Source organism: Pinus tabuliformis, chromosome 7 (assembly GCF_031772625.1).
Source record: "Pinus tabuliformis cultivar Carrire ecotype Pingquan chromosome 7, CPIR1, whole genome shotgun sequence".
NCBI lineage: Eukaryota > Viridiplantae > Streptophyta > Pinopsida > Pinales > Pinaceae > Pinus > Pinus tabuliformis.
In genome coordinates, this window is record NC_142293.1 from 1,591,853,112 (window position 1) to 1,591,925,200 (window position 72,089).

General features: G+C 38.8%; 1 pseudogene across 1 annotated transcript; it reads left to right on the plus strand.

Moving 5' to 3' along the window:
* The first annotated feature begins 3,366 nt into the window (after positions 1–3,366).
* On the plus strand, positions 3,367–56,073 carry LOC149254192 (homeobox-leucine zipper protein HAT14-like; annotated as a pseudogene). Its single transcript, XR_016265485.1, has 4 exons — positions 3,367–3,478; positions 54,754–55,088; positions 55,212–55,291; positions 55,382–56,073. The product of XR_016265485.1 is annotated as a homeobox-leucine zipper protein HAT14-like (transcript).
* The last annotated feature ends 16,016 nt before the right edge of the window (positions 56,074–72,089 follow it).

Genomic DNA, 72,089 nt, shown 5'->3' on the forward strand with positions numbered 1-72,089 from the left:
AGATAATGATGAATGTGTCTATAAATCATTGGTCTCGCTAGCATTGTAGCTCATGATCTTGTAGAGAGATGGAGCTACTAGTCAAGGCCTTGCATTATGACAATGTTGATGGATATGATGCTATAACAGATGGATTGCAAATCCGAATTCTCTTATGTGAATTCTTCAAGATTGATAATATCCAAACACCTTGTAATGCTGTATGAATACCTCCCTAGTTAAGAGGGAGTGTTGAAGGAAATGTAACTAGGTTCGGTCTTCATAAATGTACTTTTGATATTTGTACTTATTCAAGAAAATAAATTTTATTTTTATAATATATGTCAATGATTTTCTTTCTCATTGAAGTAGGTCTAGCACATGTCAAAGTGCTATAGATGAGTCAAATAGTCAAAAGGAAATGTTGAAGGCCTTAAGGGCATGTTACACCAAGTATAAATATATATTAAAATCAAAGGGAAAACCTCCAAGAAAAGTCAAGTCTACTCCTTTGCAATGGCACCATCAAGAAGCTCCTTCAAGCATGTTACACCACCATGGAAACTATTTGAATTCTGCTCAACAAATCAGCCTCCAAAACAGCCCTAAAAGTCTACCTACAAATAATGTGACTAGTCGGCCTAAATGGAGTGACAATCCTCTATTTGTAGAGGTTTTCCACTCTAAATACAACGCACCAAATTAGCTATGAAATCCATAAGAGAAAGAGAGGACAAGAAGAACGAAGGAAGCCGAGGTAAAGGGTCTACTAGGTGTTGTGGCCAACAACAACCCCCCTTTTTATTTAGTATTAGTAATAACACTAAATAAATGGGGACCCTTCTAAAAAATAAAAAAACTAGCACTTAGAATTCCCTTTTAATAAAACACACTATCATAAACTTAGGAAAAACATCCACAAACGTAAAATCTTAAGTATTATGAAAAGTCTCAAATAAAATCGTTCTCTTAATGATGAACATCGCATCACAAAAGGGCAACGGAGGGCATCATATATAAAGAAACTGTTGGAATTGCGAAAACGCGATGATGCGAGATCGCGAGCCACACAGATTCATCGCATATCACAGATCCCATATGTCGCAGCGCCACCTAAGATAAAACGTCCTGATATTGCGAAATGAGATAAAGCATCTCGCAAATCGCATCTCATCGTCGCATAATGAAGCAAAAGATTGTTAACGAAGAAGGATTAGCGATATTGCGATCTGTGATATTGCAAAGCAAATCATAAAATCACTTTATCGCAGATCAACATGGCTCACAGTTCGATGAAATATTTCTCGTCATCCGATACCGAGTTATGGGCATTAACGTCAACTTAGTGGTTTATTGATGGTTATTTATGAGAAATGATTTAGATCTGAGCGAAAGGGTTATTTCACACAAGGTGATATATTTGATGTGATTTTGAAATTAAGAGCTTTCTCGTCACCTTATTACTTACCATCATTCGTTATCTTTCTTATTGTGTCTTAGTTCTCTACTTGTGAACTTATAGGAGCGGTACGCAGAACAATACACAGAGCAGTGCGCAAAACGTGATGGGGAAGAAAGGAAAATCTGAGGTATTTGAAAAAAACAGAGATGACTCCGTTATTCACGGAGACCACCTGTACCAGAGAAGCAGGGATATCTACTTGGGAAGGCATGTATAGTCTACTGGAGGAAGAAAACCCGAGAGTCATGGAGGTTACAACTACGGTAGATGAACGCGGGTCATCTGAAGCATCACTTACAGAGCTTGCATGCTCATTCCTGCACCGTATTGCGCCAAGGCCAAAAATACTTCCCTATACAGATATGGTCAAATGGGTGATAGACAATGCTGATATAACGGACAGGCAGTTCAGGACGCGAAACTAGGAAGTTATAGGATCATTTACCCCACAGAATTTAAGACGCATGTATCATTTACCAGAGCCACAGGCTAGCTATAACAAACAGTTTGTGGAGAAATTCGCCAAGGAGAATGAAGATTTGGTGGAATGCACCAAAAGCTGGTCAGCGAAGGAAGAGCCGTTAAAGAAGGATAAATATGGTATGTACAACACTGGTTCCCTCTCTTCTCCATATTGTTTCGTTGCTGCAATGTTATGTAGGCTATTCGGAAAACTTGATATCAATAAGTTTTCATCCGAGTGGCTACCCCTACTAGATTCGGCCACCAATGCCACTATAATGGACTGGGTCCAAATACTGTCTGATAACTTAGCCTCTGCTATTTGGAATTATTGGTCTAAAAGGACTCTTTCTCAGAGGATTTACCCTCCCTTCTTTCTAGCTGCCTATGTCATGGATGCTATATGTTTTGTTTCTAAATTTCCTCTCATGGGTTGGAAATGGACGGTACAAAATCCCTTACCCATTCAAGTCTACCATAAGGAACTGTGGGATTCTAAGTTCACCCCATATTTTTATAAAATCTGCCATGGAGTTATGCTACCCATTCACAAGATGTTGTATAATACAGATGCCCAAAGATTTTCTCCTGAGGCCGAAATTGATATTCTCCCTGTGGGAAGATGGTTCAAAGAAGAATTTTTCACTTATATCAGAGTATTCGGAAGCATTGGCTCTCCTCATGTACTTCCCTTGTATGTTCTTGACAAGTTTATGGCCCAGGAAATACCCTACCGAACCTGCGGGGTTGGAGGAATGAGCAGAGAACTTAGGGACAAGAAAAAGGCAATCTGGTCGTTCCCTGTGGTCTATGGGGCTTTTGCATTGTTTGATCTAGGTCACGCTTTCAACGAAGTAGACAACATGTTGAGTCTACAATTGCTTAAGTTCCCAGGGAGACAGTTTGATCCCTTTGATGTGATAAAGAATTTTACCACGGCAGTTAAAATAAAGGTATTCACTAAGGAAGATGATCTCTTCGACGACGTTTTCCAGCAGAAAAGCACACTCAGAGACATCTTACACCTGGCCCAAATCCAGTTTGGCCCAATAGAATTCCAAGAGTTTAAACTCTACAGAGAACGAAGATTAACAAATCTCCCCTTGGACAAATTGTGCATAGAACCAATAAGGGAGCCCACTCCTAGCATTAGTATGAGTGGAAGCTCGGGGCAAGACAAGTCTAAATCTAAGTCTGAAAGAGAATCGCCAAAAAGGTCTAGACGGTCAGAGAGCGATCACAATAAGAGTGAAGGATCAGTCAGGGATACTGCCCAATGCAAGGAGAATCTTGAGCAGCAAGTGTTGCCACCAAAACAGGTGGATATTCCCGCTCCCCTCATCCAACCAACAAAGTCATTAAGAACAAAGCTGGAGAAATAATGGGATAACTTTAATGAATTGATCAACACAGGGGAGAAAAACGTGGAGACACCAAGGAATCCAGCATAGACAATCACAGAAATGGTGATTGAAACAGTTGTCAATGCTCCAGAAACTGAGCAGATTCCCATAGCTCCATCATCTGAAATTATATTAAAGATAGAGGAAATCCCTCCTCTAGATGTGTTTTACAGTCTGTAGCACAAAGCCGTGGTCAGGAGACAGAGAAAGAAGCGAAAACTAGACAGCATGCTCTCACCTGAAGCAGAGCCGCTGGATGTCCTTTGGCAAGACCCTACCATTGATCTGATAGAGAACCTGACTAGATTGTCCCAAATCGCAGGAGCTTATGCTTATGCTACTATTGACAAAGCATCCGAAGTTCAACTATTGCTTAAAGATAAAGAGGATAAAATCTTATTTTTGCAGCAACAGTTACAGCAGGCCAGTGTTAGCCAGGAAGTGGAAGAAAACTTGGTAAAGTTACAACAGGACTTCTAGCAAATGTAGCTGGGTTATGAAAGCAGTTTGGCCGAAAAATAACAACAATTACAGGCCACAAAGAGGATCCTAAAGTCACAGAATTTGTCACAGAAGCCCTTGCCCCGAATGACCAGCTCTTGCAATTGCAGGAAACACTTTGCCAAAGAATATCGCAATGGAACTCTCACTGCGAAATGAGCGACAAAATCACAAGTCAAGTCGTAGATTTGTGACTTGATTATGATTTAATTGATAAAAAAAAATTGACTATTTGAATTGGCAGGAACCAGAGGAAGACAAGAAAGTAGGGTTGCCCAAGATCAATGAATCCCACAAAGAAATGTTGTTTAATAAATGGGATGCACAGATCAAGAAAGCAGAATAGGCAGTGGAAGAAGCAGCGACAACAGCAAGCAATGTCATTGACTGTGTCAATGAAAATCTGCACAGAGCCAACTTGATATCGGAAACCACTCCAGGATTTCTCCCAAAAATGCAGCAACTGCAAACAAGTTGGAGACAGAAAGCTGAAGAAAAGGCAGAGTCAATCAAAAAGTTAACTAAGTTAAATTGGGACACTTACTGGCAATATTTGGTGAAACCACACAGTCAGTGTATGACTCTGAAGTGCCTTACAAATTATGCCGAGAAGATAGCGACAACGCTTGCTGATTCCATTTTTGTAGGATAATTAAAATCGGAGATCGGCCAACCGACACTCCTGAAGCTGATGCTGGATGCTTGCGACTTAAGAGAACAAATGCATAGTTGATCTTTAGATACAGTTTCAGTTTTATTTTCATTTTATTTTTGCTTTAGATGAGGATGGTCATTTAAACCTCCTCCTATATTTTTGTAATAACTATTTTTAGTCTTTAGTTAGTAGTATTTAAACCCCTCTCATGTATTTAGAGAAGGGTCCAGAAATTTGTCAAAAAACAATTCTTCAGAACATGCACTTCTGCACCCTCTGAGGAGGTTTTTGATAAATGAATGGAACGAGATTTATTTATATCTGTGTTTAATGTCTGCTACTGAAATGCACTTTTGTACTCTTAGTAGATATTGAATTATGAGAAGATAAATCTATATTGCTGAAGCTCATGAGTAGGACTTATTATCAATGGTACTTTTATCTCTTGGCACTTTTGTACGGTGGTAACTATTCTTTTTATGCTGAGTGTATGAATAACTTATTATGCGATATGCTTATCATAATTGTTTTGGCTAATTTGTTATACGAAACAATTTACTTTTAATGGATTCTTTTCTCGTAGCAATTGAATAATCTTTATTACTGATTGTTGTTGGAAACTATTTTAGATCGCATAAGTGAAGAGTTAAATCCCGGGATAGTATTTAGAATTAGATGTTTCCGTTCATTAGAATAAAATTGCATGTGTTAGATTAGATTTAAATTAAAAGCATTCTCTGTAGAAACTTTTAGAAAAGAAAACATCATCCCTTAGCATCATCACAAACAAATTGTGAAACTGGTCCCGTTATCCCCAGTCGGAGCCACTATCCCAAACGGAAAAGAAGCTGCTTTTAAGGTTCAGACCGGGTGGTTATCCCCCTTATTGTAGACCCGATTTTCGGGGCTTCAAAACTAGGGCAACAAAGTAAGGAGGAAGAACAACGAAGATTGAGGTAGGGTATACATAGACACACGTGTGAGGAAATGAAGGACATTCTGCGGCTATAACGACAGTGAGATCAAAATTATATATTATTATTTATTTGGGCTAGTGACTTAGGCCTATTAGGCCCCATACTCAAGCGAAGAAGAGGGTCTCTCTAGTGAAGGAAAAAGGAGCCAAAAGCTTAAAGGAGACCTCCCACATGTGCAAGAAGGTAGGGCTGCAGTACCACTATATGAAGTCTACACTATACATCAAGAAGAAGCTCGATTGCGTCAAGAGAAAGAACGTATACTCTTGGTGAAAGATATCACTAAGGATCAAATATTAGTGTCTCTTCTAGAACTAGTATAAGAGAGCCTACTAAGAAGTAGAAGAACGAAGTGCCAGAAGAAGTGCTGGGGTATATGGTGCAGAAAGGAGTGAAGACTTGACTTGTGCTTTGAGGATCTCTTTGTCAAGGGTCTAGGGTTTGGAATTGATAAATAGAAGCTTCAATAAGAGAAAATCACTAAAGGGTTTTCCTCTCAAGAGAAGAGAGGTTTTGGCCTTGGCAGAGAGGCAACATCTCGTGTTCTTGTTTTTATGTTTTGGTAGCAGTTTGATGAAGTATACACATATGCATTAATAATAAGAAGAAGAATATTAAGTTAACAAAAAAAGTAAAAAGACTCCACAAATTGTTATCAAGTAACGAAGAATCACACCACACCACTTTGCCCTAGATTCTTCAACGGGTTTAATATTGACAAGTGATGAGCAACTAATTAGCTCTTGCAAGGAGGGCTTTGGAAGGGAATTTGAGATGAAAGACATGGGTCTCATGCACTACTTCCTCGGGCTGGAAGTATGGCAAGGTGATGGGGAATTGTTTGTGTCTCAAGGCAAGTATGCTGCCGAGATACTATAGATATTTCACATAGAGAGTTGTAATCCCATGGAGACACTTCTAGCGACCAACTGGAGGAAGGAGAATGCCACTTCAAGTGAAGAGGTTGATGCTACCATTTACCGACAACTAGTGGGTTCACTGACATATCTTTTGAATACACGACTAGATATGTGTTATGCAGTCAACTAGCTAAACCAAGCTATGGTTAGGCTGACGAAATTGTATTGGAAGGAAACTAAACATGTTTTATGATACCTCAGAGGCACTACCCAGTATGGATTACGGTACAGACGGACAAAGGGAGTGAAGTTATGTGGCTTCACAGATGCAGATTGGGAAAGGAGTCCATTCGACCGAAAGAATACATCAAGTGGAATTTTCAGTGTTGGGTTCGTGGCAATTTCCTAGTACAGCAAGAAGCAGAGATTTGTGGCACTTAGCTCGACAGAAGCTGAATACATGGCAACAATTCAAGCAGCATGTCAAACGATCTGGATGAGAAAGATACTTGTGGGACTATTTGGTTGGGAGATGGATCCAACTATGATATATTATGATAATAAGAGTTGCATTAAGCTCTCTAAGAATCTGGTTTTTCACGATTTGTCCAAGCATATAGATATTTAGTATCATCATTTATAGGACTGTGTGCAGTGGCAGATAATGTTGCTATAATACATTCTAATAGAGGAACGAGATGTTGACATCTTGACAAAGGATTTTTCAAGAGGGAAGTTTGAATTTCAGGTGTGCAAGATAGGGCGATTGAAAACCCCTTTCTTGCTAAGAGGGAGTGTTAAGAAGTGTAGCAAGAAAGTCTCAATTTGACTTTGCCTTGGTCAAATTGAGAAAATTTGAATTTCCACATCAAAAGACAACTTGGAGGTAGTTAACTAAGGTGGCATGGCTCTTGTCACTCAGTTAGCTGAGTAAATTCAAGTTAGGGGGCTTGGAGATTAGTTATGCATGTGCGATTGCTAATTTGTAGCAATCCAATTCAATTATTTCCAGTTGTATTAAGTTAAAATAGTTCTAACTATTGATAGAACTAGTTAGAGGTTAGTTGTGGAGTGGGACAACAGTGTAACTCAGTGATCATCCAGTTAAATAATCAATAAACCAAAAATAGCTAGTGCATGTAGAGAATTTGAGTCCCCCAGCTGTGTTGGAGATTCCAAGGCAGTGTAACATTAGTGTTAGATTACTCTTGAGTGTACAAGTGTTGCATGCAATCAGAGTATCAACCTTGGGAATTGCGCAATCAATTGGAGGAAAATTCCTAAGAAATAGGAGCCTAGTTCCTCAAGATTTGCGGAAGGAAACAAGGGGCTCAAGTCGAGGCAAAAATTGAGAAAATCTGGGCCAGAGATTCTCATTGAGTAGAGAGATAGGTTATTCACTTGCAGGTTGAGCTCAAAGCGAGCTATCAATTGTAATACATTCTCTATTGATCTGGTTAATGCAAGAAAGCTTAAGGGATTTTTACTAATTGGTTTCCCCTAGATAAATCTGTGTACTTGTGAATGTGATTGATGCATGTTTGTGAATGTTGTTCTAAATTGTGAATTAATTTCCACACGACAGTAGAGTAGAATTGTGTCTGTTGATTTATATTAAATTTCTTGAGTAGTTGAAATTCTATGACCAAATTTCTACAATAATTGACATTTTATTTATGAAATAAAGGAAAATAGGAGAAAAGGAAAGTGAAAAGTCACAAATTTGCATGAAGAGGAAATTGAAGGAAAAATGAAGAAAATAGAGGCCTCAATGATAAAAAAAACATCTAGAGATCAATTGCTAGCCTTTTTTGACAGTTTTGGATTGAGCTCTCTTCCATTCTCTCATTCTCTCATACTCTTGCACACTTAGCGCATTCATGGAGCATGCTTGGAGTACTCTAGTATTCAGTTGGATTTGGAGAAAGAAGGCAAAGGAAAGTAGGAAAGCGCAAGGGAACAGGTGGATCAAAACTACAACTGGATTGCTTTGTAGGTAAAAGGTTGCATGTGTGATTTCCTTGTTGATTTATGGATGCATGGTATATGCATGTGGTTTCTGGTTATGTGTTGTCATTGGCATGAAGGATTGCTTGGACTAACATTGGTTTTAGCCTTTCCTTTCCATTTCCTGGATACTCATGGTATTGTGGGGTTTTCCACTTAATTGTTTAATGATTAGTGCTCATAATTCCTTAGGGTTGTGGGTTTGAACAAACGCTCTAGAAGCCCCAGAATATCTTGGGTTAAGTTTCTAGTACTGGAGCCTAGGTTGGGACAAACGATCTGGAGCCCTTGGTGGGTTGAGTTACTAGTCCCTGGAGACGAGTTGGACAAACACTTTAGAGCCCTGGAAGGTTGTGGGTTGACTTACTAGTTCCTAAAGCCCTGGACAGCTTGGGCAGAGACCGATATGGTTAGATTTAGTGATGTCTGACCGTGAGGTGGAATCACTGGTTGAGGGTTGAGGTGGTTTTGCCTCTAGAAGCCTTGGTTTGGTTTTGTTTGGTTTATCCCATGAAATCCCACATTCATGCTTGGCATGGGGTGATTGGCTTAAAGAGAGATTTGTTATTTTTGTAACATCAGATGTGTTATAGCCATGAAATTTGGTGGAGAGGCTATAATACATGAGATCTCAAGACCTTTAAATCATTTATGAAAATTTCACCTAGATATGAATTTATTAGATAATTAGCTGATTTTTTAATATTTCCTAAGTTTGAAACTTAGGGAATATGGCTAATTAATCATAATTAATTAAGTCAAGGTGAGAATAGTATAGAAACTCACACAGATCGACTTCAAGATGATCATAGCCATTGATTAAGTTTAAATCTTGGTCGTTGGAGATCCAACAAAGGATTACGAGAGAAAGTCGATGGGCACTTGGAGAAGACACATCAGAAGACCAGAAGTTCAATTTCCTTGGAAAATTGATTTCTAGAGTAGTAGTAGTCAGTTTTCAAAGAGCCCAAGATTGAAGTAGTGAGTGAGGGGTAGGGACAGTGATTCAGAGGAAAAAAATTCCAGATCCGAAGAGGCAACAACAAGTGGCCGAGTTATTCCCAGTGAGGCAATGCAAAGGTCTGTGCAATCAACTTCAGAGGGTAGCGTTAGAGCCTAGATTTATCTCAGGCTGAAAAGGTAGGATCTAGGGCCAACATCAAACCATGCTCAGCCTGGTAGCTAGCCCTACCAGGTCAGGAGAGGGCTCTCTCCGGGTCAATCTAAACAAATGATGATCTATGGGGTTTGAGATGACTGAAATGTCTTCTGATTTTAGGCCAGGTATAAGTGCAAAAGATTTGATTTGATAAAATGGAGTTTTGCTGGCTCAGAGGGAAAGGCACATTTTAGGGTCGCGGGATTGAGGCTCAGTTCTGCAGAGATCTCAATGGGGCAAGGTAGGCAATCGTTTTGGCACTGAAATTTTAGTGAGATGGAAGGAATATATAGGTGAGGTGTTGAAGAGGGCAAGGGAAATCATGGATCCTCCCCAAACAGCTGAAAACATCAAATAACTAAAGAAAACTTCAAGTAAAGCACTACACTTTCAATGGATTCTACTTACACTCTTGTTTGTTTAGTTCAGAAGAAATTAGATAGATAATGGCATACAATCACATAAACAAATTCACAATTACAAAGAGAAGCACTGTACCAAGACAAATTGCCACATGAATCCCAAAGAGTGCTGCAAATCCTGGTCTCAATTCCTTAGCCAAAATGAAAATATGAGTGTACAATGAAGCTCAATGCTTTCTCAAGAGTCCAACCATGCTAATGACTTAAAAACAACATAATATAGACAAACATAGCTCATCCTTGCCTCTATGGGTTGAGCTCACATGTTTAGGAGCTGATACAACTAATTCTAAACTAAGAACTAGAAAATAGGCAACATAACAGCATGCCTCTAGAAACAAGGGAACTGATTCATTCAGTTTCAAACAACCTCTAAACTGATGAATCTACCTCTACAAGTGAAAATCCAACATATTTACATCATGATCCATCAATATACATCAAATTACATCATAAATTTTCCATTAGGAAAGTAAAAAAGTCAAACTAGGCAAAGCTGGGCGAAAAACAGAGCAAAACTTGGTCAAACTGGCAATTTTTCCTCTATGCACCGCGCCTGATTCTCTATGCGTCGCGCCTGTTTGGACCCACTTTTGGAGGCCTTCCCGGTGTCCAAATGAGCTCCAGGTGTGCTTGTTGGAAAGGTCTACCTGTATAATTTCCAAAAAAAAGTGGAATTTTTCAATTTGGCCTCCATTTTCCCCTCCAAAAGTCCATTCTCCCAACACTGCTTCATGTGTGTCAAAATAGGGGCAGTGAGGTCATTTTTTGAGTGTTTTTGACCTTTTAGAGGGCTCAAAACCTGCCAAAATTTCTTGGCCATAGGTAGGAAAGCATAAGTTTTCATAAAAAAATCCTAAAATGCTGATTTTTTGTGATTTGGATGCCCCTATCAAAAGCGAGCGCCACGTGGCGCGGCGCATAGGGCAGAAAACCCTGTGTTAAAAATTTCTGTGCGTAGTGCCTTTTTGCAGACCTGTTTTTAGGGCCTTTCCGGTGTCCAAATTGGGTGCACAATAGCTCTTTGGAAATATTATTGAGTCTAATTTACAACCCAACTTGAATTTTTCAATTTGGAGTTTATTTTCCCTGTCAAAAATCAAATCTCCCAAGACTGGTCAAAATGTGCAAAATGAGGCTGCCTAAAGGCAGAGTGCTGTTGCCGTCAACTTTTGAAGGTCTTAATCAACCTCAAATTGAGCTCATTATAGCTAATTAGAAATATATTTGTGTCTAGTTAACATTTGTCTCATCAAGCAAGTAATTTGGACAACCAAGCTAGGAGAAAACTTGATTTTCCCAAGGTCACTTCAGAGGTGCATTAGTTCTCCTGAGGCAACTGTATTTTTGACATTTCTCTAAAACCATGACACCTGTGTAAACAGTGAAGAAGGTTTTTCTTCCTTGGCCTATTTTGGACAAAAACCTCTCTCAGTTTTTCCAAATTCATCTTTTCTTGCTCAAAAACATCATTGGAGTAAAACTTATCTCGATGTGTGGAACAAGGGATTTGTCGAAATGAAGCGAAATGAAGGGGATAAGGGGCTTATAAATTCTTGAGAAAATTTTTTTAAGTAGGGAGGGATGTTAGGAAGCAGGGGAAAGTGGAATTTCAAAGATTGAGTGAGGGGAAGGGGTCCAAAAGGGCTAAACACAGGCCCAACCTAGAAAATTATCAAGTTGTAGCAAGAAACTAGGGTTTGTGGAAAAATGAGGAATTTGGGGGATCTCAGTGATGGGAAGTGTTTAATAAGGTACATTAAGTATAGGGGAAGGTGTATGAACATCAGGATACAAGTTTTGCTGATGATTTGACCATCCAAGAGAAATTAGCTTCAAAACCCTAGGAGAGGGAAATGAACCTTACCTAGGCACAACTGAAGCATGAACAAGGTGTAAAATGACCCATTGGAACCTGACATGATGATGACAACCCTCTGAATGATGGTACAATCAGCTGAATGGTGATATGAAGCTCTTGGGACAATAATTAGGGTTTGGGATAGTTAGGACTAGGGATTTGGGAAAATGGGAATTGGGGATAGGTATGACTGAATATGGGAGTTAGGGAATGGGTGGATAAGCTGAGAAAATAAATGGAGGAGTGAAAAGTGAGGGAGTGGTAGAAGGCAGCGAAATGACAAGTACAAAACCTTAGGCAATAGCTTTTAATAAATTGCAAGATATTAGGGTTTAGATTTTCTTTTACACAACCACCATAAACTTTGAGAAAAACTCCTTCACTAGCAAGGAAAAGAGCTTGGCTTACTTGCACAATAGAAGGTTTGAGCAATTTTGGCAATTTGAGGGAGCTATTAATGAAATAGGGCTTGGAAGCTCTATGTGCCACGCCACAAACCCAATGCGCTGCGCCACTCACCTAGTGCGCCGCACCTCAAAAACTGAGTGCCTTTGCTGCGATTTTCTCTCCCTTTTCCAACACTGCCTTCACTTTGCTCAATATTTCTTCTTGGAATGCCAATGAGCTTTTGAATTGTGAAAAATGTTTTATATACAAGAGATTTTAATTTTTTATTCATGAAACCTGCTTTTATAATGTTTGCATTGTAACTTTACTTCTTCAACTTTGTTTTTTGGGCAGTTTATTTTCTTTGTGCCTTTGATGAACTAAATGACTTGATTTTTTGTTTGCCTTGCAGAGGATGGAGTAGCTGAAGCTTGGGAAGGAGACCAGGGTTGCCTCTGAGCTGATTTACATTCAAGAGAACTGAAAATACATGAATTAACACAATAAAAACCTAGAATACTCTGTTTTTCCTCAAAACAGAGTTTTGAGGAAAAATACATTTATGAGCAATTGATTATGAATTTTATTGGTACTGGAAACTCCTCATGCACCTGCTTATTGTTATTGGACCTTTTGAAACCATTTTTGACGAAACCCTAATGAAACCCTAGACCAAAATGACAACGAAACCCTAGTAAAGACTTCTGCAATCTTTAAGACAAAAAGGTGGCTGTGTACAATTTATTATGAAAAAACAAGAACCAGCAGGTAAATAACATGAGGGAAACTGTAGGAGAAGCCACTACCGTCAGATGGTCCATGCGCCTAATGGAATGCAGCTGACTGAGCGGGACACCTAATATGCAATGCAACAAGAGGATTTGATCTCTGACGAAGGGATGAAGATACCGGTACTAACAGGTAGTTCAATTTAGCTAGAGAGAAATTCGTTCTTAGTTACAGAGGCCGGGCAAAGGGTCAAAAGTGTTGGAGAGGTGATTTACTTAGCAAATACAGGTAGAACAACTTCATCAGAGGTAGTTCAGAGGCTTGACATCATAGGGTCTGCAAAGAGCAGCGCAGAGGCTGACGCAAAGGGTCCAAGAGGCTGAGTTTTCTGGAGGAAGTTGTGTCAGGGTTGTTTGTGGAAGAAGGGTAATTCCCTTAAAATAATTTTTGCCCATATTTTCTTGTTGTTTGGATATCCAGTCGGGCATCCATAGATCGTACTCATATTTTCACTACTGCATAATAATAAAAACCCTCACTGCTGCACCGATTTTCTCAAGTTGGGTTTTTCTGGGGACATTTGTCCAAAAAGAACGGTGTCAAATTTATGTGTGTGTGTGTGTGTGTGTGTGTGTGTGCTAGTATTTTCTCAGTTTCTAGTTGTTAATTTTTGCAACTAGGGTCAAATTCCACATTGGATAACTCAAATGATCAAGATAATATGTTCATTAAATTCCTCTTTTCGAGAGGACCAAAAACGACCTAAAGATCACCTAATTCGGTTAAATAGAAATTAAGTTTTGAATTATTTTATTCATGCATACATTATGGAATGGGTCGGCCCTAACCACATGAGTAACTGCTTGGGTCAATATTAACCCCAAGTTAACCCTCATGAAAACCTACAAAAGGAAGCGACCTCAAGTTCATTTGAAAACATTATCATCATCTTTCTATTCTTCTATTTTGTTTTGGCTTGCACAGATACGTCAGAAGGAGTTCACACAAGGTTTGAAATTATAGGCGAAAGGTTTGCTCTGGGTTAGGGTTTTTTGGATCTTGGTTGCTGGCATAGAACTGAATTTTTTTGTCCTCGGTCACAGGCATAGAAATGAAGTTTTTTGTCCTTAGTCATAGGCACAAAGTAGGCAAGAGAGCGACTTTGGCTCTCTAGTCGCTCAAAGACAGTTCAGAGAGAGTGACTCTGGGTTTAGAGGCAGATCGAAAGAATCCAGTCCTTGGTCGCTCGCACCAGGTGGCCCTAGGAGCGACCTTGTCGTAACAGTCAGTCGTACAGCTCAGCCAGGGTGCAACTTTGGCTCTCTGGTCTCTTGCACAACTCGATAAGGGAGCAACTTTGGGTCTTTGCAGTTCAGTGCCAGAGTTGCGCACACAAAGACCTCTTGGGTGAGAATCTACAGTTATAATCGCTCGCACACTATATTCATGAGGATGACCTAGAAGCTTCATTCGCTCACAGACAATGTTGATGAGGGCGACCCAATTCAGATCTAGGGTTTTGAAATCTTGACATCAATTGGCTTCAGTGATATGGTAGATTAGTTTCTCTGCTGTTATAACAGATATGTAGATCTGATTTATTATTGTCTGCTGCAAACTATATGTATTGGGCTCATTGTACTCTCTGCCAAATATTTTTATGACGATCTACTATAGAAGAAGATTTGAAAGGGTTTCCCCCTAGTGGGGTTTTCCTCCAGTCTTGGACCAATTGATGTCTCTTATGGTTGTGTTGATGTCTTCTTTATCATTGCATATATTGTTCTTTATTTAATTATGTTTGTGATTGATTATACTACTAATAATTGGATGCATTTTTTATGAAAAGATAAATTGGGCTAAAGTAACTGATACAACATTGAACATTCTGAAAATTTAACATGGTACCAGAGATAAGGTGAAAGTCAAGGCCAAGATAAGACAAGCTTTGAAGCCCTCTCCTTCAAAAATCAGATCACCTATTCAAGATCAAGATGTTGTCCTCTACCTTCAAGGAGCATGAAAAGTTGGATGATGCATCGAACTTTGTTGCATGGAAAGTCATATTGGAGATCATAGCTGACAATAATGATGTGCTCGAATACATTCAAGGAAGGATGCCCGAACCTCCATAAAACACTTCTGCTTCTCTCAAGAACAAGTACAAGAAAGGTGAGTCTAAAGCAAAGCAAATTATAGCTGATGATTTACAAGATAATTTACTTGCTTATGTTGGGAATTTAAGAAAGACTAAAGATATGTATTACAATATAGCTGACATGTATGAAGTTAACAACTTGAATGAAATCATCACTCTGAAAGATCAACTCAAGGAAACTAAGATGAAAAAAGGGGAAACGGTTCAATCCTACATTACTCGGATCTCTCGCCTTAGAGAAAACTGCAGAGGGTTGGAGAAAATGTGCCGGATAGGAATCTTGTAGTTGTGACCCTTAGAGGTCTCCCTCCCATTTGTGAAACCTTCATTACTACAATCAGCAACAACAATGTCCTCCCGAAATTTTACGAAATTGTTGGGAAGCTCACGCAAGAAGAATGTAGGATGATAGTAAGAGGAAGGATTCAAAAGCATGAAGAGGGAGAGTCCGCTGCATATATCACTCATGACAAGAAGAAGAAGACAAAAGGAGGTTCTTCATGGAAGCCTCCTTATCAAAACTCAAAAAGAATAAATAACAAATCATTATCTCAGGTTGAATGTTTGTATTGTCATAAGGAAGGTCACTTTTCTCGTGACTGTCCTGAGAAGAACAAAAGACATCACTACAACACTAGAAGCAACTATAATGACAAAATAAGAAAAGACTATCAAAGGAAGAACTATGATATAAGATTCGAAAGAAGAAGAAGAGACTCCTTAAGTGATCTTGAAGAACATTGCCCTTCTCAAAAGAAGTCAAAGGCTCCCAGGTATGAAAGTAATGCTGTAAATAAATCTGAATACATTCTCATTTATGCTCTTACTAGTTCTTCTCCATTGGATTTGTGGGACAGTTGGTTGGTTGATAGTGGGGCCACTCATCATTTCTCTAGTTATAAAGAAGTCCTCTCTAATTTGGGAGAGAGTGAGACTAAGCTAAAGATCATTCTTGGAGACAATTGTACTCATCCCGTGAAAGGTTTTGGGTCCGTAAAATTTTAGCTAAATTCCTGGGAATCAGTTTTGCCGCATGATGTCATGTATGTACTAGGATTAATGAAGAATTTGGTATTTGTATATGCATTAGAAGACAAATGGATGAGGGTTTCCTTCATCAAAGGTAAATTTCTAACTTGGCCTATTGATTCACCTATGTGAGATGCCTTCACACTAGGATCGAGATTTGAAGGACTCTATAGGATCACTAGAAGACCTCTCTTTGCATTGGTTCATAATACCAATCGTTTGAGCAAATTATGGCAGCACAGACTGGCTCATCTTCATTATGACGCACTTCCGAAACTAAAGAAATTGGTCTCTGGTATTCCCAATGATCAGGCTCATCATGATGGAGTTTTCCCAAGTTATGTAAGTGGAAAAAAAACAAGGGGACCATTTCCCTCTAGTAAGAACAAAACTCGTGACACCCTTCATCTCATTCATTCTGATATCTGTGGTATGATTCCTATACATTCTGTTGGTGGTCATCTTTACTACATTACCTTTATCGACGACTTCTCAAGAAAGACATGGATATATTATCTTAAGCACAAGGATGAAGCCTTTGAAACATTCAAGGAATTCAAAGCCTTGATCGAAAATCAATCAGGAAAGAGAATCAAAGTCTTCAGGTCTGATAATGGAGGAGAATACATGTCAAAAGAATTCATAGCATTTTGCAAGAAAGATAGAATCAAGAAGGAAACAATTGTGCCATATACTCCTGAACATAATGGTCTAGCCAAAAGAAATAACAAATCTATATTATAAGTTTCCCTTGCTATTCTACATGATCAAACGGTGCCAATGTTCCTTTGGGCTGAAGTGACATCTACTATTGTATATGTTCATAACAGGTTGCCTCATCAAGCATTAGAAAACAACACTCTTGAAGAAATATTCACAGGCACTAAGCTTGATATCAACCATCTTCATGTATTTGGATGCCCAATATATTTTCATGTGCCGAAAGACAAAAGGAACAAACTGGAAGCTACTGGAAGAAAAGGTACATTTGTGGGTTATTATGAAAATTCTAAAGCATATAGAATTTATATTCCTGGTCAGAGGAAGGTTGAAATTAGTAGGGACATAACATTTGATGAAGATGTAGCTCTTGGTAAAGCAAGAGATCTTCCTCCACCTCCTCCTCCCAAGGAAGAGAATGATGACTGGGATATTCTGGATGGTCCGTCTGCACCTGAGTCTGATATGGTTGATGATCCCATAGAGCCTATGGATCCATTAGATCCTCCTCCAAGTGATCCTCCCTCCAAGAAGAGACCACTTTGGCTTCATGATTGTTACAAGATATTGAAAGAAATATCTCCATTCGCAGATCATTAAGAGAAAGGAAACAATGATGCAGGTATCAGGGATATGTTGTTGCTATGAGTACTATGATTCAAGCCGAACCGTCCTCATTCCAAGAAGCTATAAAAGGTCAAGTTTGGAAGGATGCTATGGATGGAGAATATGAATCAATTATTAAAAATTATGTATGGGATCTTGTACCTAGGCTGAAAGGGAAGGTTGTTGTGACTTCAAAATGGTTATTTAAAATCAAACATGGAATTGATGGTAGCATTGAGAAATATAAAGCAAGATTCGTGGCTCGAGGCTTCTCTCAGAAAGAGGGAGAAGATTATAATGACATATTTTCTCTCGTAGCTCGACATACAACTATCCTTTCTATAGTTTCCCTTGCTGCAAGATAGGGATGGACTCATCATTAGATGGATGTAAAGACCGCATTTCTTCATGGCATGTTACAGGAAGAGGTATATGTGGAACAAACTCAAGGATTCAAAACAAAAGATCGAAGAACACATGTTTGCAGGTTGAAGAAGGCATTGTATGGTTTGAAGCAAGCTCCTCGAGCTTGGTATGCACGTATTGACAGTTACTTAGTGAAGTTGGGATTCACAAGAAGCAATGTCGATCCCAACCTCTACTTCAAGGTAGTCCAAGATATGCCATTGATTTTGGTTTTATATGTTGACGATATATTTTTGACAAGTAGTGAGCCTCTGATGATTGAATGTAAGAGGAATCTAGCCTCTGAATTTGAGATGAAATACCTTGGTATCATGCACTACTTTTTGGGTTTTGAAGTGTGGCAAAAGCCTGGTAAGATTTTCCTTTCATAAGGAAAATACATTGTAAAGTTGCTGGAAAGATTTGGAATCACTGAATGTAAATCTATGGTCATTCCAATGGAAATGAACTTCAAGAAATTATGTGGAGATGTTGTGGGACCAGACTTAGAAAATCCATCTCGGTATAGACAAATGATTGGGGCTCTGATGTTCCTTGTGAACACCCGTCTAGACATCCGTTATGCAGTAAACACATTAAGTCAATTCATGACCGAGCCTCGCGACACACATTGGATAACTGCCAGACACATATTGATATATTTGCATGGGTGGATCACACTTGGTCTAAGGTATTTTGCAGTAAATGTTCAACTTCATGAATACAGTGATGCTAATTGGGCCATAAATGTTATCGATGGGAAAAATACATCTGGATGTTGTTTTAGCCGTGGATCTGCCATGATATCCTAGATGAGAAGGAAAAAAAATCTATAGCATTAAGCACTACCGAAGCAGAATACATTGCCACTAGCATGGATAGATGTGAAGTAGTTTGGTTGAGAAATATATTTGGAGAGATTTTTTAGCAGGACCTAGATACTACAGTGATATACTGCGACAACAACAGTGGAATACGTTTGGCAGAAAATCATGTGTTTCATGAGAAGTCCAAGCATAGTGAGATCCAATATCACTTCATTTGAGACATGGTGCAAAGAGAAGCTACCAAGCTCCATCACATATCGACAAACAAACAAATTGCAGATATTCTCACAAAGGCATTACCCAAGAGAAATTTCTTGCTCTTCAGAGAGCAGCTTGGATTGATGGATGTGTCCCCTACGGAAGAGGGGCAATGATGATCGAGAACACTGAGCCAACTCTTCCTACCTTGTTTGAGCTCCTAGGGTGAGGAATCGAGATGGAGGGCTCTTTGGGTTGAGGGAACTCTGGACGATAGGGTGTCATCCCTATTTGTTACCCATATGGTTGGAGTTATAGCTCACCCTATCCGTCTTTGCAGAGTATACCCTAGTTGGCATCATACCCACAAGTCAGGCTTGTTGGGAGTACTTCTCCTCGTCTGGCCAACGAGTGAGAGTGTACTTGGGGGTGTACAACCCAAGGTGATTATGATGTAGGTGTTCTACCACGTGATTGTTCAGGGTCACTGATGGGAAGATAAGTAGGCAATAGGATGGGTTGAGATAACTCAATATGATTCAAGGGTTGCAGGTTCAATCCCCTGTGTGATGAGTTATCCTATTGCTAGATAAGGGTGGAAGCTATTGCTCCCCAATTCTTCTTCTAGATATAAGAAAGTTTCAGCAGATAGAGTTGAGCAGAGACATCATTGACAGGTTGATCAACTAACAGATATTGAAAGGTTGAATTCTTCCTAGTTGAGAGGGAGTGTTAATTTTTGCAAATAACGTCGAATTCCACATTGGACAACTAAGACGATCAAGATAATATGTGCATTAAATTCCTCTTTTCAATAGGAATAAAAATAACCTAAATATCACCTAATTCGGTTAAACAGAAATTAATTTTTGAATTATTTTATTCATGCATACATTATGGAATGGGTCAGCCCTAACCACATGAGTAATTGCTTGGGTCAATATTAACCCCAAATTAAACCTTAGGAAAACCTACAAAAGGAAGCGACCTCAAGTTCATTTGAACACATTATCATCGTCTTTCTATTCTTCTATTTTGTCTTGGCTCACACAGGTATCTCAGAAGGAGTTTGCAGAGGGTCCGAAATTAGAGGTGAAAGGTTCGCTCTGGGTTAGGGTTTTTTGGATCTCAATCGTTGGCACAGAACTAATGCTTTTTGTCCTTCGTTATAGGCACAGAGTAGGAAAGAGAACGACTTTGGCTCTCTGGTCACTCAGAGACAGTTCAGAGAGAGCGACTCTGGGTTTAGATGCAGATCGGAAGGATCTGGTCCCCCATCACTCGCACAAGGTAGCCCTGGGAGTGACCCTATCGTCATAGTCACTCGCACAACTCAACTAGGGTGCGACTTTGGCACTTTGGTTGCTCACATAGCTCGATAACAGGGCGACTTTGGGTCTTTGCAGTTCAGTGCCAGAGTCGCACACACATAGACCTTCTGGGTGTGACTCTGTAATTACAATTGCTCACACACTGTATTCGTGAGGGCCACCGAAAAGCTTCAGTCGCTCACAGACAATGTTGATGAGGGCGACCTAGTTCAGATATAGGGTTTTGACATCTTGACATCAGCTGGCTTCAGTGATATGGTAGATTTTGGTTTCTCTGCTGTTATAACAGATATGTAGATTTGATTTATTGTTATCTGCTGCAAATTATATGTATTGGGATCATTATACTCTCTGCTAAAATCTTTTTATGACGATCTACTATAAAAAAATATTTGAAAGGGTTTCCCCCTAGTGGGGTTTTTCCCTAGTCTTGGACCAATTTGTTCTCTTATGGTTGTGTTGTTGTCTTCTCTATCACTAATATATTGTTCTTTCTTCAGTTACGCTTGTGATTGATTATACTGCTAATAGTTGGATGCATTATTAATGAAAATGTAAATTGGGCTAAAGTAACTGATACATCATTGAGCAATCTGAAAATTTAACACTAGCGATATTATTTCCGCAATTTTATTTATGAAAATCACAGTTTGAATTATTTGGTATTTGTCGTATCAAACTGCAAATCAATTGTTAAATAAAATTAACAATTAGGAAAATAATTTCCAATTGTTGTGGTAGATGAAATTTTCACATGGTATGAGAGCATAAGTGATCAGTCGAGAAGTTTAGACTTAGAAGAGAGAATTTCGTTGCTTAGAGGGAGTAGCAGGCCGAAATTCTTAGAGGCAACGCAGTTCATTAACATGCAGGTCGAGTTGTTGGGGCAACAGTTTGATTTTCAGTTGTAGGTTGGCAGAAAAGTTGAATAGCTCAGGATAGTGATTCCAACAGTCAGAGGGAGCAGTTGCAGCTCATATTTTCACTGAGCAGATTCCTATTTTGGGCGCAGAGGGTTTTGCAGCAGCAAAATAAACGTTGGATTGAAGAGAAAACCACACACACAGGGGGAAATTTCTCTCAGAGGGTTTCTAGCCAAGAAATCTAATTTTCCTAGTTGCAGATTGGCAGTAGAAACTAGGAGAATAGAGCATTCCAAGAAGGCGTGAGTAGCAGAGCAACATTCGAGCAGAGGAAGAGGGAGTTTCCAAACCAGATCAGAGATGGTCACAACTAGGCTCTGGGACCAAGACAAATTAGAGGGTGCCTCCAACTATGTCATCTGCAAGGCAAGGATGCTATTATTTTTGGATGAATATGGTATGAAGCCCTATGCAGAGAGTGTGGTAGCAGTGCCCCAGGATACTAATCAATAGAAGGAGTACAGAAAAGAAATGATGAAGGCTAAGAGGATGATTTTGGATGTAGTCCGAGACCATCTCGTCTCACACGTGGTAGATAAAGCAACAATCAAGGAGATGTGTGTTTCCTTGTCTAAACTATTCCAGAGTTCTTCCGAGCAACGAAAGATGTACCTCTATGAGAAGAAGAGGAGAACGAGGATGTAGAAGGATAAGTACATAGATGCCTTTCTCACTCAGATTTGGAAATTACGAGATTAGCTAGCAGCCGTTTGGTCAGTACCTCAACCCACAGAGCTTGTACGATTGACACTAAATAATATCTTAGAGGACTGACAAGTATTTGTCTAGAGTATCTTTGGAAAAGATTCCTTGCTAAGGTGGGACAAGAACTCTGATCTGTAGCAAGAAGAGTTGAGGAGGGCTTTGTTGAAGAGCACCAACAGTGGCAGCAAAAACAAGGGCGTGAAGAGTGAGGAGGAGAATGTGGCTCTTGCATTCAACGATCCTAGTCAGGCATAGGGGGAGCAGAAGAAGAAGAAGATTGACCTATCTAGGTTCAAGTGCTTTAGGTGTGGCGAGTTTGGCCACTATAGTACCCCGTGTCATCTCAAAAAGAAGGATAAGCAAGAGAAGCAAGACCATGCAGTAGCAAATGCTGAGATAGATAAATTATCCTCTAGGGTGGAGGAAGACTTTGTGATGATTGCCCACATACCTCCATGAGTGAGGAGGGGTGACTTGGAGTTATAGCCCCAAAGAGCTACAGAGATGGGTAAGGTCCTTGAGGAGTCCACCTCATGGATCATTACCTCGCTACGGGATCCCACAATATTCAGTAGTAGGATGGATCAGTGTTAGAGGTGTAGTTAGAATTCCACAGTGACATTTGTAGACTAGTTGCAATCAGATGTTAGTGAGCGCAGTGTAGAGTCAGCAACAACGTAGATTTTTAAGAGACAGTACAGAGGCTAGTAGTAGTCAGATACTCGGGAGACATATGCATCATACTGAACACAACTGATTAAGTATTTTGGATGCTTTTTAGTTGCAACAAAAACATAGTTGGAGTCCATATTTAGTGTTGGCAGCAATACAATAGGGTCATCAACAACACATATTCAACATCAGAGTTGCGCAATGTTTGGTGGACAGTGGCAATTAGTCATAGTAGTCAGACATCAACAATGTGACAGGAGCTGATATAGAGACATGGTATTGTGATAGGGTGTGCAACACTAAAACACATTCCTCACTAAGAGGGAGTGTTGGTTTTTGTATCATAGGATGTGTTGTAGCCATGAAATTTTGTGGAGAGGTTAGAGTACATGATATCTCCGTGACCTAGAAATCGTTTATGGAAATTCCACCTAGAGATGACTTAATTAGATAATTAGTAGATTTTTAAATATTTCCTAAATCTAAACTTAGAGAATATGGCTAATTAATCAAAATTAATTAAGTCAAGGTTAGAATAGTCTAGAAACTCATAAGGATCGACTTAAAGATGATCATAGCCACTGTTTAAGTTTTAATCTTGGTCTTTGGTTATCAAAGAGAGGATTATAAGAGGAAGTCGATGGGCACTTGGAGAAGACATACTAGAAGATGAGAAGTTCGATTTCCTTGGCAGATCAATTTCCAGAGTAGCAACAATTAGCTGCCGGAGAGGTAGAGATCGAAGTAGTGAGTGAGGGGTAGGGACATTGATCCATAGGAATTTTTTCCAGATCCGAAGAGGCAACATCAATGGAACAAGTTATGTTTAGTGAGATAACACAAAGGTCTACGCAATCAACTTCCTATTCAATCAGCTTCAAAGGGAAATTCAATTTAGGTGGAGAGAAATTCGTTCTCAGTTCCAGAGGACGGGCAGAGGGTCTAGAGTGCCGGAGAGGCGATTTCCTCAGTAGAGATAGGAAGAACGACTTCATTAGAGGCATTTCAGAGGCTTGACGTCATAGGGTCTACACAGAGCAGCGCAGAAGTTGACGCAGTTTTTTGAAGGAAATTATGCCATGGTTGCTTGTGGAAGAAGGGTAATTCCATTAAAATATCTTTTGCCCAAATTTTCCTGATGTTTGGATTGCCAATTGGGCATCCATAGATTTTATTTAGATTTTTGCTGCTGCATAATAATAAAAAGCCTCATTGTCGCACTGGTTTTCCCAAGTTGGGTTTTTCTAGGGACATTTGTCCAAAAATAATGGTGTCAAATTTATGTGTGTGTTTGCTAGTATTTTCTCAGTTTCCAGTGCTATTATTTCCGCAGTTTTATTTGTGAAAGTCACAATGTGAATTATTTGGTATTTACCGTAGCAAACTGCAAATAAATTGTTAAATAAAATTAACAATTAGGAAAATAATTTCTAGTTGTTGTGATAGATGAAATTTTCACAAGATTTGGTTCAACCCAATGTATGGGCAGGTGGTACATGGAAGTTCCTGACTTGGTTGGTATTTTCATATGTTAATAAGAGTTATTCTTCTATTATGATTTATGTATAATTGTAGCAATTATATTGGTGATATTATGGTTGGGCTTCCATGGTTTATATGTTGGTTATTTTATAGTTATATGTTGTTTAAATTATGTGTATCTTCTATGTCTCTTGTCATGAATTGTTTAGCTATTGATTGATTGAAGAAAGTATGGACTATTAAGTGTTGTTGAAACTATGTGGAGAGGGCATATGGCCTTCTCGGTAATTCTCAGATGAATCTTAGACTTTTATGATTAGATATGCATTCACAACCTGTAGAGTACATGTTTGCCATGTGTTTGACAAAATGTTCGTTATGTTCTAGGTAGTCTAGGTCAAGTTCTGCCTTCAAGTTTGAATGTTTAGCCTTGTTGTCAAGTGATTTATGATTTTGAGAAGTGTCAGGTAGTTCTGAGTAGTGGTATGGAGGCTGATATGGAATTATGGCTCAAATCTAGGACCACACCCTCTTAACTAGACAATTTGGGTCACAACCACACTCAGGCAGTGTTGTTCATGTGGTTGGAGGCCTATAACTACATGGAGGCCTTGTCATGCATGTGATTGGGGGTTAAGTTGTGAGAAAAGGAGCCCCAACTTAGGGTTTGGTCACCTGGGGTGTTCCTTTGGCCTCTGAGTGTCCTGTAGCCCCAAGGAATGTCATGAGTTGTCATTCGGTGGTCAGTTGTAGGCCCCACTTCCTTCCTGGAGCTAGGAAGGTTGGGTCATGTCATAGTAACTCTTCGTCTGATGTTTACCCTGACATGGCAGTGAAATTCGGTAAATGTGGGAGGGGGGTGGTTACAAATTGGTATCATAGTGGGTTTCATTCTCTTTTATTTGATACCACAAATTGGTATCAGAGCTCCCAGGTTCAAACACTTGGACTGGATGGGCGAAATGTGTTTTCCATACATGCATGTCATGTTGTCTATGTGTTCGTTATGCATGCATTGTGATGGTCATCATTGTAGTTCTATTTTCATGTAGGGGTTGATGATGTTGATATGACTGATATATTGATTTCATTGTATACATTTGCTTTGTTAATTCAGGTTGATTTTGCAGACGAGATAGCCTCCCCTAAACTTCAGTGAGCTATGTTAATCATGTTTATATTTGGTTTATTTGACATGATATGTTTGCAAGAAGAAGGAGATCAAGATTACTAGCAAAATGATGGACTACAATTCACGTGATTCTCCCTACAGATCATATGAACAACATGGTGATGAGTACTCTCCTAACATAGTAGATACATAAAGAAGATTAAAGGCATAGATAATATGATCATTCAGTCACAAGAAAGACTTGTCAAGGCACAAAAAAAGCAAACAAAAGTTAATGCGGTGATTCTTTAGAGTTTATCATATTTGCAGAGATAGGGACCACTTAGGATCAGTGATGGACAAGAGGAAAGGACTAATGGGGCATATGCCAGCAGGTCTCAATCAGGATGCAAGTTTGACAGAGATGACATAGTAAGAGATGGTAGGTTCTTGTATACACCTGACATGAGGGATAATGATCATGGTTTCTATTCTAGTTCTGATTCAGAGAGACATCATCATCATCGTCGTCATCACCATCACCATCCATATAGGAGGAGTGAGAAGTAGTACTTTCAAGAGGAGTTCAAGGAAGCAAAACCTCATACATTTGATGGAGAAATGAAGAAGTCACGAGATGCAGAAGCTTGGTTGCTTGGGATGAGTAAGTTTTTTTCAGATTACATGATTATTCATAAAATATGAAGGTCGGGATAGCTACTTTCATTCTTGAAGGAAAAGCAGACATTTGGTGGGAAAACGTGAAGAATGTCAGAGGCATTCGAGAAGAGGAGTTGACTTGGAGTGAGTTCAAGAGGCTTTCAAGAAGAAGTATCTATCTGAAAGATACTATGATGACAGGGTAACAGAGTTCTATGAGTTGAAGATGGGATCTATGACCGATGAGGCGTATACTAGAAAATTCTTGGAGTTGTTGAGATATGTACCTTATCTTAAGCAGGAGAAAGAAAAGATTCAGAGATTAATCAATGGGTTGCTGGTATAATTCAAAGACATGATTAAGTTTGATGAGCCTAGATCATTGGAGGAATCCATCAGAAAGTTGAAGCATCGTTATGAGAAATCGAAGTGCAATACTTAGTCTAAACAAGATTGGGAAGGTAATGAGAAGAATAAAGGAAAGTGGGCTAAGAAGATACTAAAACCTCAGTTTGCTTTTGGGGTTGCTTCTTGGTATTCATCTTTGACATCGTTTGCAAGCACTGATACGTGTTCACCACATGCCCAAAGCTTGATGGTTCATCAGGTGCAACCTCTTCGTCATCATCAATGTCTTCCAGTTGCTCCTGCATATTGCTTTCCACGTCAAGTGTATGATTGCAAAAAGAGCTAGTGACTCTCTTCCAGTCCAAACAAGAGCTCTCGAGGTGATTTTCTTCGTGGAAAGAACAGAACTTAGGATCTGCACACTGTTTTACCTAGAACACAGGTTTCTACGCAGTTTTGGGAGTGAACTGGTTGCTACTTGATGAGCTGCTTGCCTGTCTTTGTCTAGGCGGATGGCTGCTTGCAAATGTGTCCATTTTTCGTTGTTTGAGCTCAGACACTTCCATGATCAAGTTCTTGACAAGGCGAGTGAGGGTCTTAATATCAATTGCTTCCTTGTCTCTACCCTTGCTCACCATTGCTTGGGACTTCCTGCTCACATCCTTGGAGTCCTTTGCTGATTCGTCATCCTTGATGACTCCAATTGCGCGCAGGTCTTTTTCAACAACAATAGCCTCTTCACAGTTTTCTAAGAGTGTTGGTTTCGCAGCTCACTTGACGAACTGTGCAATGTTGGTTGGCAGTGCAGACATGTAGTAATCAATAGTGATGGAGTCATGAGGTTTAGTGTCCACTGCAAACTTGTTCAATATGCGTGTAAACCTCTGATTGAAGTCTTTTACTTTTTATTTTCCCTCCATCTTGAGGCTTCCCAATTCTTTGAGTAGCATGGCTAGGGTATTGTCATCAAATTTTTTTTCAAGGAACATACGTTTGAATGCACCCCAGTTCTGTATAGAGTTTGGTGGAATGCTGTGATACCATGTAGCTGCGCGATCGTCCAAGGTACATGGGAACAATCTACATGATACGTCGTCATACCATACCTTAAGGGTCTGCAACTGTAGGTAGAAGTTGTCCAAGTGGTCTTCTGCCTTCACCGTGCTGTCAGGGTTGAACTTGATGTTCATTCTCTTTGCTCGCTTTAGCATCTTGTGCAGAACAGTTGGGACAGACAGTGGTCCCTGAGTCATCCATTCAAGATTTGGTTAAGCCATTTCTTCTTCTTATTCTTCGTCCTCCTCTTTTATTTCAGAATCTGATGGTTCTGGCTTTGAGTCCGTTGGTTCGTCTCCGCCTCCGCCTCCCCTGCTGCCTTCCCCTCCGCCCCTGTATCGAAGTTCGATCCCAAGATCACAAGAGTGCCTTGTTCGCCTTTTCGGAAGACTGGAGGTTCCTGTCTGTCTTCAATAGCTTTTTCCAGACCTTCAAGTGTGGCAAGGACTGCTTCTTCCACCGATGATACAACAACTCCTGTAGGAGTGGCTTTTGGCTTTCTTGATGCATATGGCATTTGCGCACTTTTTTGGAGGAACTGGCCTGGATCTTGGCAGCCAAAACTACACAATTCCTGGAGGGAACTAGCAGTTGGATGCTGGGTCTCTACCAGTAGAAACTACACAATTCCTAGAGGGAACTAGCAGTCAGCTGCCGGGAGCTTGGCAGTACAAACTGCGCAATTCCTGGAGGGATTGAAAGTTTGCTGCTGGCAAGAGAAATTGCACTAATACTGGGAGGCTGACCTACTGATCATCTCTATGCAATTTCTGAGCTGAGCTAATTGTTGGGCAACAGAGGGCCTGCTCATGAAAACTGCGTAATTTTCTGGATGAGTAACCGGTCGACTGTTGAGAGGGCTAACTGGAAAAGCTGCACAATTTTCTGAGGGAGACAGGGACAGGCACTGGGTGTCTGTCCGGCTTTTCTGTGCAATTTCTTCAGTCAGTAGAGCAGGCAAGGTCAGCAGCCTCTGCGTAATTTTTGAGGGGAGTCAGTCCCAGGGTGGCTGTCGGGTCCAACTCTCGGGGTGGCCACCATGAAGGTTCACTGAATTTCTTGTGGGCAGCGCAACTTGAAATGACTTGCTTGGTGCTTTTGCATTGTTCTGGATGACAGTCGATCAAGTCAATGGTGGAGGGATGGTCTGACTGTAGAGGGGAGTCCGGTCATCAGAGCTTCAGCAAAATGACTGAGTGTGTGAATGAGTGAAAGATGCAAATGTGATCTTATAAACACACATCCACGTGACTTGATGACGAGACAACTCAAACCAACCAGACACACATGTTCAACATGACTGACCGACGGTGCAAGCGACAAGCACGACACTTGTGATTGATCATTGATCGATCATGATGATGCTTGCGTGACACTAGATGTGACTCCATGTGTGAGTGCGACATATGTTTTCATAGCAGATATAACATACACACGAAGCAAAGACCTTGAGCATGACCAAAACATGGTCACTAGCAAGACGTTGGCATCATCATGCAAAATCTTGGGTGGAATGAACAAGCCAGGTGGGTATGAAGGCTCACACGATCTCACAACCGTCAAGTGAAACTCTCAAGGGAGGCTCTGAATTTGGGTGCAAGCCAAAATTTTGGAGGGTGGTTGTAGCTGCTACAACAAGTTATATCAGTCCTGACCTCATGGATAAGTGTTGCTTGAATAATTAAGTGCATACAGAGTCTTGGTTGGTGCAGTTGTCTATAAGTACTAAGAAAAAAGTTCATCATTGGGTAATATCTTGTGTATTTGAGCTTAATGGCATGTTTACATCAGCGCAGCTAAATGTACTTCCGTTATGATCATACAATATGTTGTTGGGTATGGGTTTATTGTACATTCACAGGACTAAGGTAGATTTTTATGATAAGATTGTTGAGTGCTTGGATGATGACAAAGAGAAGAGAATCTTGCAAGGTAAGAAGAAGCCTACATAAGTGGGAATGGTTACAACTATGCAGGAAAAGCGTAGTAGTACGAAAGAATGTGTATTGTTTGTAGGTCATATTTCTAGTGACAAAGGAAATGCTGTTGAAGTCTTGAAAAGGTATTTTGTTTTACAATAGTTTCAAGACGTATTCCCGACAGAGATTTCAGAGTTACCGCCTCGCAGAGAGTGGACTTCTCTATTGAGTTGATGTCGAGAGCAACACCAACATCAAATGCACCATATAGGATGAGCACTCTAGAGTAGGTGGAACTAAATTTGCAGTTGAAGGAAATGATTGACAAGGGATACATTAGGCCAAGTGTGTCGCCTTGGGGTGCACTAGTATTGTTTGTGAAGAAAAAGAATGGTACTCTCAGGTTGTGTTTTTATTACAAGTAGTTGAAAAAGGTGGTGATTAAGAACAGGTACCCTTTGTCACAGATTAATGAGTTATTTTATCGTTTGAAGGGAGTAGTAGTGTTCTCAAAGATTGATTTGAGATCATGATATCATCAGGTACGCATCAAAGAAGAGGACGTCTATAAGACCATTTTCTGGATCATGTATGGGCATTATGAGTTTGTTGTGGTTCCTTTTGGTTTGATTAATGATCCAACTACTTTCATGTGTTTGATGAATAGTGTGTTACGTTCTTATCTGGACAAGTTTTTGATAACATTCATTGATGACATATTAATATATTCTAAGAATGAGGAAAGTCATGCAGAACATCTAGAAGTAGTGTTAAGACTGTTGAGAGAGCACCAGTTGTATGCCAAACTTAGTAAATGCAGTTTCTTTGAGATAGAGGTTCATTACTTGGGGAATTTTGTTTCCAAGGAAGGTATAGTAGTGGACCCGGAAAAAATCAAAGCTATGATGGAGTGGGCAACTCCTAGGAATGTGGACGAGGTCAGATCATTTATGGTATTAGCAGGTTACTACAGGAGGTTCATAAGGAATTTCTCACAGATTTCCTATCCTATTACATCTTTGCAGCGAAAAGAGAAGAAGTTTGAATGGACAAAGGAATATACAACTAGTTTTGAGCAATTGAAGCAATTTATTACAAATGCTCCGATTTTGAAGATTGCAGATCCAGGAAAAGAGTTCGTGGTATGTACAAATGTTTGCAAGAGAGGACTTGGTGGAGTCTTGATGCAACAAGGGTAGGTAATATGCTACGAGTCAAGGAAATTGAATGAGCATGAGCATAACTATGTGACTCACGATCTTGAGTTGGAAACTATCATCCATGCCTTGAAGATGTGGAGACAATATCTTCTTGGTAATAGGTTCATCTTGATGAGTGATCATAGTGGGTTGAGGTACTTGTTTGACCAATCTAATTTGAATGTCAAGTAAGCTAGGGGTTGGCTATGCTTAGTGAGTTTGACTTTGAGATCTGGTACATTAAGGGTAAAGAAAACAAGGTTGCAGATGCTCTTAGTATAAGAGTATATGTAAATCACGTTGCATCTATGAATTCATATGGGTCAGACTTGCAGGAGCAGATCTTGTAGGTAGGATAACAGGATGATAGGTATCGACAACTTAAGCATAGGTTACAACAACAAGGTATAAGTGAACATGATGTGGATTATCATATCACTGTAGATGGCTTGGTAAAATTTAGGGACAAGATTTGTGTGCCAAACAACATGAAGCTCAAGAAGCTTATCTTGAGGGAATTTCATATTAAGTCATATTTAGGTCACCCGAGATATCAAAAAACTTTGACAGTGGTTAAAAAGTTCCAACATTGGCCGAACTTGAAGAAAGAGGTGGGTGAGTATGTTCCAAGATGTTTGGAAAGTCAACAAGTAAAAGTAGAGTGTAAGCATCCAGGTGGTTTCTTGCATCTGATTCCGATTCGAGAGTGGAAATGAGAGGTCATTTCCATGGAATTAATTACAGGTTTGTCGAGGACATCTAGGGAGCTTGATTCTATTATGGTTGTCGTTAACATGTTGACCAAGATAGCTCATTTCATCGCAGTTAAGTCTACGAACTCAGCTAGTGACATAGCTCGGATTTTCATAAGGGAGATAGTGAGGTTACATGGTATTCCTAAGAAGATTGTGTCAGATATAGAGGCTAAGTTAACTTCTAGGTTTTGGAAATAGTTGTTTGTAGGTTTGGGGATAAAGTTAGCTTTCAGTGGAACTTATCATTCGAAAATAGATGGACAGGCAGAAAGGGTCAACAAGATTCTTGAGGACATGTTGAGGAGTACAATAATCGGTATGAGGAGTCCTTGAGGATGAGTCCATTTGAGGCACTTTATGGGCGGAGTTGTAATACTCCCATATATTGGAGTGACCTAATGAAAAAGGTATTGATTGGACTAGATATGTTGGTAGAGATGGACCAATAAATGCAGGTTATCAAGAAGAATCTAAAGGTAGCACAGGATAGACAGAAGAGTTATGCAGATCAACATAGGGTATTTAAGGAGTTTCAGGTTGGGGAACATGTGTACTTGCGCATCAAGCCCTAGAGGAGCTCCATGAGGATTGGATCATGTGACAAGCTAGCACTTCGTTATTTCAGACCTTTCGAGATCCTTATGAGGATTGGACCAATGGTCTATTGACTTGCACTACCTTCGACAATGAAAGTCCATGATGTTTTCCATGTGTCATTGCTTAAAAGATATGTGAAGCATGTTGATCATGTGATTGAATGGTCTGTATTATAGGTAGAACTAGAAGGATAATTCCAGCTGGAACCACAATGCATTTTGCATCGAAAGATGCTCATGCTTCGCAATCGAGCAAGTTAAAGTGTAGTGGAAGCACTTTGGGCCTCATGAAGCTACATGGGAGATGGTTGATCAGATGCAGACTATGTATCCTTCTTTATTCGCTGGTTGAGCGTATGTGTTATGATATATTATTTGATGTTGGTGTTTTGGTTACGTCTATATATGCATATGTATGTAAATACCACATTGAGTTGTGTTATAAAGCTCCAATACATGGTTTGGTGTTCATGGTATGAAGGCCATGGTCCTGGCAGTATGATATGATGTAAATGTTGCATCCAGTTGTGTTATAAATCTCCATGGGAAACATGTGTTTTGTTGGTTTATAAGTGTCATTGGACATTGAGGATAGTGTTCCCCCAAGGGGGAGGGGTTTGTACAACCCATGGTTAATTTCCTATGTAAATAAAAATAAGACCAAGGTCATGGGACATGTATTTCAAGCTAAATGTTGGGTAAAACATAGTGATTGATATCACTGGTGATTAATTAATGACTATGGAAATTGGAAAAGGCATTGACAAATGCAATGTGACAATAATTGACATTTTATTTATGAAAATATGAGAAAAGGAAGATGAAAGGTCACAAATTTGCATGAGGAGGAAATTGAAGCAAAAATGAAGAAAATAGAGGCCTCAATGATAAAAATGCTTATGAGGATCACTTTCTAGCCATTTTTTACAATTTTGGGTTGAGTTCTCTTCTATTTTCTCATTCTCTCATACTCTTACGCAATTAGAGTATTCTTGGAGAACTTTATTATTCACTTAGATTTGGAGAAAGAAGGAAAAGGAAAGCAGGAAAACGCAAGGGAACATGTGTATCAACAACTACCGCTGGATTTCTTTGCAGGTAATTGGTTCCATGTGTGATTTCCATGTTGATTTATGGTTGCATGGTATATGCATGTGGTTTTATAGTTATGTGTTGTTTTAGCCTTTCCTTTCTATTTCCTGGATAGCCATGGTATTGTGGGTTTTTCCACTTGATTGTTTTATGATTGGTGCTCATTATTCCTTATGGTTGTGGGTTGGAACAAACGCTCTAGAAGCCCTAGAACAACTTGGGTTGAGTTAATAGTCCTAGAGCCTAGGTTGGGACAAACGATCTGGAACCCTTGGTGGGTTGAGTTACTAGTCCCTGAAGCTAGGTTGGACAAACACTCTGGAGCCCTGGAAGGTTGTGGTTTGACTTACTATTTCTTGAAGCCCTGGACAACTTCGGTACATACCGATCTGGTTAGTGCTAATGATGTTTGATCGTGAGGTGGAATCATTGGTTGAGGATTGAGGTGGTTTGGCCTCTGGAAGCCTTGGTTTGGTTTATTCCATAGGTTCCCATATTCATGCTTGGAATATGGAGTGGGGTGATTGGCTAAAAGAGAGATTTGGTTCAACCCAATCTATGGTCGGGTGGTACATGGAAGTCCCTGACTTGGTTAGTATTTTCATACCTTAATAAGAGTTATTCTTCTATTCTGATTCATGTATAATTGTAGCGATTATATTTGTGATATTATGGCTGGGTTGCCATGGTTTATATGCTGGTTATTTTCTAGTTATATGATGTGTATCTTCTATGGATCTTATGATGAATTGTTTAACTATTGCTTGGTTGATGAATGTGTGGACTAATAAGTGTTGTTGTAGCTATGTGGGGAGGGCATAGGGCCTTCTCGGTGATTCTCAAATGAATCTCAGACTTTTATGATTAGATATGCATTCATGACCTGTAGCTTACATGTTTTCCATGTGTTTGACAAAATGTTTGTTATGTTCTAGGCAGTTTAGGTCAAGTTTTGCCTTCAAGTTTGAATGTTTACCCTTATTGTCAAGTCATTTATCATTCTAAGAAGTCTCAGGCAGTTATGAGAAGTGGTCTGGAGGCTAACCTGGAATTGTGGTTCAGATCTCGAGACCACACCCTCTTAACTGGACAATTTGGGTCACAACCACACTTAGGCAATGTTGTGTGTGCGGTTGGGGGCATATAACAACATGGAGGCCTTATCATGCATGAAATTGGGGGTTAAGTTAGGATAAACGCAGCCCCAGCTTAAGGTTTGGTCACCTGGGGTGCTCCTTTCACCCCTGAGTGTCTTGTAGCCCTGAGGAATGTTGCGAGTTGTCAGTCGGTGGTCAGTTGTAGGCCCCAAATCCTTCCTGGAGCTAGGAGGTCATGTCATGTCATAGTAACTCTTCGTGTCATGTTTACCTTGAGAGGCCGGTAAAATTGGGTAAATGTGGGAGGGGGTGTGTTACATATTAAATTAATTAAATAAAAGATTAAAAAAAACCATAAAATTAATATGCTCAATATGGTAGATGTTGTAATGTCTTGTTTAAGATTTGGACTCCGTAAATTATTTTATATTATATTTATATTTATATTTATAGTTATAGTTATAATTATCATTAATAATTAAACTAGTGTAGCTTCATCTTAATTTTGAATCTACCAAGCGCCAAGAGGGATCAAATCTCTTGAGATGTAAACCTCTTTTAGAGTGAAAAGAGATTTGATCTCTCTCGGCGCTTGCTAGATCTGGAATTAAGATGGATCTAGGATGGTTTCACATTAACTGATATGTGGATGTTGTAATGCTTAACATTTTGACTCGGTCAAAATTAAATATAACTATAACTATAAATATAAATTAAATTAAAAATATAAAATAAAATTAATTAATTAATAATTATTATGCGTTTGTGCTCTCCAAACCAGTATGGCAGAGATGTAGTAATGTTTCACATTTTGACTTGGTCAAAATAAAACAAATATAAAAATTAAAAATTAAATTAAATTGAAAAAATAAAATAAAATAATTTATAATTATAATTATCAATGAAACATTTTAACTCAGTGAAATAACATGGCACTAAAAACTAAAATAAAATAATAAAAAAACAAAATTAACAATTATATTTATAAATAATTATAATGAATCATTAAACTAGCCTAAATCCGTCTCAATTCTGGATCTGAGAGGGATGAAATATGTCGAGACGCAAACCTCTTTTAGAGTGAAAATATATTTGATCCCTCTCATCACTTGATAGATCTAGAGTTAAAATGGATCTAGGTTGGTTGTATGTAGGCTCTAATACAATTTTCCTAATTTTATAATTAAACCCTTGATTAAAACTAGAGTCTCATGTATCTCGAAGCTCTCCAACCCAATATAATAGAGATGTTGTAATGTCTTAATTAACATTTTGACTTAGAATTACATAAAATTATATATATATATATATATATATATATATGTATGTATGTATATATATACATAAAAATATATATATATATATATATACATATATGTATATATATATATATCTATACATATATATATATACATATACATATATATACATACATATATATATATACATATACATATATATACATACATATATATATATATATATATACATATATGTATATATATATACATATATATAGATAGATGTATATATATGTATATGTATATATATATATGTATATGTATATACATATACATATATATATATACATATACATATATATACATATACATATATATACATATATATATATATATATATGTATATATATATATATGTATACATATATATATATATGTATGTATATATATATATATGTACATATATATATATATACATACATATATATATATATATATATACATACATATATATATATATATATATATATATATATATATATAATTGATGATTATAGTTATCAATAAAATCATTCTTGAACTTGGGGGAGGCAAGAGCAAGAGGGGTTATTTATCACCCTAATGAAGAAATTGAGATTCAATATGCTTGGGGTCTGGGTATCGCCACAAATAACCAAGCAAAATTCTCGACCTTGTGGCAAGGGCTGAAAATGGAATTATTAAAGAATCTTCAACATTTATTGGTATTTGGGGATTCAATAATAGTCATACAACAAGTGCTTAAATTAAGAGAAAATCCTAACGATGATCAAATTCCTATTTTGCAAAGGATCCACATACAAATGGGAAAATTTGAATCTATTTAGCTCTTCCATGTTAAGCGACATCTCAATTCCAAAGCAGACACCCTAGCAAAGAAAGGAGCCTCTTTGGATGAAGGAATGATACTCCAGGATAATGAATAATGCTCATATAAGCCTTTGCCATGAACAAAGTAATTAAAAATAAGGTTCCTAGACAAATGGGGGCTATAAACATAAGGGAAAGAGGAAAGGGCATTAAGGAATGCCAACAAAACATTGACGTAGGTAAAATTAGGATGGAAAATAGTCGCAACCTACTGCAAATGTTTGGCGGTTATATCTTCTGAAGGGTACAAGACATTCATTCCCCACTTTGCTGAGGTAATGTGATAATCCCAAGGTTGAAGACAAATGGTGGCCTGGAAGCACCCTCGTTATTGCATGAAGGAGAGGTGGATAGTGGTTTTAATTTAGAAATTGATCTCAACATGCTTAAGTAGAGCCATAGTGATGGAGGTGGCTTTGAACATCAGTTCTGAATGTGAAGGTTGAGGACTGATGGACAATAATATTAATGATGGGGGGAATTTGTTTAAGGCTTGCGAACGCAGGAAAAGTGGGTTAGAAAAGGCTCTTGTAGGATAAGCAGTTCATAAGGTATGTTCATATTTTCTTCCTGGGATTGTTGTTTGTATTTGGTTTAGACGATTATCTAGAGCTCCCTTGCGTCAATAGTTGGTAGACAATATACACTAGTTCGAGAGAATGCCGACATAGTGGTGCAACATGATTATATGACTTCCACCATGGAGCATATTTTATCCCTGCCAAACAGACAAGGGGAAATTATGGCTAATGGTAACTAGGTCTAATCCCTCCTTGTCAATCAAAAAGTTGGTCTCCTTTAGGTTAAGCTAGATAAGTTGCAAGCAAAGGTGGAAATGAAAGATTGTCGTTTGGAAAAACTTGAAGTTTCTATTCAAATTGGGTCAATAGAGGTGAATGTGGAGCTGGAACATCATGCAGAAATGGGCACTCCTACGCTCATTGATCCTATTCTCCAACAGGGTGAGGAAGCGATAACTGTTGCAAAGGTTGCTAAAGATGGGTCGTCCCTAGCTGGCTAGTTAATTATCTCCTCTTTTTCTTAGAATATGTATTGCAAATATGTATTGGTTTTAGGTGCTTTTTGGAATATTTACAAGTATGTTCATATCAGAACTAGGATAGGAAAAAGGATAGTAGAAGGCATGATCTTTTCTGGTTTGGTCAAATGTTGGAATCTGAAGAATTAGCTGAATATGTAAAAGGTTTTTTCCCCTTGGAAAAATCGTAATTTTCAATATATTAAGGAAAATTACATATTGTAGATGTTGTTCACATATGAAGTATATGAGTCTGAGTGCCTGCTAATTTTGAAGTAAAACAAAAAATATAATCAACTCTCCACGCAGGGAGGCTTTGCCATCAATAGAGTTCATATAATGTTATCAAAAAAATACTTTGCTCAGAGAGTATGTTTGTCTGTAGATACAACTGATAAAAATATAAACATGATAATATTAACATATAAGAAAAAAAGCATAGGCTCCTGTTGAGCCTATACTATATGGTCCATAAATGGGCGATGATAGTACTGGTAGTGTGCTTCCTCCCTCAGCTCCTGGATCATCCATGTGTTACGTGGCCTGACCGCTGCCTCCTTGGATAGCATATCGGCAATTGTGTTGCATTCCCTATATATATGACGACAAACAAAGTTGTCAAATAAAGAGATAAGTCTATGGGCCTCATCTAGGATAGGCCTCAGTGTGTATGCATGACATATTGATGATCTATTAATCCAATTGCACACTATTTTTGAGTCCCCAAATAGTTGTAGCTTGCTGCAATGTTTTTCTAATGCAAACTGAATGAGATATTTGGCAGTGATGAGCTCTGCATAATTGTTTGTGCCCCCTCCAAGCCCCATTTGAATTTGGAAATGATGGGAGTCTAACAGATGTAGTATGGCACCACCCCCACACCCTGCTTCTTGAGCAGATCCATCAAAGAAAGCCCATGGCTGGGTGTGGTCAATGGTTTCTGGGACAATATGCTTGGGAGGAGGGTTATCATCATCATCAGGAATGTTTTTATAGTCTTCCTGAAGTCGAGCGGAGATGGTGGGCCAATGAGGAGCTGTATCCTTAAAGATGAGACGGTTTCGTGCAATCTATATTTCCTAGCAGATGAGTAGGGGAAGGTTCATGGCCTTTGCCGGGGCTGCAGATGACCATCATGTGGTTCAAGCATCTCTGGTAGTCTATCCCCACCATGTGCACTGAGTAGGGATGTTCAGGAGAACAGATACCCAAAGATCTATGGTGATAGGGCAGGTGAGGAAAAGGTGGTCCACTGATTCTGTGTTGTCCTTGCATAAGCTGCACCAAAAAGGTCTGTGCATTCCTCTCTTGATCAGATTGTCACCTGTGGGGGTCTTGTTTTTCAAAATTGACCACATGAATACTTTGGTTCTTGGGGGAGCTTTGAGTTTCCACATGCCTTTCCACCATATATCTATAGGTTGTGGTATATGGTTGCTAGCTAAATAGAGGTAACCCTCTTTGGGAGAGTACCGCCCATTTTTTGCATGCGCCCATATGATTTCATCCTCCCCCTCAATTATTTTGATGTGAGATTCTGATAAGGTCGCTGTGTAGTCTGTCCACTGTTGATGCCACTGTTGTGGGATATGCAATCTACCAACAGATTTCCAGGCCTGATGAAGAAAAGTGGATCGCTCCATGTCAGCAATGTGGTGGATGTGAGTAATGCTTGAGTTGGCAAGGTGGAGCTTAAGTTCATCAGGGAGCACATGGGCATTACCACACCCAATCCATGGGTCCAGTCCGATGTGGACAGATGCACCATCTTGAATTCTCCAAGTGAGTCTGTCAGACCAGGCAGTAACTCCTCAACCAAAAATTGATTCGTGTTTATTCCTTCAGGTAGGTATTCATTATATACATGAGGGAGAGACTGTTCACTTCATCTCCCGATGATTGTTCATATTACTTATTTATCTATTTACATTATATTCACCCAATCATGAGGATTAGGTGTCAACATTCCCCCCCTTAATCTGAAGGGATGTTGGTGAGTCCAAGCATCATTCTGAATCATTCAAGCTTTTCTCTTCCAAGCGCTTTGGTGAAGATGTCTACAATTTGCTCATTAGTGGAACAATGACGGAGATGGATTGTTTTGGCCTCAACATGATGTTGAATCAGATGATATTTAGTATTGATGTGCTTCGTTCGATCATGGAACTTTGCGTTCTTCGCCAACTTTATTGCAGAGGTATTGTCAATCATGAGTGGAGTTGATTGTACTTGTTTTACCTGCAAATCTTCAAGAAGTTTCCTGAGCCACACAATTTATTTTGTTGCTTTAGCTGCTGCCACGTATTCTGCTTATGTTGTGGAATCTTCTGGAACTCATTGTTTGCGTGATCTCCAGGAGACAGCTCCTGATCCAAGACTCATAGCATATCCTGAAGTAGATACCCCAGTTTCTTTGTCTCCATCGAAGTCTAAATCAGAGTATACAATCAAGCTGAAGTCGTCCACCTGTGTATACTTGATTCCAAAGTCTTGCGTTCCCTTCAAGTACCTTAGAACTCTTTTTGCAGCAAACCAATGTCCCTCACAAGGCTTTTGCATAAAACTGGAGAGGATTCCAACAGAAAACGAAATGTCTGGTCTGGTAGTAGTTAGGTAGTTGAGACTTCCTACAAGCTATCTATACTTTGTTGCATCCTCAAATTCTTTTCCTTCAATAGATGTGAGCTTTAAGTTTTGTTCCATTGGAGTAGTAAGAGGATTTCATTCTGTCATTCCAAACCTGTTCAACAGATCTCTAATGTATTTCTTTTGAGAAAGAAATATGGACTTCGGATGTTGGGTTACTTCAATGCCAAGATAGTAATGAGCATAGCCCAAATCAGTCATTTCAAAACTTTTCCCTAATTCCTTCTTTATGGATGCAATGTAGCTTTCATTGTTCCCTATCATCAAAAGACCATCTACATATACCACAAGATATACAATTGTTTTTCCAACTTTCTTGACAAATAAAGTTGCATCATCAAGATCATAATGTTTGAAATTGAGTTTCAGAAGATGCTCAGTTAGTTTTTCATACCAGGCTCGCGGTGCTTGTTTGAGGCCATACAAGGACTTCACAAGTTTGCATACTTTATGTTCATGTCCTTTCAGCAAATCCTTCAGGCCGAGACATAAAAACATTCTCTTTTAGATCACCATTTAAGAAAGCAGTTTTTACATCCATTTGATGGATTTTCCAACCGTTCTGAGCTGCTAGTGCAAAGAGTGTCCGGATGGTAGCCCATTTTGCTATGGGGGCAAAAGTCTCATCATAACCGACCCCTTCCTTCTATGCAAAACCTTTTGCCACAAGCCTGGCTTTGTGCTTGTCAAGTGAGCCATCAGCTTTATACTTGTTCTTGTAGACCCACTTGCAGCCAATTGGTTTGGTTCCTAATGGAGGATCAACTAGCTTCCAAGTGCCATTCTTTATGAGGGCATCATACTCCTTTTGCATCGCTTCTTTCCATTCATCATGAGAAGCAGCTTCTTTGAAGGAAGTTGGTTCAAAATCTGTAGACAAGTTCAATTCACAATCATAAGAAACATCCATATCAATAGGTGAATTAGAGTCATCCACATCACCTCCATTTTGCCGGTTTGAATTTCTAGTTATTGTCTTTCCAACCTCATCAGGATGAAAACTTTCAAGTGTCTTTGTCAGCCACTTTGGGGGACCTTTCTCAGATGGCCCAGGCTACTCTGTTGATTGAGTTGGGACTGAATCAATATTGAGTCTCCCAATTCTATCAATCACATCACTTAAAGCATCATCTGTTGTTGGAGTTTCATGCGGGCGAGACTGTTCTTCAGAAGAAGATTCCACATGTTGATCTAGTATAGGAATCCCCCCTTCAAGATGTGGAATCTGATTATCAAATTCTTGAAATGATTTTGCTTTTGCGAATCTATCCAAGCGATCAAGTTGCTGCTCAACAACATTGTCAGTTTTGGATGATTCAAGAAAAAATACATCTCTAGATACAACAAAATTTTTATTTACTTCATCATAGAGATGGTATGCTTTAGAGGTGTTTGAATACCCCAGGAAGATACACTTACGACTTCTAGCACCAAGTTTGTTTCTATGTACCTTTGGTATCAAGGCATAATAGGTGGAACCAAAGACCCTGAGATGCTTTACTGAAGGAACATGTCCATACCACATTTCATAAGGAGTCTTGTTTCTAATAGCATTAGATGGACATCTATTCTTTATATATGCAACACATAGAACAACATCAACCCAAAACATTATCTTTACATTTTTGAAGAAGAGCATGGATCGTACCATATTTAAGATTGTTTTATTCATTCTTTCAGCTACACCATTCTATTGGGGATTATAAGGTATAGTTGTTTGATGTTTGATCCCATGTTGGCGAAGATAGTTTTCAAATTCATTTGATGTGTATTCTTTTCCTTTATCAGTGCGAATAGACCCAATATGAGATTGTGCATCATTTTCAATCCACTTATGAAAATCATTGAATGTTTGAAAAGCATCATATTTGTTCTTCAATAAATAAACCCAACACATTCTGGTGTAGTCATCAATAAATGTCATCATATATTTATTTCCATTTGCAGAAGGAACAGGCATTGGACCACATAAATTTGAATGAATGAGTTCAAGTTTTCTATGTGCTCTTGAATGTGAATCATGAAAATATTGTTTGCTATGCTTTCCTAGAATGCAAGCATCACATTGCTTAAGTTTCCTATGAATTGTAGGCAAACCAACAACACCATTTTTCTTCAACAAGCGGAGGCTGTCATAGTTCAAATGTCCAAATCCAGCATGCCATAATAAACTTGATGGAAGAGTACCTTCTTCATGATGAGAATTGTATGAGAAATGTTGTGCACGAGCAAAGTTTCCTTGCAGCTCGAGAAGCCTTTCTTCTTCTATTCCCCTCATGACAAGTGAGTGGTCAGATGATTTTCTCACCTCAAGCTTGCCATCAAACATATGAATGGAGTGACCTTGTTGGCGGATGTGAACCAAGGACAACAAGTTTCTCTTCAGCTATGGGAGATATAGAACATGGTGCAGAAGAAAGTCTGGAAGACCAAGCAATTTAAGCCTGATTGTGCCAAGCCCCGATGGCTTGATTTTTGATTGGTCTGCAAAGTATACTGCTCCATCAACATTGTCAATAAATTATTCAAAAAAATCTTTTCTATGAGTCATGTGGCAGGTTTCTCCTGAATCAAGCAACCAATCATTTTTCCAAGAAGCAAGTGAAGCATTAAATAAATCTTCATTTACTCCAATATTACATTGTGCCACAACATAGTGAGCGGATTCAAGTTCTTTACCTTTGTCTGTATCATTAGTTTTACCTTTCTGTTGGTTTATTTTCTGCTCAATTTTGTCCCATGGTAGCTTGCATGTAAGCGAATGCGGTGCAAATCTGCCTTTTCTCCTTGAGAATGTCTGCCCCCCCTGCCTCTGAAATATCTTCCTCTTCCTCTTCGACCACCTCTTCCTCTTGAAGAATCTTGAGCAGGATGATTTTCTTTATGAGCAAGGCACACAGCCTCTTCAGAAGATTTAGGGGCTGTCTTCTTTCCAAAAGCTTTCTCTCTTTCAACAAACTTTTTCATAAGAGAGTCAAAGGTGATATCTTTGAGATTTCCATTTGCTTGCAATGACTCAAGATAATTGGAGTAAGTAGGATAAAGTGCCTTGAGAAAAGCGATAAGAGGAATATCCAATTCAAACTTAGTGGATTTCATATCATGAATTATAGACTTTACTTTAGATGCAAGAGCAAGAGGATCATTATGTTGCAGTTCAAGAGTGAAGAGTTTAATCATGAGTTGAACAACTTCAAGTGCATAATGTGAGTCATATAGTTCTTTTAGCTTTTGTAAGGCTTCAAAGGCAGTTGAAAATGACGAAATATGGCGACTCACCTCTTTATTTATAGATGCTGCGATTAATGCATAAGCTTTGCTGTTCTTGTTTTCCCAAATGACAAGCTCTTTGTCTGAGGTAGGCTGTTCTAGTTCATTGTCTCCATCTCTTACACACACTCCTTTCCACAACTCATTGAAAATGAGGGTGTGTTTTATCATCCGGGACCATTCAGGATAGTTTTCCTTGCCAGTGAGAACTATTCCCACCATGGATATTTTTCCTTGCCAGTGAGAACTATTCCCACCATGGATATGATTGAATGCATTGTAAAATCTATGTACAGTGGAAAAAAATTGCTCTTCTAGTGATAAAACAATTTGCACTTGCTATGTAAAAGGGAAAAAAATGCACTATAGTTTTCAAAACACTTTACTATGGCAGAGTCTTCAAAACACTTTAAATGAAAATGGATTTATAAAACATTTCCCAAAGAAACATTTAGATCAGCGATGCACTGACAATGTCCACATCATCCACAGATATTTTCTCCCCATTTTTTTTTCAATAATGGCTATTGGTGAAGCTAAATTCATAACGGAAGAAATCTCTGCTTGAGCCTGCCATGAAATACCAAATGCCAAATAGAATTGCTAGTAAAATGGCAAACATTTATAAGCATCATCTAATTGTCTTGAGAGGAATGCAATACCTTGTCACTCGATCTTGCTTCCAGCCATTCAGCAAATGTAAACAAAAAGACAATGGTACCTCCTTCCAAATAATCCCCCAAACCAAGAGTGCCTAGAACTGTTCCAAATCAGCGCCAGAACGAGTTCTCCAAATCTGCTTCTCTGTCCGTCAAAGAAATGGAACACGAAGGGAATCTCCGAGATTTCCCATGACAGTTGGCGGTATAAACCATGCTAAGGTAAGCAGCATAGCTCATATTAATCTGTAAGAGTGCTCTTGGTGACCAACATTGGCTTGAATACTTTGCACCATCTATGAAATGGACAAATTGGCATTCCTATCAAACGCAGCGTGACCTGGACATGGACGCAAGAAACGATACAAATCTTGTCACTGAAAGAGGGTTTTTAGCACTTCGCTTAACAGTTACGGGTGCCAGAAATACTGCTCTAATAAAGAAAACTAACATGGAACTTGCTACGCCAAAAGAAAGCTAACACAAAAGCATTGAGGAGACGACCTTGTCGCAGAAAGGGGACAAAGCCATGAGTCCATGATGAAGAATCAACTGTGGCACATTGGTAAGGCGGAGTAATTTTAAAGCGCAAGTCGTGGGTTGAAACTCACAGTAAATACATGCGTATAACTCGCAACGAATGGAACTCACAGTAAATGAAACACACAATGAATTGACTCCTTTAAGAGGTAACACACTTCAATGAATACATTAAACAATGAATGAGATTTCGCAGGGATTTGACAAAGATGTCACCCTGCAGAACATGGGCAGAATATAACCAGAATATGCAGGAGGGAGTTACAAAGCAAAGGGAAACTAAAAAAAATGGTGCTGGCTCTGATACCATGTCAGACCAGGCAGTAACTCCTCAACCAAAAATTTATTCGTGTTTATTCCTTCAGGTAGGTCTTCATTATATACATGAGGGAGAGATTGTTCACTTCATCTCCCGATGACTATTCATATTACTTGTTTATCTATTTACATTATATTCACCCAATCATGAGGATTAGGTGTCAACAGAGTCCATCTCGGATGAGAGGCAATGAATTTAGCACTGCTTTCCAGATGATAGAGGTTCCAGTTTTATTCCAGCTTGTCTATCTGAGCCAGTTCATCAGGTTAAGGGGTGAAATGTACTTGGAAGTAGCCACCTTAATCCAAAGGTTATTGGTTGAGATCAGTTGCCATCCTAGCTTGGCCACCAGAGAAGATGAGAAGTCATCCAGTTTTTTAACTCCCCAGCCTCCCCATTTCTTTGGGAGAGTAAGCAGATCCCATTTTGCCCATGCAAAGATCCTCTCAGATTGATTGCCTTTCCAAAGGAACCTACAACAAAGATTTTGAATTCTAGTGAGGATTTGTCTAGGTATCCAGGCTAGGGACATCTAATACACCGGGGTGGCTTCAAGAACTGCTTTAGTAAGGACTAGATACTTATGGTACCGGATATTGAGTCTTCTAGCTTGGATATTATCCATGTCCAGTTAGCTATTTTGTAGCCTAGATACCTTAGTCCATCCTCCAATTGAAGTAGGGTGAAAGGGAAACGGTGGAGAGCAAATTGGACCTCATGAGGGGTGCAATCAGAAGCAGTGATGGTGGATTTAGAGTTGTTTATGACCATACCAGTTGCATATTGGAAGAGGGAGATGGTGTTTTGAAGGGTAGTCAGGTCCCCAATGCCACCATTTAGGAATATCAACACATCATCCACAAAGAGTAAATGTGTAACAATGCAACTGTCAGTAATCCTGATACCCATGAATCTGCCTCTGAGGTGCATATCTTGAATAAGTCTATTGAGTCCCTCCATGACTAGCAGAAAAAGTAAAGGGGATAGGGGGTACCCTTGCCTGAGGCCTCTTTTAGAATGAAAGAAAGGTGAAGCTGCTCCATTAACCAAAACACTAAAGGATATGTTTGTAATGCAGCACATGATCCATTTTATAAACTCATATGGGAAACCAAGATGAGTTAGGAGCATTTGGAGGTATAGCCAGCTTACCCGATCAAAAGCCTTTGAGAGGTCAGCCTTGATGATCATACCTTTGATCTTCTTTTTCTGGATAGAGTGCATCACTTCATGTGCAGTACCAACTGCTTCATGGATCTGACAGTCCAGAAGAAAAGCAAATTATTCTAAGGAGATGTGGGTGGAGAGGATGAGGCGGAGTCTATTTGCTATGATTTTTGCAATGATTTTATAAATGCAGTTGCAAAGGGAGATGGGGTGGAAGTGATCGAAAGAGGACGGATTGTTTGATTTGGGAATGAGGGCAATGAAGGTGGTATTGATGGCCCCATGCATACAACCTGTTGTCTTGTAGTCTTCAATGACCTTGAGAAGGTCGTCTCCAAGAATTTCAAAAAAGGTTGTATAAAACTCCACCGACCAGCCATCAGGTCCAGGACTCTTGTCTCGCTTAAACCATTTCAGAGTGGCCTCGAGTTCCCCTAAAGTGACTTCCCTGTTCAACTCCATAACATTCTCCTGATCTACAAACCTAGGGAAGGGTTGTGCCACTCTGATGACCTCAGCAAGGGTGGCGTTAGGGGGAGCTTGAGCTTATCCTTTTGATCTCTGGATATGAAAACCCCTCCTTGCTCGTCCTCCAGAGCAGCAATTTCTGATTCGATTTCGCTAAGGGTTTGTGCTTCCTGTTCTCTCTTACTGTGTGCCCAAATTTTTGATAGTCTTTTCAGCTCTTTCAAGTTGCTGACAAAACCTTCTGTTATGTTCCCTCCAGCATTAGGGGGTGGGCCTTCCAGAAGTCCGATACCATTCGAGTATAGGAGGCATCCTTCAACCAGGTGGTGTTGAATTTGAAAGGGGCTCTGGGTTTGCTTGTTCCTCCCCTTATGTCAAGAAAAATCGGCAAGTGGTCAGATATACCACCTGATCCAACCCATTGTTTGAAGATGAGGCCTAACTCCTGTAATCGTTCCTTAATGAGGAAACGATCAAGCCTTCTCGCAAGATTATCCTCTCCAATCCTTCTGTTTCTCCATATAGGTAGAATCTTAGCAGAGGGGACATCAATAAAGCTATGGTTTTCCAGGATATGTTCAAAAAGGCAGAGAGAGGATCGACCTAGGCATGATGACCCCAAGACTCCGAGAAACCCATAGAAAAGTTAAGGTCTCCACCCAGGATAATGTTGTCATGTTGCAGGATGTTGGAGGTCAAAAGATGTTCCCAAAATATTTCTTTGTGATGACAAGGCCCATATACATTTAATAGCCTAAAGTCTGTGCCCAGGTCGGATGAGAAGATGTCAACCCCTAAGTATCCAAAGCCACCCCAAATGTTACACAACTTGATAGAGAGAGGGTTGTAGCCCAAGGCTATGCCTCCAGAACGACCATTAACATCAAGGGCTTGAAAGGACCACCCAAGAAGCATGGATTCAAGGAGGTGAGATATGGCATCAGCAAGTCCCAGGGTTTCTTGTAGGAAAACAACATCGATGAGTTCAGACTTAAGTAGTCTTCACAGGGCTAGTTTTTTCTTAGGGCTAGCCATCCCTCGACAATTGAATGAGAGAATCTTCATGTGGGGGTCGAGTCCAAGGTATTCTGAGCTCTGAGTACCTGGTCTATAGTGAGTTGACGCCCTATTAAAATCTCCTCCGTTGCCTGCTGCTTGGCTTTGGAGAGGGAGGATGGTCGACCTCTAGGAGGCTTCAGAGGGATGGGGGTAGATACCAGGCCAATGCCTATGGAGTCCGGGGCCCGTGATCTGGAAAGGGAACGAAGCTGGTATTTGTGGGGAAGAGTTCCATGATTAGAGTCGGAGGATGCAGATGGATTAGCCTCCGGGAAGGATGGGGGGGTACAGGAGAACGTAGGAGGAGGGTGTTGTAGAGGGCAAGCAAGGGTAATGGGGGGGAATGATAAAAAACCAAAGCTCTGTTGAGACCCCATAGAGACATCCATGCAATCTGATAAATGAGAGTATTGTACAGAGCAGGGTTCAGAAGAGGACATACCCGAAGATAGCGCAGCTTCAGCAGCTGCCCTTGACCTAGTCAGAGGAGGAGAGGGTGGCCGATATGATGCTTTTCCATGCTTCTTTGGGGTCTCCAAGGCTGGGAATGCTTTGCTGCTTCAAGGGCTGTGTGCTCCATTGCTTCATGCGAAGGGTTGTGCCTTACTGTTGCCTGAGGATTTTTTGTAGGAATTGTCTGCCCCTTGTTCCCATTCCTCGCTTTCCCAATTAGAGGGCAGTCCTTGAAGAGATGACTCACTTTGTGGCAGCACTTGCACGTAAATGGTACCCCTTCCTAATCCAAGATCCGAGTTCATGTGAAATTCTTCCAATGCAAAGTAACTTTCTCCTGTAGACCTTCTCGGATGTTTATATGAACTAAAATCCTTGCGTAAGCCATGATTCCTTTGGAGAGGTATGACTTGTCAAATTCCAAGTAGGTGCCGAGTGAGTTCCCAATGCGTCTGAATATGTCCTCAGACCAGAATTGTAGTGGCAGGCTGGGGAGGCGAACCCATAGAGGCCTAGCCCCAAACTGTTCCTTCTCTAGATCGAATAGGGGGCTCCATCTCCTTAGCAGCACAAGGGCCTGCTCTATATGCCAAAATGATGACAAGATCCAGTTTGTATGCTCGGCCTGAGCGAATCGCAAAGAAAACCAGTCGTAGATGAAGGTTTGTACAAAAGGTAACTCAGCCAGGTGCTGTCCCCAAATTTCTGCCACCCATTGTTTTAACCGTTTTGCCGTGTAGTTCCTGCCTCGAACTCTGCCCACCAGGACTCGTTTGGCATTTTCCATGGCTTCTCCCCACTGCATGTCTTCCTCCAAGCTGATGATGACGTCCTGAGATCTTGATTTTATGCACTTCTATCGTTTCCTGGGCTTATGTCCCGCATCAGTGCCACCCTCCTGAGGTCCACTGTGGGTAGGGTAAGTAGGGTTAGGGTTTGAGGGGTTCAGATTAGGGCCAGAGTGGAAGGTGTCCAATAGGGGGGGGGGACATTTGTGAAACTGCTCGATAGGGGAAATGATATCAGAGCAGAGGGGGGTAGACCATGAGAGGAAAGCAGTGGGTCACCGAGGGATGTAGTGGAAGGGTAGTGAGATCCGGTAGAAGGCTGTAGAGGAGGGTCACAAGAAGAGCAGGCGATGAGATTAGGGATAATGCAATTAGCCACGAATTGCAGGGAAGTCGGCGAAGGAGGAGGCATAGCGAATGGCGATCAGGAAGGAGGAACAACGGGTAGAATGATAACTGAGCAATAGGGACCCATAATCGCAGGTAGAGGAGTGATGGCCTCTGTCAAGTCTCTACTGAATGGAAAGAAACCCTCTGAGCTTGCATGAGGGGTAGTCCATATAGAGGCACCTTTGAGAGGGTCCTCTGAATAATCCACAAAATCTAGGTCCATGACTTCTCTGGGAGTTAATGCCAGCTACCGCCGTAATCTAGGCTAACCGTCGATGTGGGAGAAAAACTGCTGCAAAGGAGATAGGTGAGGGCACGACACGGTCACGGAGAATATGCCCTATGTAGAAAACAGGGAACATGGGAGCTAGTAACAGAGTTCAGGTGTGACGGCTCCTGGTGGGGGGCGATGCTAGACTAGGTCGGGTGGAGGGTAGCACCAGGAACCTACAGTAAACCAAACCCGAGCCCGTGTCAGGGTTGGGTCACGACCTTCACCTCATCGCCATCCTTCTCCCCAAGTTTAGGGTTATTTTACTTCAATTGGATATGTAAAAGGTTATGGCCTTGAAAGCAACTTTTATTGATGAAAATCATAACCGTTATGTTGAAAAATAAATATTCTTGAACTTGAATTATTGAGCAGACTTGATGGAGTCTAGGGTTTTTCTGTGTTATGGATCCTCCCATTTTGACGCCACAAACCAGAGCATCAAATCCCACTATATGGAAACACAACAGAGCAACAATGAGCCTCCAAGTTTGTTCCAGTGCGTGGAAAAACTTTTTTTCCTTTGCTATTGCCTTCAACAAATTGATCCTTCTATTATCGTGATTCCACCTTGATTACAAAGGGAGCAAGAAGACAAGGTTTTGTGAGTCAAACTTTTAACTTTATGTCCCTGCGTACAAGGTAAAGATCCGTTTTTTCATTAAAAAAAATCCCAATGTGTGTTGGTATGTTTTGATCGAACTTGGGTTAAGACTCGAACAATGGTCTTTAAGGTATCAATGTATTCTAGAAATGTATTATGAGGATGAGAGTTGGATCTTGTCTCATATTTGGCCCTCATTTCCTTGTGTGTAGAGGCTCTTTTCCCAAAATATGGGATTGACAAAGGACCAATTTACAACATATCTAAAACATGTTGTAGATATGGCCTTTAATATTGGTAAATCTCATAATTTCTCTCTAGACCTGCCTTCTTATGGGTCTTCTCTCTGTCTCTCATCTCCATATATGGATAAAAGATAGAGAGAAAGATAAATATCGTATTTTTATAAAAAATTTAAATGGGAAACCATTTACTCCATGGACCTGGGGCTTGGAACTAGTGACTTGAAGCAAAGCATTCAAAATGACATAGATATACTAACAACAATCTAGTTTTGTTATATGAAGGAAAAGTACTCCAAGATGTCCTCTAACTAAAATATTATGGTGTGGGAAGGGATTCTACCATAATATTAAATACGAGGTTACAAGGTGGAGCTACAACCTTCAAAAACCCTAATATAAATTATGAAACCCAAATGGATCCATCTCATTCAAGGATGTAGTGAAAGGGAGGGAAGATTGTTTCTCCAACTGATGCGATCCAAAATATACCATGACTTTATATTGTTGAGAAAATGGACAAGGTACCAGCCATGGATGTAAAAGCCCTAGAGGTAAAATCATATTTTGTTGATCTACAATCTAAGTTATTAATATTTTTGTTTAATGGTTTCTCGCCAAGACCTGAAGAATTGTATCGGACACCAAACTATGATCTCTAATTATGATCCAAAGACTTCTTCATGGTACAATTTGACACACGACGAGATATGTAAAAAGTTCTGAACGAAGGGCCATGGTTTTTGGGGTAGAGTTGGGTTTTTCACTACCCCATGGTTCCGATAATTTGATATTACAAGCATGGTGGTAATAACAATGTCGGTATGGGTGAGGTTACCAAATCTCCCTCTTCCCTTATAGCACCATTAGGTCCTGGACGATATTGGAAATAACCTGGGTATATTCAAAAGAATGGGCATGGATAGAACAACAAAAGGTATCTTTATATTTGTCGGAATATGTGTAGAGATAGACCTTAGCAAAGGTCTCCCCGATCGTATTCGTTTAAAACATGAAAAAATTTAGTGGACACAGGTTTTAGATTATGAGAATGCTACATTATGATGTTGAACCTATTTTCAAACATGACATCTTCAAAACACTTTCCCATAAGCAAAAAAATACTCCAAGAAAGAAAAAGAGGCAGGTCCCATAGGCAAAGGGTTGGCAGTTTTTTGACATTTTTGATGACGAAAAAGAAGAGGCCATGGAAATTACTCCAAATACATATGCATGGACACAACCTAGTATCCATGCAAAAGGAGGAGTCGGGGATGAGTTAGTAACAATGGCTCATAGCTAGAAGGGTATTGAATCAATATAGATCATAACAACATAGTTGTAGAAAGTGAAAACACCCATTGAAAAGGAATCGGGGGGCATAAAGAGATCCCATGTATCCAAGAGCTCAAACTCAAACAAATAAGTCCCTCTAAAGGCATAAGGAAATCACTTGGCAATAGTAACAACCATTCCTAAACAAGAAGTCTGGAAAAGGGTGGAGAAAATGAAAGGAAAAAAGGGGAAGCTAAGTTACTTTTATCACACTTAGGCTTGACAAAATTATGTAATGTTTTCATAGATTTTTTCTTTTTACTATGCATCAATCGACAAGCTTATATGACCGAATGCTTACCAACATCTGTAGAATGTAATTTTGTTCCTCGCTTTCAGGTTGAATAACATTATGATTTTTCCTTTGGATTTTTTTTAATCAATAAAGCATTTTGACTCAGTGAAATTACATAAAAATAAAACTAAAAATAAAATAAAACACAAAAAATTAATAATTATATTTATAATTCCCCGATTAGGGTGATCCTCACGTCATAATGTGACAGATCGAGGTCCTCCATCCTGTCACCATTTGTGGAAATTAATGGTGGGGGTGGAATCCACCCCCCTCGGACTATTGCATGCAAAAGATATTTCATCCCATGCTCGAGATGCTTAGAATTAACTCACCCCTACTCGAGATGGGTAAGACATTAGACATTCATTTAACACTTGAAGGTTTTAGCTTGCCGAGGGAGGAGGGGGGAGTGGCTATATTGTGCAACTCTACAATGTTTGTTTATGGTGGGTGGTATGGAAACATTATGTTTGGGTTATCTTAGGTGCAATGCCAACAAGGAGACAAAATTCCTTCCCTCCTTCTTCTTCATAAATTCTTTGCAACTATTGTGATATGTGTGTTTTAAGTGCTCTCTAGGCTCTTGGTGAAAACACGATCCAGCCCGGGGACTGATAACGTGGTGTGAGGTTCTTTGCATTCTTGTTGAGAATTAGTTAAGGCTTGATAATGGCGAGGATAAGTGGTGGGTCTTGGTCTTGCAGTCTTCTTCTATGGAGGATCTTCATATCTCAAGTAATTACGTCTTCGTGGATATGTTTGTTTCCTATTCTTGTGTCGATTTTTACTCTAGCAATGTTGAAGTCTAAGGTGATATTTGTGTTAAGAAATGCCTAGTTATCCCTTTTGTGGGTTTGTTTTGTCAGGGTATTTCGACATTCACTGTTGGCCAGGTCCTGAGTTTCTCTTTGTTTAAGGGAGCGATTGGTTGCCTAGGTAAGGTTTTTCTGTGGTTGTGGAACCCATGTTCGTTGTTGTTGATTAGTGTCCATGCATAAGCCTCATCGGTCTGTATACTAGTCCAAGGCTGGCCCCAAGGCTTGCACCTAACTCAAACCTCATCTGCCCCAAGGCAGACATCCGATACGGTACTCAATGACTATGGGCATCTCGCAAGGTTGGCCCACTCCCCCCACAACTACTAAGGTGCACAACCCCAGGCATCGAAGTCCTTACACCCCCACTAGACTTCGACATCCCAATCTAATACTAGGCACCTTGCCTACAATATCAGGCACTTGGCCTCCTCAAGATGGTCCCATAGCCCCTCAAGAGCTATCCATCAAGAGCTATACAAGACAAAGGAACCACTGGCATATGTAGTGTTGATTGAGTATATCCCCAACCCATATGGTGTTACATATTCTCCCTCGCAAGTATGGGCTCCCATGAGATCATCAAATAAACCGGCCCTCTTGGCCCATTTGTGGAGTTCCTGTCAGTCACCACATCTCAACATGCAACCACTACATTAGTTATAATCATAATATCATAGAAAATAATCTACATGCCAACTCTTGCATGTCATCATGATAACATACCATCATTGTTAATCACCACATTCTCATGTTATAAAATCTTCTTGCAATTACCACATGCTTCACATCATAATATCCTCATAAGTTACAACATCAACATATGAACATCAAAGACATATCATCACATAATAAATGAACCACATGTCAATATACCTCATATCATAACATCATAATCCCTATGCATATCATATTAATCATGAGCATACTACATCATTATCATAACAACTAAATAAATAAATAAGAACCACATACAATCACATCATAAAACATCATCACAACATTATACTTCAACATTTCCATGTTGACATAAATAAATAACTAAAATTAGAACTTTATATAGTATACTAGTGTATTGATAAAGTTTAAGCAATTAAACATGATTCAAATGTGATAAAAAAGATACTAATCCCTCCACTAAGTCAAATGAATAGTAATACTAAACCACTTCAAATATAACCAAATGAAACTATTGTATTTCATTACAATATTGTTCTTTGTAAAGTGGTTCAAACCAATTTGATTGAAGTGCCTCAAATTCCTTTTATGATAGCTAATATGATACATAATAATGGTTTCCTATGTTAAAGAATTATAGATTAAATTTAAATAAATCATTATAATATTTCTATAAATTTAATTAATATATAATTCAAAAATAGAATATGTGTTAATTTTAAAAATTTGTGTTTAAAAAAAAACACACACACTTAATTTAAACTCTCGAAGCTCACAGCTAGTTTCTGTACCATTTGGTTAGTTAATTATGTATATGCCAAAATTTAGAACTGGAATACCGACACTAAGTTTAAACTCATACTTTCACTTACCCACTTATGATTATTTCCTCTTAAATATAAATCATGCTTTAACTTTAATATAAATATTTATTTATTTGATAAATAAATATGATATATGGAATTAAGTTTCATAATTAAATTGATATCTTTAAGTAATTTATTATTAGTATATTTATATTTATTAAATATAAATTATATATATATATATATATGATTTTTGAATGGTAAAACACCTCTAATGCATATTATGCTTTTCATAATATGACAAAATTAATATTCAAAATGATTACATGTATAGTTAAAAGTGGTGTGAATGGCCTTTTTCTTTATTTAAATCTATCTCACGTGCTTTGTATTATTAGGTTTACAATTTCTTACTGCAAACACGTATTGGTGGATTTTCAACCTAATATAATTCATAAAATTAAGAATTCTATGCAAGATTCCGCAACACAACTTAAAGTTTGAAAATAATCTCAAAAAACATATTATCATATATTGACATGTAATTACCAAAAGATTCCAGAGTTTTATGCTTAGAATTTGTCGTTTAATTATTAAAATAATTCACAGTCATATAATTATAATTAAATTAATTAAGTTGGAATTTAAAACGTAATATTTTATTATTTCAAAAATTTAAATTCATAATTAGGTCGATAGGCCTTCCTATGCATCAACAATCGTCAACACTTTTATCCTGCTCCGTTAGATCAGGGGAGACACTTTCAACCTTTGATTTGAAGTGTGACTGTTTTTTCCAAATATCCGTTGAGTTGCTTTCTTGGCATGGCATGATATTTTTACTGCTTTTTCCCATTCTTTCTGGAAGATATTTTCACTGATTTTTCCGATTCTCTTATGTCCAAGAACGGTGAATATACGTCCACAGTTGCGCGTTTGTGTTTTCTTGGATTGTGTATATGCTTTGCCTTTTCTTGTGTTTGACACCGTTCTTTGTTTGCAGGCCGGGAAGAGGTAACGGTCGCGGAGTCAAATCTGTCTGGGATCGTACGCGGCGGAGGGATAGACATGAATCGGGTTCCGGCTACCAATGAGTCTAAGTATTCGTCGGTTTTCCAGGTCGATACCTTGCGGACGATTGACACCGGTTTCGTGGTAGTGAAGTGAGAGCGAGAAAGAACCTTTGAGTTGGAGGCGGAGAGGGATCGAACCTGCGACGTGAGTTCCAGGACAAGCGACGAGGAGGAGATAGGTTCGACGAGGAAAAATCTTCGGCTTTCCAAGGAGCAGTCTGCACTACTGGAGGAAAGTTTCTTGGAGCACAGCACTCTGAACCCGGTAATGCATCCTTGAATCTTTAATCGCAGTAATCTTTTATCGTTTGCTTTCTTTTTGAACCCTTGGCAGTTCATGGATTTAAGATTACACGCTGATCCGGTTTTCTGATCGGGATCTTAGCAGAAACAGAAGAACGCTTTGGCCAAGGAATTGAATTTGCAACCTTGGCAGGTGGAAGTCTGGTTTCAGAACAGAAGAGCGCGGTAAGAATTCATTTTAGGGACCTTTAAAAAAAGAGACTGTACCGTATTTGTGATTTTGCGGCCATTAACGTAAGGTCTTTGCTTTTGCAGAACAAAGTTGAAGCAGACAGAAGTAGACTGCGAGGTTCTGAAGCGGTGCTGTGAGAATCTAACGGAGGAGAACAGAAGGCTACAGAAAGAGCTGCAAGAGCTTAGGGCTCTGAAGGCGGTTCCTCCTCAGTGCGTGATAGGACAGGATAATTACTACATGCCGCTGCTTGCCACAACGCTCACCATGTGTCTCTCCTGTGAAAGGGTGGCTACCATGGAAAACAGCCGTAACCTTTCATTTTCCATGTCCCGGATTTCGCAGTTTGCCCAAAAGTCTGCAGCTTGCTAACTTTGAGAGGCTTCCTCAGGCCAGGCTTGCCTGCAAAGCTTATCTGTGTAAAATATCATTTGTCAGTGGTAGTTTTTGGTCAGATTTTGAGAGATTTGGCTTCCCTCGAAAAGAGAGAAAAAAAACGTACAGATATATATACACTGCATATATCACTATATAACTCTTGTGGTTTGCAAAGCTTTTCCTTGCAGAAGTCAATGGCCTATTGTGCTAATTCACTGCCTCAGGGAAATCATATGCCCATGCACCCATGGTAGTCTCACTTCAAACAAGAGCACCGGGTTGTAAACATGATGTAATATTTCTGGTTTAAAGATAAAATCCTGGTTCCTTCAAAGGAAAAGTGACTCGACGCAAGAAACCATTTTGCAGTAACGAGTGTGTCAGGTCTGGTTGCTTTCATGTATCTGTCCATCAAAAATTTCAAATTCATTGTCAACTTTTCCACAGGGCAAGTCTTATAGGTATTAAAATTACAGGTTGGACAGGTTCTTTGCACGTACAAATTTTGTCTCTGCAAAATTCTGGACAGGCATACAGATATGTATTAAAAACTATTTAAGACATTCCCAAAAATGCACAGCAGCCCATTATGAAAACTCCTTCAACGATCAAGTACAGGTCTATAATCATTCTCGAAACAAATGGATGGATGGAAAAGAGAAATATAACTGCTATACATTATAAAGTGTTTTAAACAAAGTCCACGAAGTGCTATGATAAATGCCATGCGCCATGCTTTTCTGCTACGCAAGTGGTTCGCACATGATGTATATATATATTAACTGGAATGTTTTTGGAGATTACACGGCTTAAATTTAATATTTTAATTAAAATTTAATATTTCGATAAAATGAAATTTTAAATAAAATTAATTAGGTCATAATTTTATTTTGTTTAATAATTAATTTACCTGAAAGATATAGTCTTCATTTATCCACAGATATAATTATTTTCTCTCTAAACCTATTATTGTTATTATGGCATTGCATTAAAGATACTTTCAATCAAATATATGGCTTGAGTACCAAAATCACTAGGGGATAGCATCATTATATATATGGTTTGAGTATCAAAATCATTTTGGAATTATGACATTGTAGTAAAGATACTTTCAATCAAATATACTCATATGGCTTGAGTATCAAATTATTTGGAGATAACATTATTATATATATGGTTTAAGTATCAAAATCATTTTGGAATGGCGAACATATTTTCTTCTCTAAACCCATTATTGTCATCATGGCATTGCACCAAACACAGTTTCAAACAAATGCACTCATTATATATATGGCTTGAGTAATTATTTTCTTCTCTAAACTCATTATTGTCATCATGGCATTTCACCAAAGATAGTTTCAATCAAATGCACTTATTATATATATGGCTTGAGTAATCACAATCCAAAGGCATATAAGCCATCAAAATTAGGTGGACCTTTAGCATGGCTAGATTTTTATCCATCAAATTTTAAACCAACAATTTTTAGGCTAATAGGCCTTCCTATGCATCAACAATCGTCTACACTTTTACCCTGCTCCGTTCGATCAGGTGAGACACTTTCAACCTTTGATTTGAAGTGTTCGATTCATTATCCCTTGCCGCACATCACATCTGGCAACTGTTTTTTCTAAATATCGGTTGAATTGCTTTCTTTTCACCTCCGAGTTCTGCTGTGCATTGAAACACTTCTAGCAAGCTTCAATCCGAATCCTCCTGTGCTCTCTATTCATTAAGCAAAACGAGAAATCTTCTCCACCATATATTCTCCGCTATCTTCTAAGATCGGGGAAGGGGACGGCTGTATTCTCTTCGTTTATGTGCTTGGAAGGCTGAATTGGGCTCCTGGAATTATATTGTTTTACAGTCGAGGTGTGTGTCGGGAATCATGGTGAAGGTGGAAGTGACCATGGAGGTTGGAGCCGATGGAGTAGTGTCCGGTGTGTTGTTCTTCCTTTCAAGCGTGCGTGTTCATGTTTAGATGGTCGTCTTCAAGCATGGTTGTCTTTAGGTGAGCATGCGTGTTCATGTTTAGATGGTCGTCTTTAGGCGAGCGTGAGATCACAATCAGGAAGGCATCCATGTGGAAGAAGTGCTTCTTTTATTCTTGCTACTTGTAATGTTAGCAACGATTTGGTATTCTCTTATTTTTGTTTTTGCCTTCCGGCCTCCTAATTTGGCATTGACCATGGTTTTTTAACGTCTCTATAGACATGGTCTTCGAAATCGCTGTGGTCATTTAATTTCCAACTTCTAAGTTCTCCCTTTGACATTTAAGGTTTGTAATGTCATATTTAGCATGGTTTCGAATATTATATTTTGACTTTCTAATCGCAATATACAATTATGGTTTTCAATGTAGTAGTCATGGTGGTTATTGCTTTGGTCACTAGCAAGCTTCGTATATGCTTGGCCATCTATAGAGGTTTCTTGATTTTGGGTAATTAACTTAACCTCTTGATTTTGGGTAATTAACTTACTCTAAAATGAAATAAGACATTCAATGTGTTCCTTGTAATATAGATATAAACAAAACATCTAAAGAAAAGTAATTGCACAATGATCCAGTGCAAGAAAACAAGGTTTTCCACAAACCAATTAACTCTTCTAGAAAAATTCAACAAATCCAATTTAATAATCTTATTGGCCTCTCTTTGTACCTTTTGGGACAATTGCTAGTATTTAACATTGAGTTATAGATTTAAAATTTGGTTGACATAGTGATATAATTCTTAGCCTCTCTAAAGTAGTTTTGATATAATTTTTACCTAGAATAAATGATTGTTCATAATTTCTTTTTAATTGTATATTTTCAATTGCAATAAATAGGAAGAACATTAGAACTTAAAGGTCCAATAGAGTTGAGGTCCATGCTTCATACCATATGTAACAACTCTGAAATTAAAACATGCAACCAATTAGATCAATTATGTGATTTACAATCACATCTCTATTCAATTAATTAGCATAGATTTTTTATAGAAATATGAGCAAAGACAACTTACCCGCATCGATGATATTCCTTACTTGTAATTTCGGAGTTGAATGCTATTTGAATCTTGCTAACTGCAACAAAGTTTTGGGGACGACTCTCCACCCAACTGTAGGATCAGCTGCATATAATCTCTCTATAGCTAGCCACCCCCGAGCCTTCAATCAACATACTACTGCCAAGGAATCCTTTGTCTTACAACACTTTTATCTCAAGACAATAGATGATGGAATCATGGAATTTCATCTTCCTCTTCGTCTATTAAATAGACCAAACAATAGAAAGGGGACAGTATGCATACACTCCATGTGTCAACATGCAACTTTTATTTCTTTATTTTAAGTTTTACTTAATTTAGTAATTCTCTTAATATAATTCTTTCTTATTTTATTCTTTTTTACTTTTTGATAGCTTTACTTATTTTTACTATTTTTATAGTTATTTTAATTTATCTCTATTTTATTTTTTGTTAACTTTACTTATTTTTATAGTTTATTTATATTTATATTTATTTAGAACTCTAGTATTGTTATTTAATATTTTATTTATTTATTATTATTATACTTTCTTCATTATTTATTATTTATTTACTATTATTATATTATATTTATTGTTTATCGTTTATTTTCTTATATTTTAACATTATATTATATTATTTATTATTTTTATTATTATTAGGGGACATTACAGGGGGAGTTGAGTTGAATTGGTGTTGAGGAGGGTGGGTGCAATTGGATTCTTCTTGGATGTATGGGTTGATTCATCTACGAGGAAGGAGCTTTTATTTCCCAGATACGAGTACGACTGTGGATATGTGCTCTTTCGCTTCAGGTTTGATTTGCTTTGTTTATTTGAATTTATGGCTTTCCTTTAAGCTAGCGGGCATAGAGTTAAGGGGGGTTCAAGCCTGCCACGTGCAGAGGCTTATGCTAAGGAAGTCGCTACAACCTTCCTCGCAGTGATTGCCCCTACAATGCAAAATTATTTGAAAGTGGGAAGCGTAAGTCACTCGGGAGCGGCTCACTCGTTTGGATGCCGAGGTTGTGGATGAGGTATCCCACTAGCTTTTTGACCCTAGTCACATCGGGGGATGAAGGAATCAATACCTTTATTCGGTCACTAGCCATTAACAGCTTAAGACATTGTTGGGTTGTGTTCTCCGAGAAAAACATGAAGATAAAAATTGCACCATCTCTTTCTTGAATGAAATTTAGAGTAATTAGTGGAAGACACTGGACAATTTGAACAAGCTAGATGCTCATATTTCTCACGTGGAAAAACATGTCCAATTGAGTTTAAGCTTCAAGACGCCCCTGGTGTGAAGGTGGATGATCCAGCTATAACGACTTCTTCAGACACGTGAACTAGTTGCTATGCAGTGGTTTTTTGTAGGATGCTTTGATTAATGTTTCTAATGTTTAGATGATGTTAGTTGTGTTCTTATTAGTCTCATGGACATGTTTTCTATTGGTCTCCAACTCTAGTTTTTGTCATGAGAAAATGGTACTAATAAGGTTTTGAAGAGAAACAACCATGTAATTCAAATATTTCAGGCAATATAATTTAACTTACAATATGTGTGTGTGTGTGTGATTAATAATTAAACCAACTTAGGTCCATCTTAACTCTAGATCTACCAAGTATCGAGAGGGATCAAATCTCTTGAGATGCAAACCTCTTCTATAGTGAAAAATATTTTATTTGTCCCAATGCTTGGTAAATCTGGAGTTAAGATGGATCTAGGTTGGTATTCAAGAAAATTAACAGTCACTTGCATATTGCGCAAAGAGGCCAATTCTACTACGTGATTTTTTTAAAACCAGAATGAGAATTTTGTATTTATGCACAAGTTTTCGCTTAGGTTGCAACAAATGCATCAGGTAGTACATATCTATATCTTCAAAAAAAATTCACGAGCCCTCTTATTTAAAAAAGCTACACATTTTTTCAGAGGGACTCCAAAGTATACAAAAAAAAATGAGGTTTGGTAGGTGTATACCTTACAAAACTAACCCAACAAAAAACAAAATTTACATGTCTTTCTATAACCGATTGATAATGAAGTCCTTCATAACTATGTAATGTTAATCCATTTAGCTTTAAGGAATAGGAGTAGCCCTGATTCGACCATTGATTTTTAAATCTCCCAGTCTTAATTAAGACCTTTCATTAGAAAATAACTTTGCATATTTATTGAGATCACGAAGAACATGGAAATATGCTATTGAATAGAGCCCTTTTGTTGCTTTCCTAATTCTTTCCATAAGACTTTCTAATGTTTAGTCCCTCAGAGAGGAGCCTTTCACCAAATATTGAATACGAAGGAGGGACTATTCCAAAACAACGAGAGAAGTTACATGTTTTTCTTTGGCTAACTGAATTCCATAGTAGAGGGCATAAACTTCAGCTTGGTTGTTTTTCATGCATCCTAAGCCCCACTAATACTTTACAACATTAACTTCCTCAGGGCCATAGAGCACTCCTCCTCTCCCACCACCCCTCTACTACATGATAATTTAAAAAAATAAATACATAAGGGATATTAGTTTATGATTCCGAGTTTAAATATTATTTAAAAATAATAGAGAAGTGTTTTAAAGTTTTTTTGTTAACTCTAAGTAATTTAATTTTAATGTCATAGTTAAGTTATACATCAAATTTATTTATGAGATCTTTTTATTTGTATTACGAGAAATCCCTCTTGGACTATTAAAGTCTACAGAAGTGTCATACTCTGTCCCTTTTAGATTTAAATGATAACTTAAGGGGTTAGTTCAATCAATTGTTGCTGATGTAGTCGACCATTTGGTTAGTTTTATGTTAACAAGTGTCAAGTTTGAATCCCCCTAAATTAGGCACACTAGTTTACATTGAAAATTTTACTAGGAATCTAATTTACAAATGTGGATATATATATATATATATATATATATATATATATATATATATATATATATATATATATATATATATATGACATCTGAATATTTGACCAACTTAGATCCATCTTAACTTTGGTTTTGTCAAGCATTAAGAGGGATCTAATATCCAAGTATTTAACCAACCTATATCCCTCTTAACCCTGAATTTATTAAATATTGAGAGGAATCTAATGTTTGAATTGGATCTATCCTAGCACTTGATAAATCTAAGACAAAGATACGTCTAGGTTAATAAGTGTATGGTTTCATTCTACATGCAATTAGTACATGAATTAATTGTAAAATACTTGTGTTATAGTTACTTGGGTTATGATGAAGCTACTCTTTTTAATTAACAAAAATTGATTTTGGTGTTGATGAGGACTTGGTTATATGGTAGGGTGGGGTGTGGTATACCCCTACAAAAGTTAAAACTTCTTTTTCAAACTCCTTTTATCCCTTTCGATTGTTTCAATCACGTTACATTTCATTGTAGTACTATTAGGTTAGTGGAAGGAGAAATTGTTGCATAATGATAAAAAGCATGCATTTATTTAAAAAACTCCAAATGTGATGACCTCGACATGGCCAATAGAAATATCATGATGATTCAAATTAATCAACACATCATAAGACCAAGCCCAATGTTCTTTTAATGGAAACCCTTGTTCATTCTTTAAATTTAAGTGAGAGTCATGATCTGTGAATTTAAACGACAGACAAAAGGGCAAAGAAGTTGTCATGAGCCTATAATATTTTTTACGAAAACATGAAATGACATGTTGTTGAAGGGGGCTTAATATTTTTAAGGTTGGAAGCTCAAGGTGTTGACATTTCAAAGATTATGGAGTTACTTGTGGTTATTATTGAGAGCAAGATTAACCCATTTTCAAATCATTTTGACTCACATGATAAACAAGAAGATCAATAGGAGCTAAGGAAAGAGACAAAAGAACTAAACCTCAAAAATCTTCTCATCCCTTTATTATGATCTTGACCTATGAGAAATTCCAGAATACCAAATATGCGAAGAAATACAACCCAGAACACAGAACAAAATGAGAAAAACAAGAAGTATTTTATTATTTAGAGATGAAAGTAGTGTTCACTTGCCTCTTCGAGGGGGCAACCTCCAGCAGAGCAGAGTTCAATTACAAAAAAAGACTCGATATTTCTCATTTGGGAGTCTCTATCCTATATATAGGATTCATACATACAATACCGTGGGTCATTACCATGGTTCTCTTAATACCATCTATCTAATACCATGGCCTGTTTGCAACTAACTGTGGTCCCTTTCTTAAATGCAGGTCAACCACTTAGAGTTATTAATATGGGCTTTATTGACTCTTTAACTAACTATAACTATGACTCGACCCTATTACATAAATAAAGGGGTTAGGGTTGGACCCTAACATGCCCTCCCCCATAAAAAGCAGCCTTGTCCTCAAGGCTGAAGCTGTAGAAACTGTTGAAGAATAGTGGTTGGTTCCTAGGTTGCATCTTCTAGAGAGGTGTCTTTCCACTTGACAAGGACTTCCTTGATCGTGTGGCCACGCAGATGTCATTCTCGCATATCGAGGACCTGTTCAGGTTGGAGCCAGAGTGAACCTTCTTCATCCAATTCAGGTAGACTGGTTTGAATTTTGCAATTGTTCCCCACCACTTTCTTGAGGCATGATACATGGAAGACTGGATGGATTTTTGAAGTTGGTGGCAAGGCTAGCTTGTAGGCTACTACTCCAATGCGCTGAAGTATTTGATAAGGTCTGTAGAATTTTGGAGCTAATTTTTGGTAGCCATTTTCTTTGAGCGATGTTTTCTTATATGGTTACAGTCGCAGGAACCTGATCCCCTTCTTGAAATATTCACTCTGAACGATGTTGGTTTTCCTGTTGCTTCATTTGATTCTGAGCTTGATGGAGATTATCTTTGAGATGGGCTAGCATAGCTACACGGTTTTGTAGGAGTTGATCCACTTCTTGCACCTTAGAGAATCCAGGGATATAAGAAGTAGGTGAAGGTGGGAGTTGGCCATACACTACTTCATATGGAGTCATCTTGGTGGCTGCATGATAGTTAGTATTATACAACCATTCAGCTAGAGGTATCCACTGTACCCATTGATGTTGCTTTTCTGAAGTGAAGCAACTTAGGTATGTCTCCAAACATTTGTTGACGACTTCAGTTTGGGGATAATAGGAAGTACTTAGTTGTATTTGGGTGCCTTGTATCTTGAAAAGTTATTTCCAAAAGTTACTGGTGAAAGTCGGGTCACGATTAGACACAATGGAAGTGGGCATGCCATGTAGTTTGAAGATCCGGTCCATGAAAGCTTGAGCCACCAAAGTGGGGGTAAATGGGTGGGGTAGAGCGCAAAAATGAGCATATTTAAAAATACTGTCCACAACCACCATGATGACTGATTTGTTGTCTGACTTCGAAAGACCAATAATGAAATCCATAGAAACATCCGTCCAGATTGAGGCAGGGATGGGCAATGGTTGTAAGGTGCCTAGTGACTTGATTGTTTCTCCTTTGTGGCATTGACACACATCATATTTAGCTACAAAAGTAAGAATGTTAGTTTTAATGCCTATCCAAAAGAAAGAACGATGAGTGCGAGCATAAGTCTTCTGAAAACCTGCATGGCTTGTAGTGGGAGATGAGTGCAATTTTGCAAAAATGCACGTTTTGAGGGTGGATGTCGGCGATATAACTACTCTATCCTTGTAGTGAAGAATCTTATCCTTCCAAGAGTAGACAGCTAAGGAATTAGGATCTTCTCTCAAGTTATTAATGAATTGGGAGAGAGAGGGGTGTGAAAACCATTCCTTGCGGGCTTCTTCAATCCAATCTGGTATGGGAAGAGAGATTGATAGCATGGTAATTTCATCCTCAAATTGGTGTGATAAAGCATCCACTACAACATTGTCACGCCCTTTCTTGTAAATTATCTCATAATCATATCCCAGCATTTTGGTCAGCCATTTATTTTGCTGGGGCGAGGATAGACGTTGCTCCAAAAAATATTTGAGGCTTTGATGGTCTGTGCAGATTTGGAAACACCGCCCCAATAAGTATGGTCGCCAGGTATCTACTACATGTAAGATGGCCATCATCTCCTTCTCATAGGTAGATTGTCCCAGATGTTTCCCACTCAGTTGTTGGCTGGTGAAAGCCAAGGGTCGACCTTCCTGCATTAAGACAGCACCAATACTAGTACCTGAAGCATCACATTCAATAAAAAAAGATTTGGTGAAGTCGGGTAGTGCCAATACGGGAGTGGAACACATGGCCTGTTTGAGAGCCATAAATGCCTGTTGTGCTGCATCAGTCCAGAGGAATGAATTTTTCTTGAGAAGGTTAGTGAGGGGTCTAGCAATGCAACCATAATTATAGACAAATTTGCGATAGTAGCCAGTGAGAACCAAGAATCCCCTCAAACTCTTCAAGGTTTCTTGTTGGGGCCAATATTGCATTGCCTGTATATTTTTGGGATCCACCCGAACTCCTTCACGACCCTCAATGTGGCCCAAATACTCGACCTATTCCATGCCAAAAGAGCACTTGGACAATTTGACAAATAATTTGTGATTCTAGAGAAGTTGCAAGAGCAGGTCTACATGCTGAAGATGTTTTTCCCAGGTTAGGTTGTAGATGAGAATTTCATCAATGAAAACAAGGACAAATTTTCGGAGATATGGTTTAAGAAGGTGATTCATGAGGCTTTAAGAAGTGGATGGGGCATTACAGAGACCAAATGGCATGACTAAGAATTCATAATGGCCTTCATGAGTTTGGAAAGCAGTCTTAGGAATGTCTACTTCTTTCATGCGTATCTAGCTTAGTAAATAATTGAGCACCATGTAGTTCATCAAGCAGATCATCAGCAACCGAGATAGGGAATTTATCTTTGACAATGAGCTTGTTGAGGGCCCTAAAATTTGGACACATGCGCCATTCCCCATATTTCTTGAGCACCATGACCACTTGCGATGAATAAGGGCTGATGCTAGGATGAATAACACCAGCTTCAAGGAGTTCCTTGATGATTTTTTCAATTTCATTCTTTTGGGCGAAAGGATATCTATATGGGTGCACATTCGGTGGTTGTGCCCCTGGGACCAAGGTGATGCTACGATCATGTTCCCCTTTAGAGGGTGGAAGCTCTTTAGGTTTGTCAAATACCTACTGGTGGTGGTTTAAGACTTGTTGCATCTCAAGATGAATATGAAGAGTAGTGGGCTCGATGGCCTGGATGGCATTAAACTTGGCGATAACTCCATGATGGCCCTTTTTCAACAAATTTTCCATTCGATGCGAGCTGATGATAGAAGGAGCACCTGCCCAAAGTCCACAGAGGGTATGCATGTGGTCATTCTGCTTAAAACTCATATATAACTCTTGGAAATCCATTGTGATTGGGCCTAGTGTGCGAAGCCATTCAGCACCCAAGACAATGTCACAACCACCCATGTTAATCACAAACATGTGGGTCTTTAGGTGGTAGTCTCCCATCTAAAGTTTGATATTTTCGTAGCAACCTTCACATTTAATTGTCCCCCATCAGCAATCTGGACCTGGAAATTAGAGACTGCCCTGACAAAACAATGAATAGCTTTGGCGACTCGCTGATGGATAAAGTTATGAGTGCTGCCACTATCAATCAATACTACTATAGGGCAATTTTTAATAAAGCCTCTGATTTTGAGAGTTTGGGGTGTAGATATGCCTCCCAAAGCATGTAGCGAGATAACTGGTTCCTCAAGTGTAGCTGGGAGCTCAGTTTCCTATTGGGTGTCCTCAACTTCATCCTCTGGTCCCTCAAGGGGTGGGGCTTCCTCAAATGAGTTGTGATCAGTAACATCAATTTGAAAGAATTTGGGTTCCTTGCATTTATGTCTCGGGGAGTATTTGTCATCATAGTAGTAGCACAATCCATGTTTTCTTCTTTCAACCATTTCTGTTGGAGACACCTTTTGAACCTTAAGTGTTTGGGTAGGGCTTTGATCCTAGGTGGGGTGTCCCTTGGCTATGAAATTTGGATGAGGCCACTGGGAAGCTAAAGCACGTTCCACTTCGATAGCCTTTGTGCAAGTGTCCATCCATGTAGGTGGGTGGTGCATCCGAACATGGGCTTGGATGGCTTCTTTGAGACCACTTATAAAACATTCCAAGTAGAATTCATCTCCCAGACCTTCTGTGCGGATGGCCAATGTTTCAAAGGCTATAATGTAGTATTTTACTGTGCCTGTCTATTGGAGCTTAGCAAGACAACCTAGAAAATTAGATTCTCTATCAAAGCGGTCACAAAGAGATTTTGAGAACACCTGCTAAGTTATGTTCCCAAGATAGCATTTCCGATGCCACTGCCACCATTGCCATCTCCCTTGGTCTAAGTAAAGGGATCCCACACGTAGTTTAGTTTGATCATCTCAGATATCATTCAGAATGAAATATTGTTCCATTTGTGCTACCCATACTATCGGATTAGAGCCATCAAATTTATACATGTCCAACTTGGGTGGCCGAGGGTGGGAATGTGGGTGATTTCCATGGAAGTGAATATGATGGCTAGATTCTCCTTCAAGGTATTCATTAATACCACGTGCCTCTGAATGCAACCCCGACATGCTACCTTTGAATTGTGCCATGAATTGCTGCATATGTTCTGCTAGGCTCTGGAAAGAATCCAACTTTTGTTCAAGGCTCGGGATCTTCTCGTTGGCCATGACTTGAGCTCTGGTTTCTACCATACACAGATCTTGGTCACTTGTTGTCACTTAGAAAAAATTTTGGACCACTCGAAAATTGAAGCTGACAAGTGAATGGTACCACTGCAATCAACTCGTTGTCCTGAATACAACCCAGAATACCAAATATGTGAAGAAATACAACCTAGAACACAGAACAAAATGAGAAAAACAACAAGTATATTATTATTCAGAGATGAAAGCAATGTTCACTTGCCTCTTCGAGGGGGCAACCTCTAGCAGAGCAGAGCTCGATTACAAAATAAGACTTGATATTTCTTAATGGGGAGTCTCTATCCTTTATATAGGATTCATACATACAATACCATGGGTCGTTACCATGGTTCTCTCAATACCATCTATCTAATACCATAGCTCGTTTGCAACTAACTGTGGTCCCTTTCTTAAATGTGGGTTAACCACTTACAATTATTAATACGTGCTTTATTGACTCTTTAACTAACTATAACTATGACTCGACCCTATTACATAAATAAATGGGTTAGGGTTGGACCCTAACACCCTTTCTCAAAGTGGAAGTAAAGTTTAATATCAAACCTTACAAAGGTAAGGCAAACACAATCGAGTTAAATCATTATTTGTAGTAGTTAGAAGTCTATTTCAATATGCATAATGTAAGAGAGGAACATAAAATAGTTTTTATCAAGCTCAAGATAGAACATTGTACACATTCTTGGTGGAAAGTCTACATTGACAACCGTTGGGTTGGACAAAGAACTACTAGTAACTAAGTGGGAAGCATTCAAAAACCTCCTCAAGTCAAGTTTTATCCTATTGAGAATGAAGATGACTAGAGAATTAGATGGCACTATTGTTGCTAAAGGAAAGAAAGAAACTACAAGAGTACTCTACAGAGTCTCAAAAGCAAGGCATCAAATTAGGGTTCCTTTATAATATTTCAAATGTGGTCACCAAGCATTTGGGTGGCCTTCATGGTTGGCCTAAAACTTTTTTAGTAAAGACAAAAATATACAACCTTCAATCAAAAACTAGTTTATTAAAACCAACCATTAAGGCATATCAAAACAAAAGTCCTTAACACTCTAACTAAACACCATTTCTAGTCAACACCTCTCTAACAAAGTTGGTGACCCAACAAACAAAAAAAATGAATGCATTTATATATTTGAAGTTTTAATTGTATCATATATGTCATTTTTCAACTAATAATCACTATTAGTTTACCCCAAGGGGTGTAAATTAGTAGACTATGGAGTGCATTATTAAGGCACTCATGATGTTGTTGGTTCAAACCTTGGCTAGCTCGTGTGTCATGCTTGTGGGCTGTGTGATGCACCTAGAGATTATGGTGGTACCAATCGAAATCAACCTTGTATTGCGTGAGTACGAGCTTGACCTAGTTGTTAATTCCTTTGGATATGATTTTTTTACAAAAATAAATAATTGTTGTTGGTTTAGCTTAAGGATCTTTCAAATGAAGCACAACTCTTGCACAACAACAAAACTTGGAGGTTTTCTCCAAACACAATAAAGTGAAAGACAAATGGGACACCAATATAAACAAAAATCACATCAATTTTAGTTATCGTTGATCAACTCATGTAATATGTGTACTTTGTAGGGGTGTAGTTTTTCCGTTTGCAATAAGCAGGGCCCTAAATCACAAACCTAAGATTGACCCAATCAAATAGTTCATAGAGTTATGTTTACAATAAGTGAAATGTACATATCCTTAATCCTTTTGCAATAATGGAGTAAGACATAAATTGAGTAAATAATTGAACACAATGGTGAGGCTAAGGTTCTATTGATCACATCCCCCTTAAAATTTTGAAAAAAAATTAGGGTCACTACTGCTAAAATTTGATTTTGGTGAATTATTGTATGGATTTACTTAATTTCCATTTTTTTCCTCCTCGAATTCAAAAGAATTTTTCCTGACCCTTGATTTTTACATTGTAAGTCACTTAAACCCATGAGAAAATCCCAAATTCTAAATGTTTTACCTTTTCTCTTTATTGTGGACAAGACACTATCAAGATTTTATAAATATCAATTGTTATTCGATCTTTCTATGTCCCACTTTCCTTTGATTTGTTTTCATTTAAATGTGAGTTTTTACCTTATTTTTATTTTTCACTTCAAGTCGTAAAACCTCAAATTTCAGGTTATATCGACATATCAATTATCGACTCTTTCTTTACAAATTGTTCATTATATAATCCAAAGATTTGATATCATGCTACAATGATAAATGAAATAACACATAACATAACTTTGCTCATTATTTGTCCCTCCCTGGACTATTAGCGATCGCTCGATCGTTGACCGACCATTAGTTTATACTTTGACCGATTTTTTTCAGTGTTTTTGCATTTTAACCTAAGTTTAATGCTCCCAATTTCATTCAACAAAATTTTAAGCAAAGTTTTTGGTTCAGAAAACAATCGACCTCTTATTACAACCTTCACGTTGCCCGATGCAGAAAGATTGAGGCAATATCATCTTATCCAAAGTAGGCTGGTTGAGGCAAAGTTTGCAATATCATCTTATCCAAAGTAGGCTGGTTGAAGCAAAGTTTGCAATATCATCTTATCCCACATATGCTGGTTGAGGCAAAGTTTACCTACATCTAAAATAAATTATCAAAAGTTTTATGGTGCAATGATTTTGATATACTCGTGCCCATTTCTTTATATCCAATGTTTTAGCGGCCACTTCCAGGTCCTTTCCACATGTCTCTCAAGGCCCTTTCCACATGGTTGTTAGCATGCAACTCTGGTATTGGTATCGTAAAAGATAAGATATTCAGGGCAGAAAGCTCAAGCATCGTAAAAATAAGATATTCGGGGCAAAAGGCTCAAGCAGAAACCAACGAAGACATCCAGGTGAAAGGCTCAAGCAGAAATCAAGAAAGACATCCAGGCGACGACTAGGGCCATTGCTTCTACAGTCTGCAAGAATTGAATTCCACCCTTGGACGTGCTCTGGTATCTACCTACTCAGACGAACCTTATGGCACATTATTATTATATATTATATAGCCTTTCTGAGCTTTCCTCCATTTACTCACTACTTCAAGGTAGCATATGAGTTAGTCAATGGATCTGCATGAATTTATCGGTTAGTTAATGGATCTGCATGAATTTGGGTTGTGAGCTGAAAGTGTTTATATTTATATTTCCGTCAATTATTACTGTAGTGCCATCCTGTTTCATAATATCTTTGTGGATGATTGGCCGATCTGCAAGGGGAAATTAAAGGTCAGTTCTGCAATTCTCTACAATTTTTTAAGCATTCTACATTATAAAGACAAGCATTTTACATTAAAAAGACAAGATAAAAATTTAAGCTGTTGGCTTAATTTTTTGGGAAAAAACATCAGTGATTTTTCGCACAAAAACATCAATAATTTTTCACACAAAAACATTAATGTAATTAAAGGTGAGTGCAAATTTAGTTCTTTATACTAGAGAGATCTAATACATATATTATATATACGATTCACCAGTTGAACATTTAGTTGTATTAAGACGGTGAAATGTGCTGTATAAAACACAGTCTCTATCTTAAGCTATTCCCATACAAAGAAATTTCATAAACTTCAGCTTAATGAATCCTAGAATTCCAATTCAGAACATATTTATATAATCCTTTGCAACTGGTAGGGAATTTGAGGGTTTTATTTAGTTTTCTGTTTTCTTTTTCTCGTGAGAGCAGCTTCTCCGAAACAAAGATTCTCACTGGATATAAATTTGAATCTCTCTTTCTAGCTAAATAAAGCGTAACACAAGGGACTAAGGGGTTTATCGATTGGCTGGAGATTGCAGAGAATTAATTCTGAGCGCTGGCTATGGTTCTAAATGGAACCCAAGGTGCGAAAACAACTTAGTTTCCTTATATGATTTACCTTGATTTGGGTCGAACCTCTATCGCTTTCAGAGGTGAGTAGCTTGGGAATTGAAATAGTTTCCTTATACGATTTACCTTGATTTGGGTTGAACCTGTATCACTTTTTTTTTTTTCTAAATAAGACTATTCTATTATTCACATTAAAAGTGTAAAATTACAACATGACGAGCAAAAAGAACCAGCTGTCCAGAAGGGAAGGCAGCATGAAACAGAAAGTGTCCAGAGCATAGATGTTGGACAAGACCATGTTTTGCAGTCCCGCGCAGGGGATCCAGAGGAACACAATTTAGCCTTCCTGAGCTTACCAGATTTACAAAAAAACAAACATGATTGACCTCGACACAATAGCAGATACAAAAGATTATCAGTATTGACAAAAAGCCCTCACTACTGGGCCGCATAACCTGAAAAGAAGCTGCAAAGCTTGGTTTAAACTTCAGGAGTCTCCTCCATGATCCTGCACCATCCACCATCAGCCAGGTCCTGAGCTTGGGCCTCCTCATTCGCAGTCGAAACCGGGGGCGCAGGCTCCATCATTGTGTCATTGACGTTGCTGGCCGGCGTTTCCATGTCTCACGAGGAACCTGCAATTGGCATCGAAACTGTTCCCTGGTCCTCCCTAAGAACACTGGATTCGCCCTCTTCTTGGGCTTCCTCAAGAAAGAGCACAGATACATGGGCAATGATTCGAGGACGGTTCAGGGAGCAGTTGAATGTGAAGATTGCAGAACCGAAGGAGGGCGAAGACGAGGAACCTGGAGAGCTGGGTTCAAGAAATTGACTGGGCCTCAGAATGCTCCCTCTTCCGCTGCGAGTGCGAGGGTGCTGACTAGAAGTAGCATCACCAGAA